This window comes from Arvicanthis niloticus, chromosome 20 (assembly GCF_011762505.2).
Source record: "Arvicanthis niloticus isolate mArvNil1 chromosome 20, mArvNil1.pat.X, whole genome shotgun sequence".
Lineage (NCBI taxonomy): Eukaryota > Metazoa > Chordata > Mammalia > Rodentia > Muridae > Arvicanthis > Arvicanthis niloticus.
In genome coordinates this window covers 15,251,259-15,322,943 of record NC_047677.1, presented here as the reverse complement: position 1 = coordinate 15,322,943, position 71,685 = coordinate 15,251,259, and the positions used below count along the sequence as shown (strand labels likewise).

General features: G+C 45.2%; 1 protein-coding gene and 2 long non-coding RNA genes across 6 annotated transcripts in view; 2 read left to right on the top strand and 1 right to left on the bottom strand.

Moving 5' to 3' along the window:
• LOC143435300 (uncharacterized) overlaps positions 1-1,161 on the top strand; it is a 74,288-nt gene extending 73,127 nt beyond the window's left edge. For all 3 annotated transcript variants that reach the window (XR_013105467.1, XR_013105466.1, XR_013105468.1), the window contains one exon: positions 1-1,161. This exon is cut by the window's left edge. This is a non-coding gene — a long non-coding RNA (uncharacterized LOC143435300).
• An 18,272-nt stretch (positions 1,162-19,433) lies between these two features.
• On the top strand, positions 19,434-47,312 carry Ostm1 (osteoclastogenesis associated transmembrane protein 1). Its single transcript, XM_034524797.2, has 6 exons — positions 19,434-19,927; positions 26,892-27,006; positions 36,762-36,859; positions 41,007-41,174; positions 42,760-42,925; positions 45,354-47,312. The coding sequence occupies exons 1-6, from the start codon at positions 19,511-19,513 to the stop codon at positions 45,407-45,409; spliced, it is 1,020 nt and encodes a 339-aa protein (XP_034380688.1). The 5' UTR covers positions 19,434-19,510; the 3' UTR covers positions 45,410-47,312.
• A 101-nt stretch (positions 47,313-47,413) lies between these two features.
• LOC143435297 (uncharacterized) lies at positions 47,414-60,045 on the bottom strand. Of its 2 annotated transcripts, none has more exons than XR_013105453.1 (4): positions 59,802-60,045; positions 51,541-51,761; positions 50,599-50,774; positions 47,414-50,491 (listed from the first exon to the last, which is right to left on the bottom strand). It is a non-coding gene; the product is annotated as an uncharacterized LOC143435297 (long non-coding RNA). The 2 variants fall into 2 exon arrangements; XR_013105452.1 differs by having other exon boundaries at positions 47,414-49,368; positions 59,802-60,041.
• Positions 60,046-71,685: the final 11,640 nt, after the last annotated feature.

The window sequence follows — 71,685 nt, the reverse complement described above, 5'->3', positions numbered from 1 at the left end:
ACATCAGACGTGGAGATGCAGAGTTTGGAGTTTGCCCAGCTGGTTTCCTGTTTTGATTCAGGGATTACAGTTAAGTGATTGGATGGATCTCAGAAGAGACTTTGAACTTTGGACTTTAACATTGTTGTTACTGCTATAGACTATAGAGACTTTGGAAGTTGGACAAAATATACTTTTTTTATTTTGCTATGTTTAGGTATGGCCCCCATAGACTCATGTGTTTGAACAAGCCTAGGGGGGCCAGAAAGTGGAATGTGGTGGTTTGAATATGCTTAGCCCAGAGAGTGGCACTATTAGGAGGTGTAAACTTGTTGGAGAAGGTGTGTCACTGTGGGTGTGGGCTTAAGAGCCTCACCCTAGCTCCCTGGAAGTCAGTATTCCACTAGCAGCCTTCAGATAAAGATGCTGAACTCTCAGCTCCTGCACCATGTCTGCCTAGATGCTGCCATGTTCCTGCCTTGATGATATTGGACTGACCCTCACAGCAGTTAAACCCTAACTATAAGACACAGGGTTTAGTCAGGTCATCCTACTGAGGTTTGCCATGTTCAGAGGCCTTAGGAGTTAGTTACAATGGGCCTTTTGTCATTGTTCAAGCTTTTGTATATGAAAGAATTAGGAAAATAAAATATGTTCCTTTGATCAATGTAAAAATCATGTACTGCTGGGCTGAAGAGATGGGTCAGCAGTTAAGAGTACTAACTAGTCTTCTAGAGGTCTTGAGTTTGAAGAAATCTCAGGCCTCAGCCTAAACATTAACTTCTCCAGAGACATGCTCCAGGAGAAGCGCATTCCAAAGACTTACACTTATTCCAGGAAGGGCCCAAGATAAGAGGATTAAAAGGTTAACAGGAAGCTGAGCCCTTAGCACAATAAACCTGGGTAAACAGGAGCTATGGTAAGATAGACTCAGCTAACACTCATTGTCATAAGATAATGTGCAAATATGAGTTCCCAAGAAACTGAGCAAGCATCAGAGTGGCCATTTGAGGTCGGCCTTTGTGGTTAGCATTGTCTAAGAGGTGACTGTAAGATTGCCCTCATAAACCCTGTGAAAACCATATAAAAACTGTTCTTCGCTTCAGCTCGGGGTTCCTCTAGCCTGCATGTGGGAGAACCCCAGTGCACTGGAATCAATAAATCTCTTGCTTTTGCATCGAACCCCCCCGTCAGTGAGTGTTTCTGTGGGAGTGCATCTTTCTGGTTTGGATCTTAGAGTCCAACAAGTTCAATTCCCAGCACCCATATGGTGGCCCACAACTGTCTATAACTGTAATTCCCACAGGATCCAATGCCCTCTCCTGGTGTGCATACATATATACAGATAAAATAGCCATATACATAAATATATCTTTTTGTTTGTTTTTCGAGTCAGGGTAGGGTTTCTCTGTGTAACAGTCCTGGCTGTCCTGGAACTCACTTTATAGACCAGGCCGGCCTCAAATTCAGAGATCTGCTTACCTCTGCCTTCTGAGTGCTGGGATTAAAGGTGTGTGCCACCACACCTGGCTTAAATCTTTAAAAAACCTCATTTAATGTAAATGGTACTAGGGTTTTGCAGTACATAAATTCAATGTAACAAGGTTATTGGTAACTTTTCTGTGGGTGTGATAAAACACCAGGACAGTTTTATGGAGAATCAGGAGAGCTGCCAGAGTAAGCTGTGCTCCAGTGGCAGGCTCACTGGGTCTTACAGAAGAGTTCATTTGGTTTATGTCTAGAGGGTTAGAGTTCATGATGGTGGATTGAAAGCATGGTGGGGCAGGAGCAGGAGAAGTCGGAGAGACATGCTTCCTCCGGGAGGCCACACATCCTAAACCTACCCAAACACCAGCACCAACTGGTAACCAAGTGTTCAAATAGCTGAGCCATGGGGGAGACATTCTCATTTAAACCAGCACAGTGAGTGCTTCATGTGTAAGGCGTGGTCGGGTACTTCTGGTAGCACAGTGAGTGCTTCATGTGTAAGATGTGGTCAGGTACCTCTGGTATACGAATGTACAGGGCAAGTGGAATGAGTTGCACTTTCTGACATTAGTAACAAGCAAGGTGGAGAGAAACATTGTGATGTAGGATAGTCGGCTGGATGTACATCTGCTTTTTTATAGACATCGCAAAAAGTAAACAGCTAGGAGAATTTGTTCCTTTGTTCGTTTCTTTATTTATTTTTATTTGTTTTTGAGACAGATTTGCCACATAGCCAAGCTGGCCTGGAACTCTCATAGTCCAGGTTGGCCTCAAGTTCATGATCGTTCTGGCTTAGTCTCTTGACTGATAAGATTATAGGTGTGAGCCACTATGCCTTAAGCATATTTAAACTTTTCCTTAGGGGATATATATATATATATATATATATATATATACACACACACACACACACACATATGTGTATATATACATATATATGTATATATATATATATATACATATGTGTGCATATACATATATATATGTATATATATACATATGTGTGCTTTGTCTGCATGTCTGTCTGTCTGTCTGTGTACCACATGTATGCCTGTGCTTGTGTAGATCAGGAAGGATGGCAGGTCCCAGGTCCCAGATGGCTGTGAGCCACTGTGTGGGTGCTGGAAGCCAAATTTGGGTCCTCTGTAAGAACAACAAGTATCTTAACCAGTCAGTAATCTCTCCAGGCCCCAGTAAAAGTTAAAAAAATAAAATTAAAAAAAAATTGCAGACATAGAGAACAAATAAGAAAAAATATCAGAAGGCAGAAAACAGATGGATTAGTAACAGAACAAAAAAAAATTGAATTCTAAACCTGTAACAAGGAGGAAAGCCACTGAACTACATTGTAGAATAGTCAAATGACTGCCCCCCATCCCCCACCTCCAAAGATAGGATATGGAGTCACTGGGAAAGTATGGGAAAAGGAGGAGCCAAAAGAAGAAGAATTCAAGCCGGGCAGTGGTGGCGCACACCTTTAATCCCAGCACTCAGGAGACAGAGGTAGGTAGATCTCTGTAGGACATCCTGGTCTACAGAGCTATTTCTAGGACAGCCAGGGAGACACACACACACACACACACACACACACACACACACACACGAAACAACAACAAAAAAAACCCCAACCTGTTTCAAACAAAGAAACAAAAAAAAAAAAACTTAAAGTTTGATTCCGATCCCCTCCTTCTAATGCCTCCCCATCCCACCTGACTGCCAGAAAACTTCTGACACTCTCTGAAGTGAGTGAGGCAGACACAGTCTGGATCAGCACATGCAAGCACATTCGAGGGCCAGGGCACTTTACTAAACCAGGAGGCTTAGAGAAAAGTTTACTCTCTTAATGCTGAGCTGCCAGCCTTTCTCCACGGCCAGGATCTGAGATTAATGGCAACTGGATTGTGTATTGGCAGATGCTTCTCTGTCCTGTCCAAGAGAAAAACATTTAAAATATTTATGTTTTCAGAGCAGGGGATGTAGCTCAGGGGTAAAAGAGCATTTCTAGTGTGACTGATGCCCTAGGTTTAATCCAAATAATAGAGTATAATATAATATTGATGAGTTTAATCCATTGTTTTAAGCCACTCATGTGTATCCTTGGGCAGAGCATTCCCACTGAGCGTCACTGTGCTCCTCTCTTAAATACAAGCAGACAGATGCTATCCACCAGACATTTAAGGAGAGGTATAAAATAAGAACAGACAAGAGGGCTGGGAAGATGGCTCACTGGCTAAGAGCACTGGCTGCTCTTTCAGATGTCCCAGCAACCACATGGTGGCTCACAACCATCTATAATGGGATCTGATGTTCTCTTCTGTCATGCAGGTATACATGCAGACAGAACACTCATATACATAAAATAAATAATAGATAAGTCTTTAAAAACCAGAGTGGCTGGCTCTTAGGGAATGACATGTAAGGCTGACTCCATATAAGTGTTCAAATACACATACACATATAAATGCATGCATAAGCAAACACACGCACGCACGTACGCACGCACCCGTACACAACAGGAAAGATGTAACTTGGAGAAAACAGACTAAAGAAGCTTATAACTCTAAAAGATGCAGAATCTACAAAGCAGGGAATTAAAACATGGCAGTTAAGACACTGAATAGGAGTACTGGGGAACAAATGAATGAAATCTATAGAAAACAGACTAAAAAAACCCCAAAGAGATGGAACCAATTCCACAGAGTTGTCCTCTGACCTCTACACGTATACAGTGGCATGCATGGACTCCCTTATCATATGCATGCACACATGTGTGCACATATACACACACAATAAAGAAATAGATTTTAATAGAAAATATGACTTAAAACATAATTTTCATCCATAGACAGCCAGCTGCAGGAGAATCTATTACATGTGGTCTTTCCCGTGTGGACCCATGTTAGAGCAATTTAAAAAGTAAGTTTTTTCTTTATCCTGGCTAGCTCACAAATAATGAGACAGAGACTATTAGATTTATTTAATAAATCTTATGGCACAATAACTGAGCAGTTATTAATCTATTCTAATCCTCTAAACTAATCTGGCTGCCTCTCAGCCCAAATCCCCGAGATACTTGCATTTAGTTCTGATCTGGCTCTCTCTGCTCTGGGGAGTTCCCGTGGCCTCTCCTCAATCCTTTCCTCACAGCAGCACTCTTTTCTCTTCCCCTCCCCTTGATGGGACCGGAAGTCCAGCCCTATTCTCTCCCTTACTCAGTCATTGTCTGATTAGCTCTTTATTGAGCAATCAGGGAATAACTGGGGAGCAACATTTATACAACATTGAGACAAGAGAATTTTCGAATAATCATTACAATGCCATGTATGGATTGCAGCCAGACATGGGGCACGGAAATCAGCATTTGAGTGATACGAGGATAATCTTTACTCAGTGCACAGTAACATCAGGACTGCAGACATACATTCAACTAAAACTATTGAAAAAGCAGAGAGATTGGGGTATCTGTATCGGAGTAATCTTTACTATAATGTTTATATCCAAATAAAAAGATATCCAAAAGAGAGAACCAGATCAAATAAAAGGGGGGAAATCAAGCAAATTTATAAGTAGGCAACCAGCTTTTAGGTATTCTGACAGACAAACCATCTTTAGGATACACAACCCCAGTGTCCCTTAAGGTCACAATATAAAGTTCTGGCAGATATGTGGATAGACTCCATAGCAGATACCTTAGCTAGAAGGCTAAGTTAATTGACCTCATAGACATGATCACAAGGGCAGAATAACCCCAGAAATGGAAGGACTGGAGACCCACCACAGACGGTATAGCCCACTAAAACTGTGACGGGTTTTTCCTTTCGAACTATTTTATGTGTGTGGGTTTTCTGCCTGCATGCATTTGTGGCACAGGCATGCTACATACAAGTAGAGATGCGAAGATAGTACCAAATCCTGTAAAACCCAAGTTACAGATGTTTCTAAGTTGCCACATTGGTGCTAGGCATCAAAACCTGGTCTTCTGGGAGAACAGTCAGTGCTCTTAATGGCTGAGCCATTTCACCAGACCCTTACTGTGTTTTATTTTCAAGGTGGAGTGAGTGGGCCTTGGATGGCCTGGACCTCTGTATATAAATAGGCCTCAAACTCAGTGTCTGCCTCCTCGGCCTCCAGAGGGCTTGGATCTAAGGTGTACATTATCACCCTTGGCCCTAGTGGAATTTTAAAACAAAACAAAACAAAACAAAACACAAACAACCCCCCCAAAACAGGGGAGGAAGAGGGGGAGGGAGAGGGGGAGGGAAAGGGGGAGGGAGAGGGGGAGGGAGGGGGGAGGAGCAGTACACATGGAGCTGGAGCAGAAGCTGAGAGCTATACCCTGATCAGCAGGATGAGGGGAAGGGGCAGGGGAAAGGGGAGGGGGAAGGGGAGGGGAAAGGGGAGGGAAGAGAGCACCTGGCATAGGCTTTTGAAACCTCAAAGCCCACCCCCAGTGCACATGTCCTACAACAAAGCCAAGCCTACTCTAACAAGGCCACACCTCCTAATCCTTTTAAAGGGTTTCACTCCCAGGTGATTAAGCATTTAAACATATGAGCCCATGGGGGGACATTTTTATTCAAACCACCAGATGCTACTGAAGTGGAAATTTCTGGTTTCTTTGGAGACTCAGTTAGGTCATAGGATGTTTTGCTGGGGCAGACAGATGAAAGGATGTTTTGCTGAAGCAGACATGTGAAAGGACACGTGATGTTTAGAAAGAACAGAAATATGACCACAGATGGTGGGACAAGGCTCATGCTTTGGTTCGCCTTTCACTGCTTTGCTAATCTCCACTGCCGATGCTCTGGTTGGCCTTGCACTGTGTTGCTGATCTTTGCTTGTTGTGACTTCGCAGAGAGTAACTCACCAAGTAACTGTGATACTCCAGTGGCTTCTTGCTGCTTCCACAGATTCTCATGAGCTGATGGAGCCTCGAGGTTTATTATGGATTGAGCTGCCGATGCTGATTCATGTGTGGTGTCTGCCAAGTGAACTGGACTGCAGCTGTTGATTTGTGTGTGTGTGTGTGTGTCTGTGGTATCTGTTGAGTAGACTGGACTGCAGCTGCTGATTCGTGTGTGTGTGTGTGTGTGTGTGTGTGTGTCCCCCTGCTTTCATGAGCGTGTGTGTGCGCATGCGTGCATGGTGTCTGCCAAGTACACTAGACCGAAGCTGCTGATTCGTGGTTGGTGGTTTGCTAGTTTGAACTGCTGATATCCTGACAGCAAAGACTGAAATCACCCAAAGAACTATTTCTAAACAGGTCCACTTCCCCTGTGTTCTAATGAAGACCCCCATACTTGGGAGACCCTTCCTCAAGTCTCAGGAAATCACAACCACCTAAAGATCACAAGAAACCATACCTGGATGCAATCAGCAGAGGCTTTATTAGGGAAATTGGCCGGCGGTCAAACCACAAGCTCTCTCTCTGAAGAGCAAGGTTTGGCCCAGAGTGCTGGGTAAGGGGTCTTTTAAAGAGCAAAACCACAAACCAGGGGAGTGGGGAGGGAGGGGAGGGGTTGCCAAGGATATATAACATAAGAATATCGAAACATTCCAGAGAAACCCACCCTGAAAGGTTAATAGCCATGTCACTGTGTCCCACCCTGTCATTTACCAACTATTTCAGATTAACTATCTTCACTTCTTCCGGCTATAGCCCCACCTAGGTGGCAGCATCTTTATCTGTAGTCAGGAATGTGTCTTCCTGCCTTGGGCCTCTCCCACCCATAGGTAGGCCTATTGCCTGAGGCTTGAGGAATGTAATTCATCCAGCTAGTGTCCTGGGGGGCCTGAAATCTTATTTTCAGTTCCGAGTTCTGGGACCTGCATTCTTCTGCCCAGGTTTAAGGGCAAAGAAAAAGTCTACATATTTCATAAAAATGGTCTTTATAATTTTTCACTCTACACTAATAATCATTCTTTTCCACTACCTCTGGTGGGTGGCGGACTAGAAGGGGGGTTAAAGCGTTTAAGGACCCTTATTAAAGTAGGTTTTGAAAAATCTAAGCCTACACGCCACTCCCTGACTTCCATAGGTCTACAGCCATATCATATTGCAAAGATGCATTCAGTACAACCTCGAAAGTCCCCATAATCTATCACGTCTCAATACTGTTTAAAAGTCCAAACTCTCTGCTGAGGTTCATGGCAATTTCAACTACAAATCCCCATAACATCAAAATAAAAAAGCAGATCACTTACTTCTAATATACAATGGTACATAATATATATTACCATTTTGTTGTGAGCAACGAAGAATGCATAGTTGGTATGACAAAAGTGTATATTATCATGCTGAGGGCTATCACACGAAGTTTACACTCTGAGTTTCTAACTACAGTCCTGAGCCTGTCTCCCCAAGGCTGCTCACCCATTCAGTGTCTCTTAGCTGAAGGGAGGGTTCAGTCTCTAGCAGTGACTCAAGGGTCAGGATCCTGGGGGGAGACTCTCCAGCTGCAGGGCAGATCAGGGCGGTGCACAGAGCGTTGCTCTTGGTCTGTGCTTGTAGTCTGTCCAGTGGGCATCATGGGGGTCTAGGACTGTGTATGGTTATCTTGGGTAAGTGATGTCACTGGGTTCTGATGATCAGATGTAGCCTTGGAGGTAGTGGGGTTCCCGATTAAGCTATTTTTACATGTCTAAAAGCCATTTTTGTACTACGTTCACCACACATTCCAAAAGGGAGGAAATGGAACGTATTGAGGAGATATTGGACAAAAGCAAGTCCAAACCAGCAGAACAAACTCCACATTTTGCATCTCCAGGTCTGAGGTGAAAGTGCTCTTCACATCTCTTTTCCTCCTTGTTGACTGAAATACCTCTCTCTCTCTCTCTCTCTCTCTCTCTCTCTCTCTCTCTCTCTCTCTCTCTCTCTCGCTGGTTCCATGCAGTTCTCCTTGTTGGGTATTCTATGACCAACATCTGGTGGTCTCTACCACAGCCCAGCCTCAACTTCACAGCTTCATGTGATGCCCCCTCTAAGCCTCCATGCAGGGACACCCCTAAACAAACCTGGCCCCCGCGGCTTCCTTTAGCTGAAGATTGCACAACCGTTTTCTAGTATTCTTAACTCTAAAGCCAGAACCATGTGGCTGAAACCACCAAGTTTTCTATTGTTTGATGGGGCTGGAACTTGGCCCCCTTGTTCAATGCCGTTTACATCAGCTTTCTGTTGCTGATGGCCTCCTTACTCCTAAGCTTTTCTGTGTTCCTCTTTATTAGTTGGACGCTTAGCTGGGTGGAGTCCTGCACTGAAGTCAGTGCTTTCTTTATTCCATTTAGCAGCAGACTTTTCTTTAAACTTTTTATCTCTTGAGCACAGGACTTAGCCCCATCACACTTCCTGGTGCCCCTTTTCTCTTCAAACTGTACATCTTGTATTTCTCTTAGTCCATCTTGTTCCTTTTCAAGATTTTTAAGAGTGATAACCACATGGCACAGCCAGTGTCTTGAAGTCTCTGCCACTGTCATTAATCCAAAACTAAGTCTAGTTTCAGGCAGATCTTTAGGACAAAGGCAAAAACCAGTCATGCTTTGACAAGATACCACAAGGGCAGTCTCTTACTAACATTACTAAGTAGGCCGCTTGCTACCAGTCTTCCCTTCTGAGACTTCTTGAGCAGGGCTTCCATGCTTCAAATCACCTCCAACACTGTGTTACGTGCTCCTACTAGAATGGGCCATTAAGCCTTGCTTAAAGCATCCAATCACTTTTCTAGTTAAAGTCCTAAAGTCCACATTCTGCCAACAGTGTCAGGCCTGTCAGAGTGATACCCCAGTCCCTGGCACCAACTTCTGCCTTAGTCACTGTTCTACTGCTGTGATGACACACCATGATCAAAGAAACATTTAATTAGAGGCTTGCTTGCAGTCTCAGAGGCTTAGTCCATTACCATCGTGTGGGGAGCATGGCACGGAAGGGCAGGCATGGGGTTGCAGTAGCTGAGTGCTTACGTTTGATCCATAGGCACAAGGTGAGAGCCAAATTCTGACCAGCAAGCTGAGAGAGACTGGGCCTGGCATAGGTTTTTGAAACCTCAAAGCCAAACTTCAATGATACTCTTCTTCCAACAAGGCCACACCTACTTCAAAAAGGCCACACCCACTCCAACAAAGCCACGCCCACTCCAACAAGGCCACACCTCCTAATCTTTCCAATCCTTTCAACAAGTTGCATAACTTGGTGAGTAAGCCTTCAAATGTACAAGCTCTTACCCAGGAGCCCAAAGAAATGTTTCCACCCTTCAAGTTGTTTTCAGAAATGAGTTTTATCAAGAGAGTCTCGTGACCACAGGAGGTGGGAGAGCATTAGGGGAGACATGCATCAGATCAGAGGCAGCGGCAGGGCCTTAAAGGGAAAGAGAGGCTTCTCTTTAAAACAGAGAGAAGCTCCGTTAACAGAGAGTCCTTAAAGTACAAGAGCAGGAGAGATGGCCATCGTGTTGGATGTGGAGAGGACCTGAAGGAGAAGGGGCCCTCAGGAAAATACCCCAAACAAAGAGGATGTCCTGGCTTCTCTAAGTGTCTGGAAGTTAGTGGGAAGTTCACGCCATATGATTCAGTCCAGTTTAGTGTAGACTGGTTTAGTGATTCAGATTCAGATTCAGATTCAGTCTGGTTTAGTGAGACTCCGAACGTGGCCAGGTACTAGGCAGAACCATCTCACTTATAGCTTTGAAGGGAAATGGGTGTGAGACCACAGCATGGCAGGACTTCTTAACTCTGTGTCCCACAAAGAGAAGGCTGCGGGGGTGTGGCCTGATTTCTCCACACTGTCACATCTCAGAGGGACCAACATCTCCAACACCACTCTGTGATTTTAACCACACAACTTTACGGGATAAGGAGGACATACAATTATTCCAGTGACTCAGACCTTAAAGCTGTGCACACCGATCTCAAGCGCGCACCCAGTACTGTCTGCCAATCTTACTGTATTTACCCAGTGACTTCACTTCTCAGGACTCACAAGAATCCCCTCTTCTTCCTCTCTCTCTCTGCAGACTTTCCCTCTCTTGTAGCTCAGGCTGACCTGAAATTCGCTTTGTATTCCAGGAGCTCTTAAAAGTTGAGACCCTTCTGTCACCGCTGACAAAGGTTGGGACTATAGATGTATCCCGTCAGGCCTGAGCCTATGTGTTACTTACAAATACCACGAGCAAAGCATCTTAGAGAAGAAAGAGTTCACTTGGGATTATGGCTCCAGCAGAGAGTCTGTAACTTCAGGGAGGCACAGCAGCAGGTAGCTGGAGCAGGAAGCTGAAAGATCACATGTTTGACAGCAAGCAGAAAGCAGAGAGAACAAGCCAGAATCAGGTGAGGTTATATACTTAGAGAATTTGCCCCCAGTGACATGCTTCCTCCAGCAAGAGTCAAGCATCAGATGGGGACGGAGCATTCAAATGCTTGAGCCTAGGGGGCATTTCTCCAAACCAGCACACTGTATTTCCTTTTGAAGCTCAGTTTAGATGAGATACTCTTTCAATAGCTGCAGCGCATCATCCAGTGCCCACCGCTGTCCTACAAACTGACAGGAAGTGAACACCGGGAGAGACAAAAGTGTATAAGGCTTTATACGATTTCAAGTGCTATGGAGAAAAAGAAAATAGAGAGGAGGATGGCAGAGATAGTGGGTACACAGAGTCTCCTAAGACGCAGTAAAGTCTTTGCCTTTAATATATAGATTCTTCTAAGATGTTATATATATATATACCACACACACACATATATGCCTTTAATATATAGATTCTTCTAAGATGCAGTAAAGCCTTTGCCTTTAATATACAGATTCTTCTAAGACTCAGTATATATATACACATATATATGTATATATATATATATATATATATATATATATATATATATATATATTAATATACAGACTCTTCTAAGATGAAGTAAAGCCTTTGCCTTTAATATACAGATTCTCCTAAGACTCAATACACACACACACACACACACACACACACACACATATATATATATATATATATACACACACACACACACACACACATACACACACACACACACACACACACATACACACACACACACACACACACACACACACACACACACACACACATATATAAATATACAGATTCTTCTAAGATGAAAGAAAGCCTTTGCCTTAAACTCTGTGTGAGTTTGTAGCCAGGGGTGGTCAGAAGCTAAAGAGCAACACGATCAGCTTGGGTTTTGAAAGAGCACAGGTATAAAGGTCGCTGCTCAGAAGACTACACGGACTCGGTTCCGGAGCCTGATACCTTTGTCTCCTGCTCATCCTCCACCTTCACTCCTGCTCGTCCTCCACCTTCACTCCTGCCCGTCCTCCACCTTCACTCCTGCCCGTCCTCCACCGTTGCCTGTCCTCTCACTCACATATTTTAGTGGAAATTACATGACATCATTTTCAAACAGTTAAAAACTGGGCTCTCATATACAAATACAAATGTGCCAAATGTTTACTGACTGTTAACGTTTCCTAGGGAAAGTAAACAAATGTCTGTTCACTCCAGATAGGGCCCCAACATCAGAGCCAAGTAACAATTCCAACCGTGTCCAACTCGGTGATTCAGTGAGCTTACTGAGTCTTAGATACTCTTCTATTGCTGTGAAGTGACACCATGACCAAGAAATCTTATAAAAGAAAGCATTTAATTGGGGTTTGCTTTACAGTTTCAGAGGAGTCCTGACCATCATGGTGGGGAGCATGGCGGCAGGCAGGCATGGTGCTGCAGTAGCTGAGAGCTCACATCTGATCCACAGGCACAAGAGAGGATGCGAGACTCTGGGCCTGGTGTGCGCTTCTGAAACCTCAAAGCCCACCCCCCAGTGACACACCTCATCCTTCCACTAACTAGAGATCAATCATTCAAATACATGAGCCTGTGAGGACTGTTCTCATTCAAACCACCACACTGGGCTAGTTACAAACCATGGGTGAGGGGTTAACCTCAGGCATGTGGGTGACCACAAAGTTCCATACAGTCACAGACGACAACCAAACAGAAGCTATGTCACGGAACCCCACTTTCACTTAAACTTTGCTTCCTGGATAGTCTGACACTCCCCAATATCACTTGCAGTGGGGGGGGGGGGGTAGGGGAGGAGCAAGGAGGAGTAATGCTGACTCACAGTATGGGGGCCTGTGACCCTCCCCCTCCCGCCTTCTATTAGAGAGCATCACCAGCTCCATCACCATCCCCACAGGCCCAGCTATCACCACACTGTTTAGCTCTGCTAGTTGCCATGGCTACAGGGCCAATGTCTAATCCAAGATGGTAGTCATGTTATGCCCAGAGGCGGGGAAAACCCCACTGTAGCATTAATACATTTATAACTCTCAAATTCAGCATGGGCGCCGAGAAAAAAGATGCTTGGCTGTGCACACCGTGTCGGGATGAGCCACAGCTGTCACAACCCCAGTAGCAAAGGGGGTTTCTCAGTGGTCTGAAAGCTCCCCGGTGATGAGCCAGAACACGCCGTCTCTATACAGGCTGGTGTGTCTTGAGTACTTGTTACAGTAACAGATGCAGAAAACTGGTACAGAGAAGTGGCCACTTAGACTGAACCACACTAAGTCACACAGTGTGGGACTTCCCAGCAGCACCCCTAAACTTAGAAAAGCCAGGTTACCCTCCTCATTTGTTTGCAGTGTTTTCTGAAGACTCTGTCTTGTCAGGTCCCTCCACATCTAACACGGTGACCATCTCTCTTCTGTTACTTTAAGCTCCCTCCTGTAAAGGAGCTTCTCTCTGTGTTTTAAAGGAAACACTTTAAGGTCCTGCTGCTGCCTCTGATATGATGCATATCTCTCCTAATGCTCTCCTACCTCAAGGCCCAACCATGTTCCCTTCCTGTGGTCACGAGACACTCTCCTAATAAAGCTCACTCCTGGACGGTCATTTTGTATCTGCTCCTCTTCCCCTGGACCTCACACCTCTTATTTCTAATATAGTTAACACCATGGCAAAGAATTTGGACATATTTTTATCCATGCCCTGATACTTTGTGGAAGGTTGAGCCTAAAGGTGATGCATTAGTTTACCTGGGAAATTCAGGATGATGCAGCGTTTAGGCAGCAGAATATTACCAGCCAAATTTATACCGAGAACCAGGATTACAGAGGAGCAGGGTAGCAAAATGTAGAAGAATATTTGCAATAGGGCGGGTCTAGAAACGCTACCAAAGAGCATGCAGTTGCTAAAGAGATTCACATAGTTAAAAGAAGATAAGTTGGTTTCACTGGGACGAAAGGAAAACGGCCTTGAGGCTATCTCAGCAATTGGCCAGACCTCACTCAGGGCAAGCCCAGAGCTGTAGAAATGCAAATTTGTTTCAGACTCTCTGGGGATGAGTCTTTTGACCCAGAGCCACAGAAAGCCCTGCTTATCCAGGACTGTCTTTGGCTATGTGCAGTTGGCAAGGCACCTGGGTGCAGCCTGCATAGTGCCAGGTCTCGGTGTGGTCCACCCAGTGCTGTTGCAGATAGCCAGGCTGCAGACATCCAGTTACTGAGACCTCCACTGTAATCCGAAGGACACCTGGAGGAGGTTAGAGATGCCCGGGAATGTGGCATGTCTGCCAAGGAGAGAAGCAGGCAGTGAGAGAGCTAGCCCAAGAGAGAGGCCATGCAAGACAACAACCTGCAAGACCACCCAAACCCACTGGAGCCTGACTCCTGCCTCCACGTGGCCCAGATGTGGGACTAGGAGTCTAGGACTGCAGGGTTTTCCCTCTGGTTTCAATTTAGTGTCTGTTTTCTCTCCTCCTCGCTATTGCCCTGTTCTCCACACTGGAAAGGAATATCTTGGGAGTATGAAACTTCTCTTTTTATTTTTATAGAGAAGATTTTAGATTTGAAGCTTTGTTTTTGAAATTTTTAAAAGTGTGTGTGTGTTTGTTGCCCAAAACCTAAGGTATTGGGTTCCCTGAAGTTACAGTCGCAGGCAGTCGTTCTGGGACCTGAACTCTGGCACTCTGGAAGACTAATACTTGCTGTTAGCCGGCTATCTGTCCAGCCTTGTTCTTTCATACACCATCTGAACAGTAGACTCTCATGTGCTAAAGGCCTAATGCCCAATATCACATTATTAGGAGGTGGGGGAACTTCTCAGTGTGTGGGGGGTTTGAGGATGTATCCCAGGAGGGGAACTGTGGGACCCTGGTCCCCCTTGCTTTCCTATGAGGTAAATGGCTTTGCTCTTTTCCAGGTTCCTCAGCATGATGTGCTGGCTCACACAAGCCCAACACGTGGGGCCAGCAAACCTCAAACCAACGACTCCAAGGTCGGGGGGGGGGGGGCTGTGTGGAAGCGCGTGGAGGTGCGCGATTGGTCAGATTGCAGTGCCTCACAGCATACCATATTTGCATACCCACCTGGCAGGGGGTGATTGGTCAGGATCCTGGTACCCTATTGGAACCTCATTAGCATACCCCGTTCGGGAGGGGCTGCCTCCTAACTGAGCTGCACATGCACAGTGCACTGGTAGCTGCTACCAGAGGCCTAGGCCTGCGCCATCTTGGCCAGCAGAGTTGGGTTGGCAGCCTACAAAACTTTTCTCCTCGTGAGTTGACTTATCACAGGCATTTCTTGTGCTACATGGAAGCCCGGTGACCACAGTGGGTTTCTTGCCTTTTCCCTTTGCTAGCCTTGGACAGCACAACAGTGCAGGCAAGAGGCTAGAAAGGACCTGAATGTAAGTGGTGGCTTTACCTTCTTGTAAGCCGCCGACCTGATGGAGCCACAGATTTATCGGCTGACTGAACAGGCGCCGCAGATCTGTCGGCTGAGTAAAGCAGCACCACTGACTCAAAGTGGCTGACAACGCTGCCTCTTTGACTGGCATTCGCGCATCAGCCGCTCTGACACAGCAATCCAAGATGGTGCCTCCTTAGGCTCTGGTAGTAACTGAATTTGACTCCAGCCCCTCCCGAACGGGGCATGCAAATGAGGTACCACTAGGGTACCTGGCCAATCACCCCCTCCCGGGCGGGGTATGCTGAGGTGTATGCATATGAGGCACTGCAAATTGACCAATTGAGCACCTCCATGCGCTTTGCCCCACCCAGGGCTGAGGGTTTATAAACAGCCCGTTCTGGGCATTTGAGGTCTCTCCCAGAAATCTAAAAGAGCGCTTCCAATAAAGGCTGTTGAGAAGGATCCGGTTTGTTGCGTCTTCCTTGCTGATCTAGTGGGGGCACGACAACCCAGCACACTGTGGGGCAGGGCCGGTGGTCCTGTGTATAAGAAAGTCTGAGTAAACCATGGGAAGGTGCCAGTCAGCAGTGTCCCTCCATGGGCTGGCTCTACTTGAGTTCCTGCCCTGACTTTCCTTTCTCCATGATCTTCTGCCATGAGGGAATGTAAGCCAGATCAACCCTTTCCTCCTCAAAGCTGCTCCTGGTTATGGTGTTTCATCACAGCAACAGAAGTCAAACTAGGACACACAACTAGGACACACAACAAGCGCTTTCCCTGCTGACCCAGCTCCTGGGTCCCACAGAGGGCTGGGCCCTCCCACGTCAATTACCAACCAGCTGGATTCACAGCTTCTGTGTCCTTCCCAATGCTCTCTCTTCCCTGTGTCCCTGTCCTGTCGCGCCCTGCTTGTCCAGCAAGGAAGACGCGACAAACTGGATTCTTCTCAACAGCCTTTATTGGAAGCGCTCTTTTAGCTTTCTGGGAGAGACTGACTCGAATGCCCAGAACGGGCTACTTATATACCCCCAGCCCTGGGCGTGGCAAAGCGCATGGAGGTGTCCGATTGGTCAATTTGCAATGACTCATTAGCATACTCATTAGCATACCCCGCCCGGACGGGGTGATTGGCCAGGTTCGTGGTACCCTAGTTGTACCTCATTTGCATGCCCCGTTTGGGAGGGGCTGGAGTCAAGTTCCTAAGTGATAGTTCTACCTGAGAGCCTGAGTAGCCGCCATCTTGGATCATCGCCTCAGAGCGGCTGACGGGCGAATGTCAGCCTGTCAGCTGCTTTGAGGCTGGGGCGCTGCTTCTCTCGGCTGGCAGCCGCAGCCGCTTTTAGTCAGTGGCGCCGAGAGAAAAAACGGGCAGCTACTTTGAAGCGGCGGCAGTGCCGCCGCTTTTCAAGCTGACAGACCTGCGGTGCCTTCCAGCCGTCAGGTCTGTCAGGTCAGCTGCCTACACTGTCCCTAACCATGACTGTCACCTGCCCGGTTATCTAACTCTGTACAGTGGCTCATACTACAGGCCAGAGTACCCAACGATTCCCATTCTTCCTGGATCATAGTTCTTTAGATAAACCCCTCTCTTCCCCCCCCCCCCACATGCCTCAGTGTCTTTTATACCATTTCTGTCTTCTACTTTAAGGACACTCTCAGTTCTAGGGTGCTGGGGGCGGGAGTTCCTTATTGTTGCTAGAGTTCTCTACCTAAAATGCTCACACATTTGTGTCATTATCCCCCTTAGCTCTGTTAACGGTTCTTGTTACCCACAGGCTGAAATGAATGCATTTGAGCGACAAAGTCCTAGGTAGGTGATCTGGGTTTAGCTCCATCCCCATGGTCCATCAGCAGTGACACAAGTTTCAAGCAACGAGAGTGCACAGCTGCAGCTGTAAGACAAGACCTGAGTCCTCCCATCTAGTAGCCGCTGGTACTCACTCCTAGGATACTGTAAGCTGCCAAGAAATTCCTGCTCATCCTATAAGCCCTCAAAGATGGCCTCCTCCTGGGGGAGGCTTCCATTCACCCCTAAGCCCTGCAGACAGCTTCATTTTAATGCTTCCTAAAGACCACTGCAGGGACTCCTGTAGGTTTAACTTTCTCCCGTTACATACGTCTGTTGTTTTAATTTTGTGTATGTGTGTAGGCATACCTGTGGAATGTCAGAGAACAACCTGGGGCCATGTAGAGGTCAAAGGACAATCTGGGAAGTCTCTTCTCTTCTACTGTGTGGGTCCTAGGGTTGAACTCAAGAAGCATCTTTACCTGACACAGGGGTGTCTTAGTCACTGTTCTATTGCTGTGAGGAGACACCATGACCAAGGCGACATAGAGAAGAAAGCGTTTAATTGGGGGCTTGCTTGCAGTTTTAGAGAGTTAGACAATGCATCACGGCAGGAAGCAGACAGGCGTGGTGATAGAGCAGTAACTGAGAGCTTTACAGCCTAATCCACAGGCAGAGATGGAGAGATAGTGATAGACAGACAGACAGGCAGATACACAGAGACAGACAGACAAAGACACTAGGCCTGGCATGGGCTTTCAAAACATCAAACCCCCCCCCCCCCCCACCTCAGTGACACCTTCTTCAACAAGGCCACACCTCCTAACTCTTCTAGAAGCAGTACACTAACTAGGGACTAGACATAGAAATATGTGAGCCTATGGCGGCATTCCCGCTCAGACTACAACAGGAGGATGACCTCTATAGTCTCAGACCTTTGAATACTTGGTCCCCCATTGGGGCTCTGTTTGGGAGGTTTAGGAGGTATGACCTTGATGCAGTGTCACTGGAGGTGGGCTTTGAGAGTGTAAAGACTCCCACAATTCCCAGTTCACTCACAGCTTGTGCTCACTCTCAGTACCAGCTCCAGCCTGTTGCTGCCTCCCCCTGCCACTGTGGATTCCAACCCCCCGCCCCCCCTCCCCCCGAACCATAAATGCAATTCTGTCACAGCAACACCTGCTGAACCATCTTGCTGGATGGCCCTACACTGTTATTCTCACATCCTATTCTTGAGCACAGCAATGTATCCTGGCCTCTGGCTTTTTTCCAGTGTCTACGGCAGTAACTTATGAATAGCTTTTCTTTTGATTTGTTATTATGGTACATCTGCTCCTAGTGACGAAAGCCAGGAGAATCTATCTCTCTGTTTGTCTGTCTGTCTCTGACTGGGGTGTCTCTGGGTTGACAGAGTGCTTACTTAGCACATACCAGCCCTGGGTTTGATCTGTAGCACCACAACCACAGGCGTAGTAGTACATGCTGATACTTTGAGCAGGGAGGCAAGAGGATCAGAATTTCAAGGTCATTCTCTGGTACAATGAGAGTATTTCCTAGTGTGTTGGAGACTAGTCTGAGCTACATGAGGCTTGTCTCCAAAAAGAAAAATACCTATATATATTAATATATAATACATACGTATTTATTATCATAATATATCATACATAACATTATATATTATATAACATTACAATATAGTATATTATGTTATATAATATAAAACGCTACATATTACACATCACATATTACATGTTATATATTAACGTTACATATTATGTTACAATATGTTATGCAATATATAATAATTATATATTATATATGTAAAATACAAGAATAATATAGTAGGGTATAGTCAAGTGTATGTATTAGGCAGCGTTTCTATTGTGATAAAACACTATGATTTGAGCGGTATACAGTTGTCACCAGTCAGATATTTACATTTAAATTAAGTGACACTGGAAAATCAGTTCTATCATCGTAGTAGCTACAACTCAAGGGTTCAGCAGCTACATGTGGCTAGTGGCTCCCTTATTAGCCAAGATGTGGACTACATTCATCACCACAGGAAGTTCTATTCAGGTAGACTGTTGAGAATTAAAATCACTCAATCAAGCCTGGAAGCCACAAGTTCCAAAATCAGAGCTGCCAACAGATGCTATCCACTCTCCAGAGAAGATGAAGAAAAACTTACTAACCCAGAGCCAATGAACACCTGCTCAAACCATCAATCTACAGGGTTTTTCTGGGGCCTCACTCGGCAGTCATCTCTCTGGCTGGCTCAATGATCAGAACAAACTCCACCGGCTCCTGGAAGGCGGGGAACCGCAGGGTGCGGGCGTGCGGGACGGAGGCCGGGGATGCCCGGGAGTCGCTGCAGCTCCGCGGACGCTCCGGCCGGGCGCGCTCACATACGCGCGCCTCCGGAGGCAGGTGGGCGGGGCCGTGACGTAGGCGCCTCGTGACCCCAGTCGGGGCCTACGCCGGCCGAAGCCGGAAGCTGCTGCTGTCGGAAGCACCCGGCGAGCGGTCTGGTGCTGACCGGCCCGGGGATGGCTCGGATCGCGGAGGTGGCGCGGCGCAGCGGGTGGCTGTGGCGGCGGTGGCTGCGGGCGCTGCTGCTGCTGCAGCTGCTGCGGTGGAGGTGCGCCCTGGGCGCGCTCCCCTTCACCAGCAGTCGGCACCCAGGCTTTGCGGACCTGCTGTCGGAGCAGCAGCTGCTGGAGGTGCAGGACTTGACCCTGTCTCTGCTGCAGGGTGGAAGTCTGGGGCCGCTGTCACTGCTACCCCCGGACCTGCCGGATCTGGAGCCCGAGTGCCGGGAGCTGCTGATGGACTTCGCCAATAGCAGCGCCGAGCTGGCCGCCTGTATGGTGCGCAGCGCTCGGCCCGTGCGCCTCTGCCAGACCTGCTACCCGCTCTTCCAACAGGTCGCAATCAAGATGGACAACATCAGCCGAAACGTCGGGGTGGGTAGAGGAGCAGCCTCGGCACCTGTGGCGTGGGGGCTGGGAAAGTAAGGAAAAGCAATTCTGTGGAGTTGGGGTATCAGAAACAGGCGGGTGGCATTAGGGGCTTGTGGCTTGGAATGCTGCCTCCCTGGTTGCTGTAAGCCGGCAACTTCTTGGGACAGGTTTGCAGCGAACACACCCAGAGCCACCAGTTTCTAGCAGTGTGATCTTGATTATTTTTCAAAGTATAGGTTTCCTCCTCTATAAAATGCTAGAAAAATATTCCAGTTGTTTCATGTTGCGTTATGGGAATTCGTCACGGTAAGGTAATCTGGAGCCTGCTGGCCAGGAGTCCGGTACCGTCCTGTTTATCAGCTTGTACTCTGGGCAAGTTAATGACACTCTCTGCTTGTTTTCTCATCCGTAAAGTGGGGATATAGAGAGGCCACACAAACTGACTCAGTAATAGCTCGTGGTCAGTGGGAGTTGAAATTTCAGGACAATCTGCCTTCTCTTGTTGGTAACTCGAGAGCTTTCCTGGTCACTTGGAAGGTTGTATGAAGGACTTAATGAAGGTGAACAAAAAGAGGAAGACACAGGCTTTGCCTCTAAGTACTGTATAAACTAGGAAAGGATTAGAGTGCCCACTGAGAGTCACAGGATTGCCTGGTAAAGGAAAAACCAGGACACTGGGATTGGGGGCGGAAATGGTCCTTTTGTACTGAGGGGCCAAGTAGTCTCATGAAAAAAGTGGTTTCAGTGTCCTTATAAGTCGTATTTTTTTTCTTTTGGTAAATGTGGGCACTTATTTGCATTAAGTAAATTCCAGAGTCACAGTTTGTGGAAAGAGCTGGCTTTCAAGGCAGTTTAAATAGGCTTACATGCAGCATTTTCCAGATTCGCTTCTTTTTCTGACTTTAAGCCCTTGCCCTCTGCAGTGTTATATTTGATTTTGAGCAGTTACATTAGATAAGCTGTTTTTAGGGAGCCTTTTTATTCCATTTTAATTTAATTAATGTATTTATTTGTGATGAAGTTTCTTGTCGCCCTGACTGGCCTTGAACTCACCGTGTAGCAGAGGGTCACTTGACGCTCTTGCTTTCGCCTCCCAGGTGCCTAGATTCCTGGCACGTGCCACTATGACCACGTTCTATGCAGGGCTGTGAATTTACCCATGACTTGTCCATGCTAGACAAGCGGTCTACTAACCGAGCCCCAGCCCCTGTTTTTATTTTTAAATTAGTACACCAAGTAACAGGCTGGCATCTCCTCATATAGTTATGGGCCGTCCATTCTATATCTCCTTTCCTCCAAGTTCCTGTTCTGCATCTCTGTTGTACCCTCCCACCATCTGTAACCCCCCTCCCTGTTGTACCCTCCCACCATCTGTAACCCCCTCCCTCTTTATTGTACCCTCCTACCGTCTATAACGCCCCTTCCCCTCCCTCCCCATTGTACCCTCCCACCATCTGTAACCCCCCCCTTGTACCCTCCCACCATCTGTAACCCCTCCCCCTCTCTTCATTGTATCCTCTCACCATCTGTAACCCCTCCCTCCCTGTTGTACCCCCCCACCACCTATAACCCCGACCCCCTCTCTTCATTGTACCCTCCCACCATCTGTAACCCCTCCCCTCCGCTGGACCCTCCTCCCCCCTTCCTTCAGCTTCTTTTTGTTCTGTCTTATGGGCTCCTTCCTGATGTCTCGGCCTCTAGTCAGCACTCACTCCATATTAACACACACATAAACATGAGAGGCTAGGATATGCATGTGAGAGAACATGTGGCATTTGTCTTTCTGTGCCTGGGTCGTTTCACTTAATACCTGACTTCTCATTTTCATCAGTTTTCCTGCAAATTTCATAATTTTCAGCAGACTTTAAAAAAAAAATTAAATAACAAGGCCTCTTGTGGGCACGATGCCCATGAATCACGATGCCAACCCCGGGTCTGAGGATGTAGATGTTTTCCTTGTGTAGATGCTGTGGGATTATGAGGCTTTAAAAAACAAAAACAAACAAACAAAAAAAACCGATTCCTGTGGGCTCGAACAATGGTTCAGGGATTAAGAGCACCGGCTGCCCCTGCAGAGGACACTGGTTCGATTCCCAGCACACTTGTGCTGCCTCAGGGTATCGGGTACTCTCTTTTGACCTTTGCACTGTATACACCTGGTGAACGTGAATACATGCAGGCAAAACACTCATATTCATCAAATAAAATAAATAAATCTGAAAAAAATAAAAACCACCCCAAGCTCATGGGTCAACCAACAGCCAAGCCTGGTAACCCGAGTTCAGTCCTGTGACCCACGAGGTGGAAGGAAAGGACCTGTTCCCTTAAGCTGCCCAGCTGTGGCATGTGCACCGTCATGCCTTCAAAGTAATAAATGCAGCGTCATAGGAAGATGGAGTAGGAATACGCAGCCGTGAATGCTGTCAGAGTAGACGGGAAAGGAAGAGCCAGAGAGGAAACTGAGGGGAGACTGAGGACAAGGGCAGAGAGGTCGTGAGCATCAGATCCTGCTGAGGGAGCCAGAGGTGTAACTGTCAACATTGGCACTAGGGTGAGACTAACACAAGTGGTTCTGATGGCGGGGACACCAAGGTTAGAGTAGGTTAACCAATAAAGGAGTAAAAGGGGGGGAAGAGTGGCCCTGAAAGAGCAATAGTCAGTAAAGCAGACGTGGGCTTAGGAGTGAGCTCCTTTCTGTTTCCTACCCCTGTCCTTCCTTCTTTTCCTAAGGCCCTAGGGAGGAAGGCAGGAAACATATTTAAATATTTTGTTTACATATATATGTATCTTCCCCCCCCCACCCCCGTGTGTGTGGCTGTGTGTGTGTGTGTGTGTGTGTGTGTGGCTGTGTGTGTGTTTCCTGTTTGTTGTCCATGTTGATCTTGAGCTGCTTGGCCCAAGTGATCCTCCTGTGTTAGCATCCTTAGAATCTGGGACTACAGGCATCCAGCCGTGCCACACACTGTGCGTCAGCACTAATGGAAATTCTCTTACAGGGAGAGTAAAGAAAGACTTGCAGAAGTAAACAGGGGGGGAGGTAGGCCAGGGGCTGGGAGGTTGGAGTTGATAAGACCCAGGGCATCCACAGAATGAGGGGCTCTTTCTCCTTTGTGGTGGAGATGCAGGCAAGTTAGAGTGATGGCTTATGTCTTCTTTGCCACATAGGAGGCTGGGTCTTCTCTGTTGAGTGAGGATGGGTTCTGTCATCTACATTTCAGGGAATGCAGAGATTCAAGATGGTTGTAAAGTAAGGTATGGAGTTGGGGGTTATAGATTAATTGGTATAAAAAAAAGTCTGTCTCCCATCCCCCTCCCCGTGTGTGTGTGTGTGTGTGTGTGTGTGTGTGTGTGTGTGTGTGCGTGTGTGTGCGTGTGCGCGAGTGTGCGCGTGTGCTCGGACGTGCATGCATGTCTGTCTGTGTGTTCTTTTTGATGGCCTCATCCAGCTTCTTAGGTGCAGCCATGATGGAAGTGAATGGTTACGTTCCTGATGGCCAGGCTTCTGCCAGATGGTTATGGCTATGACTATGACAGATCAGTATAGCAATATTTTAAGATATAAATAAGGACCGGTAAGTTTGGGCCTTTGTGCTGCGTGTTGAAACTGTAAAGACGTGAAGTTTCCGTCCAACAGGAGTTGACTTCCAGATGGAAACCCTAGATACACACAGGGAGATAGCATGCTTTAAGAAACGGAGCCTTAGGGAGGTTGAGGGCCTACTCAAGGTCACTCAGTGGGAGGAGCAGGCCTTCAGGTCAGAAGGGCCGCACTACCTGTTTCATAGCGCTGGGAGGAAGAGTGGGTGCTGCTCTGGGACCATGCCTTGGGCCAAGCAAATTCAAACCACTACAGTGCTCGGCTTGCAAGTGCCTGGTGCATATGGAGAGCAGAGGGCACCAACTCCATTGTATGTCACCGTGTGGGTGCTGGGAATCAAGCCCAGGTCCTCCGGAGAAGCAGCAGATGCTAAGCCTCTCTTCAGCCCCGAGAATGTGGTTTTCTTTTGCTTGACTCTTAAGGACTTTGCCAACTTTGTCCCAACATATCCACAGTGACACCACATTCAGAGCATACCTGGTGCTACCGAACAGTGCCTGCACACAACATACCAACGCCACTTTCACCCCGTGGTCACTTTATGCTGTCTTAGAGTTCTCTTTCCTTTCTCAGTGCAGGGCTTAGTTCAAATCCTGGGTTCTCCATGACCTTTTTCCAGCTTTCTCCCAGCTACATGCGTGTGTTCCTCAACCAAACTGTGCCACACCCGTATTGTGTATCACACAGTAGTGCAGTGTCCATTAAAAATAGCATCTGCCTATTGAGTTAGATTTGTATTTATCTCTGTAGATACGGCGTGCTTATGTGAGTATGTGGGTACCCATGTCATGGGACACGGATGGAGGGAGGAGGACAGCTTGTTGGACACAGTTCCATGTTCTCACCATGAGGTCTAGGGATTGGACTCCTGGCTATTAGGTTTGAAGGCACTGCCTTTGTCCACGAAGCCATCTCATCCAGCCTGTGGTGATTCCTAAGTAGTCAAGCAGCTACATGGAGGTGCACTTGAACTGCTTACACCCACTCAAACAGACTCTCCCAGCGCACTTGGGCTTGCAGCAAAGCAGATAGATGAAATGACACTTCCCGTGACTGTGTGCCAGGCATTGTGCTCCTTGGAGATTGTGTGTTATTTCATTTAATACAAGAAGTATAGGACCCATGGTTGTGAAATTGAGCTCCAGTTTCATTTAGGAGTTAGGTGCACAAGCAGAAAGACTCTAGTTCCATTTCTCAGTGCCATGCAAAAATGTGGGCGTGACTGCATGCACCTGTAACCCAGTGCCATAGGTGGGCGTGACTGCATGCTCCTGTAACCTGGTGGCATAGGTGGGCGTGTCTGCATGCTCCTATAACCCAGTGGCATAGGTGGGCGTGACTGCATGCTCCTGTAACCCAGTGGCATAGGTGGGTGTGTCTGCATGCTCCTATAACCCAGTGGCATAGGGAGTAAAGGCGGGAAACTTGCTGGGGATACTGGCTACCATCCACCTGCCTAAGACTAGTTCCAGGCTTGGCGAGGGGCCCTAACTCAGGGAATAAGGCACAGAGCGATAGAGCAGCAGACCTCACGTCTGCTGGCCTCTTCAGATATCTGCCTATGCACAGGTAACTGCACATCACACACACACACACACACACACACACACACACACACACACACACACACACACACGGAACTCACATCTACATATGCATGTGCACAAAACAAACAATAAAGAAATTTTATTTTTTGTTATTTCTCTGAAACAGTTCCAAGAAAGGAACTGGGAAATGTTTTATTAGACTGTATTTTAAAAATACTTACTTGGAGAGACTGAACCACCAACCACCTAGGCTAGACCTAGGCCCCCCTGCCCCGCATATATGTAGCAGATGTGTAACTTGGTCTTCATATGGTTCCCCCAACGATTAGAGTGGGGTAGGGGTAGGGGTAGGGGCTGTCCTTGTACCTGTTGCCTGCCTGTGGATCCTGTTCCCCTAACTGGGGCGCCTCAGTGGGAGAGGATGCACCTGGTCCTGCAGTGATTTATGTGCCAGGGTGGGGTGATACTGGGGGGGGGTGTGCTACTCCTTTTCAGAGGAGAAGGGGATGGGGGAATGGGCTGTGTGAGGGTGGGCCAGGAGGAGGGGGGCTGCGATTGAGATATAAGGTGAATAAATAAGTAAAAGAAAGAAAGGAAGGAAGAAAGGAAAAAGAGAAAAGAAGAAGAAAAGTACTTACTTGGGCCTTTAGGTGGCTTAGTAGGTAACAGCGATGCCAGGAACCTACACAGTGGCCAGAGAGAACTGACTCTGTAAACTGTCCTCTGGCCTACACACACACACACACACACACACACACACACACACACACACACACACACAGAGTGCTTAAGAAAACAAAGGTAACAGACAAAAGCAAGCACTCTCTTAGATGCATCTCGGTAGTGAGATGTACACAAATGACATGTCTTCCCCAGATGAATCTGTGATATTCTTACGGCTGGTCAGTTCTCTTCCCGGTGTTCCCACTGGGTCTCTTTCAGCCCATGGTGAGACTCAGTGTCACTCCTGGCCTCTGTGTTTGCAGGTAGGTTCTTGAAGCACAGTGTAGATGGCTTCTCTGACACTTCTCAACTCCTTGAAACACCAGCATTTTTGGAGTGTCTGCGAACAGGAATTAAGTAGCTTTGAAAGCAGGAAGGGCCCAGGACTCAGTGCCCTGCCTGAGGCAACAGGGATAGGAAATTGATGAGGTTCAAGACATTAGGATCTCAGGTTTGTGATTTGTACAGCATGAGTTTCCTTCAGGATTAAATGGTCTTTGGAAGACATGTTTTTCTATTTGAGTACAAACTTTATGTGGATGGATTACTGGATTTTCTTACAGAATACTAACCTTTGGACCAAAAATTGCCCAAATATGAAGCCAAAGGTTTGGGAGCATTTACACACAGATTAAAAGTGCTATATAAATACCACATTTACTGTATGAAAGTTTAGACAGCTGGAGAGAAGCAGAAGTGAAGATAAAATTTGTCCTGTCATCTAGAAATAACCATTGCTACATTTTGTTGCCCGCATTCTGGAACTTTTCCTGTGCATTCAAAGTGAGAGATTGCAACACACCCACAAGTTGGAATTAAGTTGACTTGAGCACAGAATCAAATTTTTAAGAAGCAAAGATGGGACTGAAGAGATGGCTCAGCTGTTAAGCAGTCTCCGCCTTCACACATGAACACTGCAATAAAAAATGTTAGATAATTGTCTTCCTGCCATTTTTATTATCACTGATGTTACTACAAGATTATATCAGACAAAATCTCTAATAAATATCTCAACTGTTTTATGGCTTTTGTGGACTACAATTTGCTTAGAAAATCTAAATATTCAGATTATCTCTTCCTTTTGTCGTTGCTGTTTCAGAATACCTCCGAGAGCCAACGCTGTGCCGGAAGTCTCCTCATGGCAGACAGGATGCAGATAGTTGTGATGGTCTCTGAGTTTTTCAACAGCACGTGGCAGGAGGCGAACTGTGCAAGTGAGTCTCCATGTTTGCGCCGGCTCAGTTGATGCTGTGGTTGGCTCGGGAATAGACGTCAGATTTGATTTCAGTGAACTTTAAAATGGCTGAAACCAGATAGAACACTTGTCATTAAGTTTGAGCTGTCACTGCGTCGTGGTGTATTAGTCATTGTCACCTGGGTGAGTCCTGCCAGCCTGAAATGTGTAGCAGATTACAAAGATCTGAGATCAGACAGGCATTCGCTCGATGTCAGGTTTGGGGCAGTTAACTTTGTCGTATGGAACTTCAGTTTCTTCATCTCTATGTTGGAGAAAATATCAGAACCTGTATTAACTGTTTAACATAATAATTGTGGTATTTCTAATAATCTGGGGGGAGGGAGAAGAAGAGAGAGAGGGAGGGAGAGATATCATTTGTTTTGCAAGCTTTGCAGAACAGATGGTTTTGTGTAATAAACCGACACCTATTTGAAGTATTCTTTGGAAAGACTTAACTCCTCATTTCAGCTCTCCTTGAGTATCAGCTATGTCCTTGTGCCCTTACCTCCCACTGTCTACAACTTGTGAGAAAGATACAGTTACAAGTCCCACTGTCTATAACTTAGTGAGAAAGATACAGTTACAAGTGTAACTTACAGAAGGAAATAATAACATTACAGAGGCTTGGAAGGAGAAATCACCCAGAGCATTCTTTGAACCAAGGCTTCATGCCCGGGCATGGTTTTACTGGCCAGAGCCTAGGTAAAAGACAGGGCAGAAAGAGAGGCATCGTGGTCAGGGGCACAGTGTGAGGGAAGAGTGGGGCTTTTAGGGTCCTGGAAACCTTCAGGGAGATGAAGTCAGATAAGGAAGGTAGAACTGTGATCGATACAGTAGTTTCTCATGTGAGCCAGCATTGCCGTACTTCTTGGGATGTCAGCATGATATTAAGTGGGGGTTTTATGACTCCTTGGGCTTTAAAAACACATGTGGAATGTTAAAGGTAGCAAGGAGTAGCAAGGGTATCAGTCATTTCTCATTGCCATGACGAAGTGTGACAGAAACAAGTGGCAACCAGAAAGGTTTATTTTAGCTCATGGTTGCCGAGAGGTTGTGTCCATGCAGAGTGTCCATCATGGAGGGGGAAGAAGTAGTGTGAATGGCGTTGTCTGTGGAGCCAGAATGTGAGGTGGTCGTCATCACGTGACTGCAGACTTGCCAGCATGTGACTGCAGACATGCCATCACGTGATTGCAGACATGTCATATTATTAGCAGACATGTCATGTGATTGCAGACATGTCATATTAATGCAGGCATGTTATCGCATGACTGCAGATATGTCATCACATGACTGCACATATGTCATCATGTGACTACAGACATGTTATGTGACTACAGACATGTTATGTGACTGCAGACATGTGATGACATATCATGTTAGTGTAGACGTGTCATTATGTAGACATGTGATTGCAGACAGGCAATCTACTGGACCCAGGGAACCAGGTCCAGCTGTCACCTTTAGAGGCCAGCTTCTACTTCCATCAGCCAGGCCTCACCTCTTAAAGGTGCCGTGGCCCCCAAACTTTACTTTTTTTGAGTGAAAATTCCTTTTGTAAATATGATTAAAGTGAATTTTGGAAACACATAAAGAATATTTTTAAGCATTAGAAAATATCCAGGGAACAAGTGTTTACATGAACTTATATAAGAGGAATATTTTAGATTTGAACCTGTAACAGCAAGTTTAAAGTTTTTTTTTTTTTTAATTTATTTTTATTTTTTCAAGACAGATTCAGATTATGTAACCTTGGCTGGCTTGGAATTAACTATAGACCAGGCTGGCCTCTGTCTCACAAGTTCTGGAATTAAAGGCATATGCCACCATGCCTACCTAAAATTTTTGTTGTTTTCTTTAGCTTTCTTGAGACAGGATCTTGCTACATACCCTTAAATTTGCTGTTGTGGTCCAGGCTGTCCTCAAATTCAGGTACCCTCCTGTCTCAGCCTTCAGAGTACTAGCATTAACATAATAGCATGTGTCACTGCACCCAACTTAAAAACAAAACAAAAAGCAAAACACACACACAAAACCCAACCTGCCGTTTAACTTAAGTTCAGGTCTTTCACCACAGTCAGCACGCCATGTTACATCGACAATTGTCTCTTCAGTTTTTGTCTCTTCATTGCTTTTGGAGATTGGGAAAATGGCTTAGCTCTGTTTTTTGTCCTTTGTTGTGTGTGTGGTTTTTGTTATTGTTGTTTTCTTTTGTGTGTAAGACATTTTGTATATACGCCAAGCTAGCCTTGAGCTTGGTATGTATCTAAGGATGACCTGGTCCCCATGCCTCCCAGGTCCTGTGCACACCAGGCTGTCATTTTTAGCAGCAGCTTCGTGTAGCTGGGCTGGCCTGGAGCTCGTAGCCTCCTGAATGATTGGATCATAGGCATTTGTCACGGCCACAGCCAAGACTGAAAATTCCCAGTATGAGTAGATTGAAGAGCCTTTTAAAAAGTCATGTAGGGGTTAGGGATGTGGCTCTGTTGGCAGCTCGCTTGCCTAACATGCCGAAGACCTGGACTCTGTCTCCAGTGCCATGTCCCAGCACATGGGAGTGGAGATAGGAGAAGATCAAGGCCATCCTCAGCTACATAGTGAGTTAAGGCCAGCCTGGGCTACATGACAGGTCTCAAAACAGTGAGCAAACAAATAAACAAACAAACCAATGTAGGAGTCTGGGGAGATGGCTCAGCTGACGCTTACTGTGCAAGCATAAGGACCACAGCTCAAGCCACCAGGCTATCATTATGGCTCTGTGCACTGGGAGCCAGAGACATCAGGATCCTAGGGGAGCAAGAACCAGCCAGACTAGCCAGTCAGTTGGCTCTGGGGTTAGTGGGAGAGACCGTCTCAACAGAGAAGGTACAGAGGGGTAGAAGACACCACGTGTGCACACCTGAACACATATGTACTTGTGTACACAGAACACTAGAACCACTTTTAAATGGGACTCCTCTTAAAAATTATTTTTATTCTATGTATATGAGTTTTGGCCTGCATGTATGCACAGACACCACATTTTGTGCTGCACCTGATGCCCTGGGAGGCCAGAAGAAGGCATCAGCTCTCCTGAGGCTAGAGTCACAGATGGTTGTGAGCCACCAGGTGAGCTGGGACTTGAAGCCAGGTCCTCTGACAGGAAGAGCAGCCAGTGTTCTTTTTTTTTTTTTTTTTTTTTTTTAGATTTATTCATTTATTTTATGTCTTTGAATGCACTGTAGCTGTCTTCAGACACACCAGAAGAGGGCATCAGATCCCATTACAGATGGTTGTGAGCTACCATGTGGTTGCTGGGAATTGAACTCAGGACCTCTGGCAGAGCAGTCAGTGCTCTTAACCCCTGAGCCATCTCTTTGGCTCAAAGCCAGTGCTCTTAATTGCTGAATCCCCAGCTTCTAAATAGGATTTAAAACAATTTGAAATTTTTGAGACAGGGTTTCATGGTTGGCCTCAGACTCTCTGAGTATTCACAGCTGGCCTTGAGTGTCTGGTCTTCCTGCCCCGCCTCCCTGGTGCTGGGGTTGTAGCTGTGTGCACGTTTGTTGTCTGAGCCATTCTATCTTGAAAATATCGCTCTGACTGCACTTCTGAGGAACGAACCACGAAGCTGTTAGATGTGAGTTGTTCAAGAGATTATTATCTCCTAATTGGAATCGATTAACAAGCCAGGCAAAAGAACTAAAAGCTCAGATGTGTTTTGGGGAGGGGGGTAGGTCAGCTGGGGGGGCGGGAAAGGATGACTTCGTTTTCATTTGGTTTTGACCTTCATTCAGAGGAGGTAAATTTACCGGCTTTGGGCTTTATGCATTTAATTTCCACTCAAAACTCTCTAGAAAACCTAGAGGCTCCCAGAATGTTGTGCTTATGGCATTTTTATGTTCGAGGAAGTGGGGGGGGGGGGGGGGAGGGACCAAGGGCTTTCCTTTCCAGGACTATGCATTAAAAACCTGACTTCCCAGTCATTGTTTTAATCCTATTTTAAAGTGTTCCACGATCCACGATCCTGTGTTAATTTTAAATGGGATTTAAAGAGTTTTAAGAGACTGGACTTAATTAAACTTCACTCTTTTTTGGTTTATTTAATAAAAGCTTCCTTCCCCGGCTTTCCTCCCTCTCTTCCTCCCTTCGTTTTTCCCTTGTAGTTCCAGACTAATTCCTTAGATTTCTTCACTGCTATTTCCTTAGTAGTTGGCATCCTATGTGCTCACTTTAAAGATTCATTTATTTTATGTATACGAGTGCTCTATTTGCATGTACTTCTGCACGCCAGAAGAGGACATCGGATCCCAGTATAGATGGATGTAAGCCATCTTTCCAGCACCTCTGTGAGCATTTTAACCCAACTCTTTGCTGAGTGTGTAAGCATTTCTAACTGTGTTCTCTGCACGCCTGCTCATGAAGAGAGCAGGAAAGTTATCTGAAAAAAAATTTTTTTAATTTAAAGAAATGTGGAGTTGTTGGGGTTTAGGTGAGAGGCAGAGAGCTTGCATGAGGCCCTGGGCTTGGTCTCCAGCTCCAAAACCAAAACAACCCCCCCCCCACACACACACACATTTATCAGAATGTCACAAAGCATTCTTGCTTGTTTTACACAGTCTAGTGAGACACTGGGAACACGAGAAAGGAATCTGGAGGAGGAGGAAATGTGGGGGAGCTGGAGGTTAAATGTCTCCTCTCAACCCTTATCCTGTGTGAGCATCCCAGATCCCCGAGTGTGGATGAGGAGGCGAGCGTACATGAATGGCAGGCGAAGAGGCAGGAGTAGTTCCGGGAGCTGTGATTGTCCATCTGCATTCGGCTGTGTAGGATGTGTGTATGGCAGAAGCTCAGTGTTGTAACTAAAGAATCCAAGAGCCAAAGTGTTAGCATGGGTAAAGTAAGAGTTTCAATCGGCTACTTAGTGTTAGCATGTATGAAGTAAGAGTTTCAGTCGGCTACTTAGTGTTAGCATGTATGAAGTAAGAGTTTCAGTCGGCTACTTAGTGTTAGCATGTATGAAGTAAGAGTTTCAGTCGGCTACTTAGTGTTAGCATGTATGAAGTAAGAGTTTCAGTCGGCTACTTAGTGTTAGCATGTATGAAGTAAGAGTTTCAGTCGGCTACTTAGTGTTAGCATGTATGAAGTAAGAGTTTCAGTCGGCTACTTAGTGTTAGCATGTATGAAGTAAGAGTTTCAGTCGGCTACTTAGTGTTAGCATGTATGAAGTAAGAGTTTCAATCAGCTACTTAGTTTAACCTGGAGTTGGTTTTCTCTTTCCATCACGTGGGTCCCTAGGGATCCACCTCAGGTCACCAGGCGTGACACCAGGCACCTTTACCCTCTAAAGTCATGTTGCCAGCCCCCGGAAATGCACTCTCTTTCCATAGGCAATGAAATTCCAGTCCCCTGGATAGTATTTTATGGGCGTGAGGACGCTATTAAAGCACCCTGTAATTCTGAAGAATACTGATTTAGCAGAGACAAATTAACTTTCAGTGGTGCATATAACTTAAGTATCCCTGACTGAAAAATCATTAAGGTCAACTGCTGAGCCAGAAGGTCAGGTAGGCAGTGTCTGCCTTCCTCACGTATTATCTATGTGGTGGTGGGCTTATTTGCATGATTTTAAAGATAGTTTTTGTATTTCTAAACTTAATTACACCACTCTTCACCATTTATTCTTACTTTCTGAAGCTTGCTCAGCTTCTCAGAAAGTGGTGATTATTGTTCTCCATGAGATTAGTTCTCTCTTTAGGTGGGCCCCTGGGAATCCACCTCAGGTCTTCAGGCTTGGAGGCAAGCACCCGTCCCCTCTAAGCCACGTGACCAGCCTCTAGGAATGTACTCTTTCTTCGAAGACAACCTGTAACTGTAGTGAACCAGGGTAACTGTGTGTCTCAGGCTGGCCTCGGGCTTGGGCTTACAAAACTCCTGTCTCAGCCTCCCAGGCATAATTTGTATTCCTCCAACCTTGGACGGGCTCAGAGGGATGTTGTAAAGTAAGTGAACTAATTCTATCCTGGTGTAGCTTCCAAATGAATGAGACTCGGACTGTGGTTTATGTATTTGACTTCGCACAACTACTGGGGGATTGCCCCTAATCTATATTTCTATTCTCTAGACTGTTACTTCCCAGCTCTGCTCCCCAAAGACTTGCTGTTTGAGTCTTCCCAGGCTGTTTCTACTTCCCCAGCCTGTACTCGGGGTCCATTTCACTTGGGGATGTGCTCCTGGTTCATCATGGCTAATGGAGACTGCCTGTTCCCTGTGCCCTCCATCCCTCCCTTTCTCTCTCTCTGTCTCTCAATCAATCTTTGTCTCTGTCTCTGTTTTCTCTCTTTCTTTCCATATAATCCCCAGCCCAATAACTCAAACTCCACCTCTCTCTTCTCCCTGGTAATTGGCTGTAGCCATTTTTATTTAACCAATAGTTTTAAGTTGGGGAGCAAGGTTTACATAGTGTCACTTGGTAAAAATGAACATCTCTTTGTTGGGGACAACCAGGTCTTGGGAGACGACAGTATTTAGGATTTGAATACATAGCAGCATCAGATATACCAGGATGTGACAATATAAAACCTAGTTTTTAAAAACAGCAGGGATGGGCTGAAGAAGTGGCTCAGAGGTTAAGAGCACTTGCTGCTCTTGCAGGGGACCCAGGGCCGGTTCCCAGTGTCCACACAGCAGCTTAGAACTGTTACTCCAGTTCCAGGGCATTTGGCACCATCTTCTGGCCTCAGAGGGTGTCAGGTATACATGCAGTGCACTCATACATACATGCAGGCAAAACATGCACATAAAATAAAAATAAGTCTTAAAAAAGGAGCAGAGGGGTCTGCAAAGACGGCTGGGCAGTTAAAGGTCCTGGGTTCGGTTCCCAGCACTTACGGCCTCTCACAGATGTCTGTGACTCCAATTCCATGAACTCTTACACCTCTTCTAACCACTTTGGGCATCAGGCATGTAATGTGTGTAAATAATACTCATATATGTAAATAAATCATATAAAATTTCTTTTAAACCACTACAGATCTTGAAACAAACTCCTAATAGATGCCACATCTGTAAGGATGAGTGGTTCAGCTGGACTCGGTGGTACACACCTGTAATTCCAGCACTCAGGAAGGTGAGGCAGGATGGGGAGACGTCTGAGTGCAGACCCCGTCCCTAGAGGACTCAAGAGTCGGGGTATAGTTTAGTGATAGGGTGCTTTTATTTAGGGGGACCAGGGTTCAATCCTCAGCACTAGGGGGTCGGGGATGAAGACAGAATCCACACAATTCTGTTAGTAATTTAGCTGGTTTCTGTGTGAAGGCTTGACTGGAATCCTTCGCGCCTGGAGAAAGCCTCTTGAACTGATGCCTGAGTCCTCATGGAGACAGAAGCTGTGCTAATCTGCACAGCCTTGATGAGGCTCCATTGATTATCTGAGATGAGGCAGAGGCACAATGACCACTTCACTTAGCACATGTGGAGAGCTTGTGGCTACACCTTCCCTAGCTTGCTAATTTCTGCAACGCACAGCTTCTCACTGTGTGTAACCTTATGCTCCTGATTCCTGGCAGTGGATAAAGGGGATTTACCAGAGTCCTTTTGTGTTGTATCAGAAAGTCAGGGTCCTTCTAATAATGAAGACACGCTTAACCCCACTGTATAAGTGAGCTCCTTTGTGCTTTGTGATACCACTGCCTGATAGTTACTGGGAAAAAAAAACCCCACACTGTGCCAGGACAGCACTTAATCAGCTGTCAGTCTGCACCAGCTCCTCACTTAATTTTCCAATTATTTTAAGTGAAAAGAAAATAGCAGTAAAAAGGAAGACATCAAGTCCTTTTATTCCCCAGAACAGCCTTCTTCATAAATCATTTTTATAAAGAAATTGTTTATTTGTGTATCTTGTAGAAGAAATTGCCAGAGCTCTCCAGAACAGCGTGCCCTGTGTTGTTGCATGTACCCAGGGAGGCACGCCTGACATCTTTGGCTGTGCCTGCCAGGCATGATGGGACCCATTGTGATACTGGTGTCTGCCAGCTGTGGGGAAACCGGTTCCAGGACTGCTCTGTAGGACAGTAATCCCCCCTCCCCCCAAGACCTTTAGCCTCACTGAACATTCTCTGACCATAATTGTGCTTGTTTTTATTCATGTCTGTTCTACCTGACCCAGGAGTCAAGGCTACACCGTGTTAATAAAATAGGATGAAAGGGGAGCTTATATTATTACTTTAAAAAGATTTTAGGGGCTGGAGAGATGGCTCAACAGTTAAGAGCACTGACTGCTCTGCCAGAGGTCCTGAGTTCAATTCCCAGCAACCACATGGTGGCTCACAACCATCTGTAATGGATCTGATGCCCTCTTCTGGTATGTATCTAAAGACAGCTGCAGTGTACTCATATAATAAATAAATAAATAAATAAATCTTAAAAAAAAAAAAAAAAAAAAGATTTTAGTAAGCCAGGCAGTGGTGGCACACACCTTTAATCCCAGAGCTGTGGTAGAAAAGCAAGCGGATCTCTGAGTTCAAGGCCAGCCTGGTCTATAGAGCAAGTTCCAGGACTGTCAGGGCTACATAGAGAAAACCCTGTCTCAACCAACCAACAAACAAAAAAAACATTTTAGTAAAAAAAAAAAAAACTAAAAAGTATTTTAGTATTTGAACTTTGTGGATACTGACATATGAAATAATTTATATTTAATTAGTAGGAAAGAATTGTATGTTTAAGGAAATGCAGGCATGTGGAGAACACATTTGGCATCTTAGCACCTTGCTGACTTGTGTGTGAGTCTCGGTGTGAGCCCTTCTTTCTCTGGCTTAGTTTGTTCATTGTAAAGGAAACCATCAATTTGTAAATGATTGATGGGCCATTAGGGTTGGACTTGCGTTCTTGAGATGATAAAGCTGCAGGGACTGTAGATTCACAGGTTCAGCGAGGCCAAGCATCTAGGAAAAGGTTCACCAACAAAACCTCCATCCATGTTCACTGGTGCAGAGGGAGTCCTGCCCAAGCTCTCTCTGTGTGTGTGTGTTGTGGGGGGGGGGGGGAGTTGTCTGTCTGTCTGTCTGTGAATCTGAAGTCTAGCTGGCTTTTGGACTCAGGAGGATAGTTTTATAATTCATCTGGTTGGGTGAGCACCTGCTTCCAGTGTCCCAAGTTTACACACAGAAGTTAAAGTGCTGGCTGCCCTGACCTGTTAACCAGGCTTACGTTTCATCCTTCTGATCAGGTGGCAGTGACTTCCTGAATCCCTGATGGTGTCAGGTTCTTATGGGTACCAGAGAGGGGCAGAAGCATGCAGTTGTCCACTCTTGAGTATTGAAATTGGTAATTGTTTAACAGACTAGGAGTGTGTATGTGCATGTTTGTGTGTGTATGTGTGTGTTTTGTCTGTATGTATATGTGTGTGTTTGTATGGGTGTATGAATGTGTGTGTGTATGTGTGTATATGTATGTATGTTACTCACCTTGTAGTGTCTGAGAGTGATGGCCCAACAGCCAGACTGATTACAAATTCCAGTCTTCTGTGTATCAGTTGCATGACGTTGGACTTGTGTGACCTTGGGAAGGCTCCTTCATTTCTCTATCCTGTTCCTTATTGCTAAATGTTTTTTGTTTTTTTTTTAAATGTTAACTATTTGCTAGTTGTGGTGACATAGGCCTTTAATCCCAGCACTTGGGAGGCAGAGACAGGTGGATTTCTATAAATTCCTAGGCAAGGCTGGACTACATAATGCTGTTTCTTTGTTTTTACAGATTGCCTAACAAACAACAGGGAATATTTGTCAAATAACACAGAGGAGTTCCTCAGTCTGTTCAACAAGACTTTGGCCTGCTTTGAGCATAACCTGCAGGTCAGTTACATAGACTTACAGCAACTGAGTAATGTGTAATTCTGACTTTTTACAGGGTTTTGGTTTGTTTGTTTGTTTTTTTCTACTCTTAGACTCTTAGATTTTTTTCCACTTGAAAACATTAGAACTCCAGCGCAGGCCGAGTGTGGTAACACATTCCCCGTACTTAGCTGGCAGAGGAAAGCGAATCTCTGAGAGTTCAAGACTGCTCATCCACAAAGCCAGTTCTTGGCCAGCTGGGGCTACAGAGTGAGACTGTCAGGAAGAAAGTGGGGGAGGGAGGGAAGGGGAGAGGGAGAGGGAGAAGAAAGGAGTGGGGGTAGGGAGAGAGGGAGGGAGTAAAAAAGGAAGGGAGGGGAGGAAAGAAAGGGTTGGGGATTGGAGGATGGCTCAGTGGATAAACATTTCAGGTGAGGTAGCACATGCCTTTAATCCCAGCTCTCACGAGGCAGAGGCAGGCAGAGCTCTGTGAGTTCAAGGTCAGCCTTCTCTGCACCATGAGTTCCAACCCAGCCATAGAGAGATCCTGTCTCAAAAAAAAAACAAACAACAAACAAACAAACAAACAAAAACCAAACAACAACAGAATGCTTACTGTGGAGTAGGTATCAGGCAGGTCACAGGCGCCTCACAGGCAGCAGTCACTCCATCTCTAGCGAATCCAGTGCCCTCTTCTGGCCTTTGGGGGCAACTGCAGTCACATTCATATTATCCCATACTCTCCCAACACACATACATACACATACTTTAAAAATAATCACAAGTCTTCATATAAATTAGGGGCTGGAGAGGTGGCTTAGAGGTTAAGAGCACTGGCTGCTTTTCCGTAGGAGACAGGTTCATTACCCAGGACCCACATGGCGGCTCACAGCCATCTTTATCTCCAGCTCCTTGGGAACGGAGTTTCTTCTGGCCTCTGTAGACACCAGGCACACATAAAAGTAGAGGCGGCAGCCACAGATCTGTCACGTCAGTGGCTTGATCATGGTATTGGAAGTCTGTCCAACGGATGGGTTATGTTCTCTTAGAGACTGTGTTTGCCTGATAGTAAAAGGAGAAGAACCCAGATGGGCTTAGACCCTGAGTAGCCGAGAGGGTGGCGATGCCATGGGTGGACATAAGGAGGAAGATACTGCAGGACAGTGAAGATTAGGAATCCTGTTTCAGGAGGCTGGAGAAAGGGCTCAGTGAGCACTGGCTGCTCTTACAGAGGACCTGGGTTCAGTTCCCAGTACCGACATGGCAGCTCACAGCCATCTATAACTCCAGCTACAGGGGAACTAAATATCTTCTGGCCTCTGTAGACACCAGGCACATACACGCATGCAGGAAACACCCATGTACATAAAATAAACAGTCCTTTTAAAAATTGGGATAATTTTTTAATTAGCAGTGTCTTGGGTAAATAATCATAACTATAACTAGCAAGTGTTAGGGACGGGGTCATTAGAACAAAGACTCCCGGAAGCTTTCATACAGTTTTGTACCATGTCCCTCTGTTTTCTGAAGCCCTTACTAAAAGGGTGTCACTGAGATATAGAGGTGAAGAGACTTGCACGAAGTCAGACTGCAGGGAGACACACCAGGATGGCTTTAAAGGAGAATTCTGTTTGGGGCAAGAGAGATTGCTCCAGGGCTAAAGGTACTTGCTGCCAAGCCCGATGGCTCAAGTTAAATCCTAGGGCCCTCATGGTGGAAGAAGGGAACCCCTCCAACCAGTTGTCTTCTGAGCACCCCTTACAGACCACATGTGTGCATGCGTGTGCACGTGCACACACATAAATAAACAATGAATGCAGAATAATTTTTAAAAGAATTCTGTTTTGAACCTGTTAAGTATGACACTCCCACTCCGATACTCCTGACAGACACCCAAGCTCAGATGATACAGTGAGATGGGGGAGGGGCTGCAAGGTCAGGGGTCATGAGACACAGTCCTTGCTTCAAGCCATGCAAGTAGATGAAGAGAGAAAGTTAGACAGAGATGGTAAAGAGGCTCTGACAACCAAGTCCGGGGGCTTTGGGATGGGGAACAGGCTGAGACAGCTGTGAGTGGACAGGAAGAGGCTCACACGCTCTTCTCAATCCGCCTCGGGTGGGAAATGTTAGCAAGTGGCTTCTCTTGAACCCCTGTCCTGGTGACAAGGCAGAGTGAAAGGGTATCTGACTGACACAGGCTCAGCTACTGTGACAGCCTCCCATGTCCCTAGTCTGTGGGTAGCTTCGTGGAAAAAGAGTTTAGCACCCCCCCCCCCCAAGTGGTGTGGGTATAATACAGCCTTCTTGAGGTGACATGGGGCCCTGTGCAGTGTTTGACCAGGTTCTGACATTAGCTTCAACTCACTAAGCTTTAGGAAGGTGTCCTCAGAGTCCACACAGCTGCCTTCATCTCCCATCCCAGATCCACTCCCTCGATCAGTTAGGAGCTGTGCAGTGTTCGTTTTGCAATTACGCTACCATTAATCAGTTCCCCCTCTTGTTTGTTTTAGCGTGTGGCTGTTATCAGCTGCCACACTTGAAGCCTTTTGCATGTCACTGGGAGTTCCTTTGAGAATGTGTTCAGTGGACTCCTTCGAGGGGAACACCATGCCAAAAGCATGTGCATTTTTAGTTTTTGTAAACGGGCTGTATCCCCCACCCTGCGCCCCACCAGGATTCTGCGCTAGGTTTGCAGTTTCGGCTACGTTCACCATTGACCAGTGGAGAGTGGCTCTTTCTTGTGGGAGTTTAAGGGGAGACTTGGCTTGTCAACTAGACGGTCAGGGTCACGTCACAGGGTTTCAGTTGCCCCGATTTCCCATTTTCTTTCTTATTTCCATGTTCATGGTAAAGAATAAAGAGAATAGAGAACAAAGAAATAAATGTGTGCTTCCAAATACAGGTGTCTGCCTAGAAGCCAGAACTTGGGGTTTGCTGGCATGCTACTCACCACCACTTCCACCCTCCCCCCTTCCCCCCCCCACACACACACACAGAGTGAAGGCTGTCTGTCCATTTTCAGTCACTGGAAAGGTCTGGGTTAGAAGCTGAGGTAAGAGAGTTGAGTGGGATTCATATCCCTCCATGAGAAAAGTCCAATTTCATTCGGATAAAGGATGACGTTTAGGCTGTGAAGCTTAGCAGGGATGAATTTTATCTGGAAAGAACAACATAGTTAAGTATGAATGCCAACACTGAGATAACTTAGGAAGGTTGGTATTTGGCCGTCAGTCATTTGGCAATGAACTATTGATGTCTCCGACATCCTCCGCAGTGGTCATTAGAGGCTGTGCAGCAGTTTTCAAAACTAAGAGACACCTAGACAGTGCTGGATACTGTTGCCTTGTGCCCATATACCAGGTCTCCTAGAAAGTTCTAGAAGCTCTTGCCTCCTGCCCTCAGATCTTCAGGACTCATCACCCTCGAGGTCTAGGAACTTCCCATGGTCACAGCCCACCACTGTTTTCTCCTTGGGGTTACCGGTGGCTTTTGTTCAGTTCTCCTTTTCGTGTATAGTAATTGTATACAGCAATGGGTTCTATTGGGACATTCTTGTTTTCCTACACATATGTAAGTTGTGCTTTGATCCTGTTTGTAGATCCTGGGATTTTCTTTTTGCTTGAGGCTTGTTCAGAAAGCCATTGCCTGTTTTTTTTTTTTTTTTAAGAATTATTTTCATATATTTACTTAAGGAGTGCATGTGGAATCAGAGGACAGCTTGCCTGTGGGTTCCAACAGTGATACGTGGATCATTGCTTAATGGCAAGCAGCCTTACCCACTGAGCTATCAACCGCCTGCCCTCATAGCTCTGTGTTTTCTGCATGTTTATCCTCTAGTGATTTTAAAGTTTCAGGTCCTAAATTAAGGTCTATGAATTTTCAGTTGATTTTTGTCAGAGTGGGGACAGGGATATAGTTTCAGTCTTGATATCCAACGTCCCAGCACCATTTGTTAGGGAGGCTTGTCTTTTCTCCAGGGTGTGTTGCTGATGTCTCTCTGGTGGCTGTGCTATGTGGGTTTATTGCTGGGCTCACTCCAGTCCTTTAATACTCCATATTGTCTTCTGTCTGGGCTTGGGGGCAGGGTAGAATGTCAAATGGTTGACATGCAGAGATACTGTGTCCAGTATGTCCTGTGTGTCTTATACATCTACCTTTGTCATTTTAGGGGCGCACATACAGTCTCCTCCCACCAAAAAATTACTCCGAAGTATGCAAAAACTGTAAAGAGGCGTATAAAAACCTGAGCCTCCTGTATAGTGAAATGCAGAAAATGAACGGGCTTGAGAACAAGGCTGAGCCTGGAACGCACTTATGCATCGATGTGGAAGATGCAGTAAGTATTTGCTTCTGGCATGGTTCATATTTTGCAGGTGTTGAATGTGCTTTCAGTGTTAGCATTTCTTGTGTGCACTGGAATAGAGGCACATGGCATCTTCAACTGAAAGAACTACAGTAGTTATAAGGTAATAAGGTTTTATGGTATCTGTGTCAGACCAAAATGTACATTAACCAGGCACCTCATAGGCGAGTTAATAATTTGACATATTTTGATTTTAAAGTGGAAACCCTGTCTCAAAAAAACCAAAAGGGATAAAAGGGGGTGGGGTGGGCAAGAAAGTAGGTGTGGCTTTCGGGGGCATAGCGTTTCCTTGTGCTTAAATTTCAGCCCCCTATCCAGTGGGTGCTGATTAAAGAGATTTTGCATCTAACTACCATGTTTTCAAAAGATCTTATCCACTTACTGCATTCATTTCTTTATCTATATGATAATTGGAGAATGTTTACTTATAGTCTGTGTCCTCACGGAAATATGAGCCAGATGAGGACACAGACCTAGTGTTTTCTAATTCATTACTTAATAGGTAGGACACAGCAGAGGGGGAGGAGAGAGACAGAGAGAGAGAGAGAGAGAGAGATAGGTTGAGTGTGTGTGTGTGTGTGTGTGTATACACACACATAGAAATGAGGTCTCATTATTAAGTACAGGCCAGCCTTGAACTTGAAGTGAGCCTCCTGCATCTTCTCCTTAGTACTGGGATTACAGGTGTGTTCCTCCATGCCCAGGATGTCGTTTAGCACTGCTTTTCTAAGTCCCTGTAACTAGTAAATGTTGGAGAATCCGGAAGCCTCTTCTGCATTGTATAGCTTGTCTTTCCATAGAGCACCAGTAGGTGGCAGCCGTGCCCTCCTAGGCAATATGATGCTTGAGACTTAATTATCTGAGAAAACAAATCATTGGCTCAAAAGTAGAGAACTCAAGGTCAAAATGGCTAAGCTTGCTGGTTAAGAATAGTTCCGCCTGCATTATCAAACCAGCCTAGAGGGAACTGTTCTGGACTGTCCAGATGTGCTCAGGATAGTAAAAGGCACTGGGCATGGCTGCTTAGAGGCTTTTGGGGTTTACATCTCAGCCTAATGATTGTACTTGCTTAATAGCAGGGTCTTAGCAGTAAATAACGTTTAATTAAGGAAACAGAGTCTTTATTTTTGTAAGTGCACATTCTCTGGGAGATAAAATGACTGACATTCTGGTATATCTTGGTGATTATTATGTATTTATAATTTAACGTTTTGCGTGGTTATAAGTTTATACAGTGACATCCGGTTGCTGGTAGCATATGCTCTCAGGAGGCAGAGGCAGGTGGACATCTGAGTTCGAGGCCAGCCCGATCTACAGAGTGAGTTCCAAAATAGCCAGGGTTGCAGAGAGAGTCTCCAAAACAAAACAAAACCAAAAATTATACAGTTTCCAGTTGTAAACCAGCTTTTTTTTCCCCTGGCAGAAGAAATTGTTCTCAAGTATCTGTAGATTTTTCAAAGCTGTTTTAAATGATGTCTGGATTGTAAAAATATACTAAGAAATTAAAGAGGATTAAGTATTACATTGGATTATAATATAGTAATATATGTTTTTCTAGATGAACATTACTCGAAAGCTTTGGAGCCGAACCTTCAACTGCTCGGTCACCTGCAGCGATACGGTGTCTGTGGTTGCCGTGTCTGTGTTCATTCTCTTCCTGCCCGTTGTCTTCTACCTTAGTAGCTTCCTTCACTCAGAGCAAAAGAAACGCAAACTCATTCTACGTAAGTTCCTTTCAGTAGTCTGTTTAAACGCCCACCTATACTTAAAAGATTTGGGGGTCAGGGAGCTGGGAGTACGGTGTTGAAGCTCTTACCTGTACGAACAAGGCCGTGGATTCAGCCTTCAGCGCCATGACGCAGGGGAACAGATGCAGATGTGTTTTAGAAAGGATGTGGCAATTGTCCTTACCTGCCGAGCCATTTCCAGACTGTGCGGGCACTCGGTCAGTAAGCCCCTGCCGCTGGACAGCCAGGGATACTTAACTCTCCTTTGCTCTCCCCGATTCGCCTCCCTTGATTGGATCATAGAGTTTATCAGAACTAGGATTTTTTTTTCCTTGAATACTGTCATATCGCCAGTACCTAGAAAGTGCCTGGCCACAGCGAATGCTCACAGACATTTGTTGAACAAAAGAATACTGTAGTGTGTTTGATGTTAGCATCAAAATGCCATCCCTGTGAAATTCTTTATGGGAAAAAAAATCCCGGATCAAATAATGTCAGGCAGTATTGCTTTCAGGAAGCAGAAGCAAGTGGGTTCTTGAGTTAAAGCCAGCCTGGTCTACAGGATGAGTTCTAAGCCAGCCATGGCTTCATAGTTCAACCCTGACTCAAACACAAACAAATTAACACAACCAAAACCCAAAGAAAATAAACAATACAAATAGAGAGAGAGAGAGAGAAAATGACACACAGTGACCCCCAAACACTCGTGTGTGTTAACAGTTCCTCTCCCTTCCCCACCTGTCCCCTTCCTCCCTGCGTGAACTGATGACACATGACTGCTCTCTGGTATGGTTGTCTTTGAGAGTTAGTTATGCACAGCTTAAAACAAGGCAAGGGAGTAGAGGTGTCTGGTGGCTCCTCCTGAGGCCAGCAACTCTCAGATCTCATCGTGTGCCAGTGGCACCATGGGTGCCACTCCCACCGTGGGTGGCACTGTGGGCTTTCAGTTCTAGAGCCTGAGAAACATTTGCACTCAGCTCTTCAACACACAGCCTCACCAGGTGGCCATGACTCTATCTGACCCTAACGGCTCGGTGCCATGAGTGACATAATCATAGCTGAATATTACAGTCTGCTAATCATGCTGTATGTGACATGCAACTCAATTTAAAAAAAAAAGTCAGCGAACCGCAGGTGGCTCAGCCCTTAAGGCTCCCGCCCGCAGAGGGCGCACCGTCTCTTGGTGCGCGGGTTCGAGTCCCGCTTCCCGCGTCTGGTGGGAAAAAAAAAAAAAAACGCCGGGCGGTGGTGGCGCACGCCTTTAATCCCAGCACTTGGGAGGCAGAGGCAGGCGGATTTCTGAGTTTGAAACCAGCCTGGTCTACAGAGTGAGTTCCAGGACAGCCAGGACTACACAGAGAAACCCTGTCTCGAAAAGCCAAAAAAAAAAAAAAAAAAAAAAAAAAAAAAAAAAAAAAAAAAAAAAAAAAAAAAAGTCATTTCTTTGTTAAACTAGAATCCCTTTTGCTGATTTATTTATTTATTTTTGCCTCTGGGTTTTTCTGTGTAGCTCTGGCTATCCTGGAACTTGCTCAGTAGACCAGGCTGGCTCAAAACTCAAAGATCCACCTGGTAGTACTGGGATTAAAGGTGTGTGCCACCACCAGCAGCTCAAAATAATGCATGTCATTGTGACATTTACATACACACATACACACACACACATACACAATGTGTGTGTTTTGTTATTCTTGCTTGGTGCTGAGTATTGAAGCTGGTGCTTTATAAGTGGTGGAAACACCCTTTACCATTGAGCTAGCACTCTAATCCCCTGAAAAGTGAGTAAGCATGTATTGAGATAGGGTCTCACTGTGTAGCACAGGCTGGCCCAGAACTTGCTATGTAGGCCAGGCTGGCTTCAGACTCAGTCCTCTATCCGTAGTCTCCTAAGTACCAGGATTACAGGCATGTGCCACGTGCCCTGCTTGAAAAAAAAATTTTTTTTTATCTGAAAATCGAGGTAATGTTCTTTCTTTCAGTGTGTGTACTTTCCCTTTTCTCGGTTTTATTAGACATGGTGTCATCTTGTTCCAGCTCTTGATCCTTCAGGCTTCATAATTAAAAGTGACTGCAGCAGAAGCGTTGTAAACACTCTTGTCGTTAAAGAGGCATTTAGAGTTTGATTTCTAGCTTGGACTTTTATTGTTATTCTTTATGTACACATTAAGATTGCAGTGCTCAAGAAAGTGTAGATGCCTGTTTTATTAGGTATTGCTTTTAACAAAGTCATGGGTAGTAGTTTCTACTTAATTTAATTTTATGCCGTTCATAAAAAAAAAAAAAAAAAAAACCCTTAAGTTTTACATCTAAGAAAATTGGAACAAGTCAGATTCAGCCAGTAAATAGACAATACAGTGGTTTGCTTGTAAGCACTGGATAAGCCCTCGAGAGCCGGAGTTGAAACCCAGCACTTGTGTCTCCCCAGCCAAACGTCTCAAGTCAAGCACCAGTTTTGCCAACATTCAAGAAAATTCCACCTGAAGCCTACAAAACAGGGACTCGACCTCATGCCGTGCCAGTGAGTGGTTGGACCATAGCACAGTCGAGAGGAAGATGAGCCAAGATCTGACAGGTCACATTCTTCTGGAATGCTGGAGCTGTAGACCTGTAATTTCTTCTGAATAAGGGTTCTCAAATTCCCTTTGCCTGAGTACCCCAGTTTTGAAGATATCTGTATTTTTAATTTTCAAACATAGCAATGTTACATATTTTTAGGTATATCTGTTACAGTTACAAGTGAGGGTTTTATTTTTCAGGCATATGAATGACTACTTGACTCTTCTGATTTATCCTCATTAACAGAAGTACACAAAACAGAACCAGCTGAGGTCTGCCATTTACACATTAGTCACTTGGAGCTGACTCTGAAAAAGAAATGTACTTGCCAAATGGTAGCAGGCTCAATGATTAACTTAAATGAATTCCCATCGCAGTATTGTTGTATGTATATACATACCTATACATATATATGTATATATAATGTATATTTAATATACATTAAAATAATGTTCTCTGGTTCCCGGGAGTCACTTTTGCAACCACTAATTGATTATAGACCTCCTTAAAGTTTTCAGAAAGTGATGCCACCCTATACATTTATCTTTGTTAAAGATTTACGGTAACTGGGTTTCTAATATGATTTTTATAAATACTGTTTTACATCTTATTTTGCCTTTATTTCGTAAGTAATTTTAAAAATCACTGGACTGCTTAGTTATCTTTGAGGACAAGATGGACCCATCTTAAGCCAGGGATCTGCATCGTGAATTTCATCGTGAATTCCATTAAGTTATTTGGTAACCTGTAACTTATTAGTAGTTTAAGTAAAATGTAGCCCAAGTGTATCATGCTGTGTTTAAATTTGTGATTTTTAGTGAAAACTTTATCTTGGAATATTTGGAGATTTTGGGAGAAATGAAGGAGAAATACACAAAGCTTAAATTTCAGAAACTAGACAAGGACCTGAGTGGATGCTCACTGTAAGACAGCTGGGGAGTTTATACTGGAGATGAATTGGATGGCAGGTTCACACAGAAAGCCCCCAGTTATGGGAAGGATGAAAGTCACATGACTGAAATGAAATTACACATTTCACTATCAGGAAACTAGTTCTGCTTTGGAATATTGTTTAGCAACCTTTAAGACAATATCTCAGTGTCTTTCAGTTTTATTTCTCCATATGTAGAAGCTGGTGGTTTTGTTGGTTAATTCGGTGGAAACAGGCTTTGCTTTAAAGGTTGTGAATAGGAAGACTCCTTGGGCTCAGTGGTTAAGAAAATGTGAGTCCCTTCACAGACTGCAGTTGCTCTCCAGGGAGACAGGAGCGTTTGGGTATTTTTGTATGTTTACCACATATGCAGAGTGTGAGAGCAGGCTCGTCCTGGAGTGTGTCACACGGGGAGTGTGACAATCAGATGATGCTGTGATCCACTAGATGTGCTGTGGTCTGTTGTGCTGTCACTGTTCCTGCGGCTGTGACTAAGGCACTGTCTTGATTTTGAAGCACATGGCTGCGGGCCATTGAGAGCCACCGTCATGAATACATATAAAGCCCGTTTACATGTGCAAAGTTAGCAAATGACATATTTAAACGGTGAGTATCGAGTCCTTGGGCACCTTTCAGTACTGTGTGTACACACCATTGCTTTTGGATAAGAAGCTGGCGAGCACTTTAATAAGCCAGCCATCTCTGTTTTTGATCAGGGCCTGGCTCTCTAGAAGTTGCATCAGAAAGAGATTTGAAAATGTGACAAAGAATTTCATCTTATGGTCATATGAAAAATGTACATAGTTCTGAATCCTGAGACACATAGGGTTATGTGTGTGTACGAGAAAACCTGTTTTTTTTCTTTATGTTTTACAATAAAGAAAATAACAAGGAAAATTGTAATGCTGTAATTGAATTTTTATTTGAATTGATTATTATTATTTGAGACAGGTTTTCTCACTATGTAGCCTTGACCTCTCAGAGCTCCACCTGCCTCTGCCTCCTGAGTGCTGGCACTAAAGGCCTGCTCCATTACACCTTACTGTAATTGAATGTTTAATTCATTCAAACAACTTGAGATCAAAAACTTAACATCTCTCCTCGGTTTTTCTAGTTTTGTTTAATTATTTATCTAATGAACCCACCTTCACAGTGACACACTTCCTCTGATAAGGCCACACCTACTCTAACAAGGCCACACCTCCTAAGAGTGCTATTCCTTGGGCCAAGCCTATACAAACCACCACATTTCACTCCCTGGCCCCCATCGGATTGTGCAAACGTGTGAGTCTGTGGTGGCCACACCTATCCATAGCATAACACAAAGTACATTTAGTCCAACTTCTAAAGTCCCATTGAGTCTGTAGCAGTCTCAACAACGTTAAAAAATTCAAAGTCTCTTCTGAGATTCATGCAATCTCTTAACTATAATCCCCTATAAAATCAAAATAAAAAAGCAGATCTTTTTTTTTTTTTCCTTGGTTTTTCGAGACAGGGTTTCTCTGTATAGCCTTGGCTGTCCTGGAACTCACTTGGTAGACCAGGCTGGCCTCTGCCTCCCAAGTGCTGGGATTAAAGGCGTGCGCCACCACCGCCCGGCAGCAACTCCAATGTTACAGCTTCTTGTTCCAGTGTCTTGGATCCACACATGATCTTCTGGGATCCTCCAAAGAGTTTGGGTCACATCTCCAGCTCTGCCCTCTGTAGTACTCTAGGTTCTGGTTGACTCCACTCCACTGTTGCAGCCATTCTTGGTGATCATCCCATGGTACTGGGGTCTCCACTGCAACTAGGCTTCACCAGTAGCCTCCCATAGGCTCCCTTCATGGTGCCAAACCTCAACTTCTTTGCGTAACCCCTTCAGTCCTGGACCATCAACTGCAACTAAGGCTGCACCTTCACCAATGGCCTTCCCTGGCCTCTCACTGTGCCAAGCCTCAGCTGCTCTCCATGACCTCTTCCTGCATCTGCTTCCTGGGGTTAAAGGCATGTACTACCATGCCGAGGCCTAAGCTTTTCAGGGCCACTATGCCTCAAGATCTGGATCAAAAAACTTATGTCTTCCAGCCTCCAAATATGGATCACAGATGTGCCCTCCATTTCTGTACTGTAGTTCACTCCAGATTAAAAGTCCAAACAAAAACAATAACCGGGTAATAATGCTTAAATATAACTATCCCTTGTTCAACTGCAAACGCATAAACAAAAAGCTTAGCTGGGTGGGATCCTGCCCTGATGTCACCACTGCTTAATTCCATTTGGTATTCTTGAACATGGGATTCAGCTCCATTGCACTTCCTGATACCCTTTGATTACTTGAACCATACATTTTGTACTTTTTCTTTCTAAGCTTGCTATGCTTGATCAAATGCTCTTCATAAGAGTAAACCAAACAAAGTCTATGCTGGGCATTTTGAGACTTCCTTTGTTTATGCAATTGGAATCTTTTTCTCCTTAGCCTCAGGCAGACTATTCAGACAAGGGTAAAAAGCAGCCACATTCTTCACCAAAACATAAGAAGGATCTCCAGGCAACATACTAAAATTCCTCTTCTCTGAAACCCCTTGAGCAAGGGCTGCACAGTTTAAATCAACTTCAGCACCAGTGTCGTCTATATTCCTACTCGGATGGTACATTAAGCCCCAGTTACAGCATTCTACTGTTTCCCACATCCAAAATACGAAATTCTACATTCCTCCAAATAAAGACATGGTCAGGCCTATCTGTCTTAGCTAGAGTTTCCATCAGTATGAAGAGATACCATGACCAAGGCAACTTTTATAAAGGACAGCATTTAATTGGGGCTGGCTTACAGTGTCAGAGGTTCAGTCCATTATCATCATGGCAGGAAGCATGGCAGCATCCAGGCAGGCATGGCACTGGAGGAGCTGAGAGTTCTACATCTTGGTCCAAAGGCGAACAGGAGAAGACTGGTTCATGGGTACCTAGGAGTCTCAAAGCAAAACCCCCACAGTGACACACCTCCTTCAACAAGACCACATCTCCTAATAGTGCCAGTCTCTGGTCCAGGCATATGAAAACCACCACATATAATCTGCTTTGATCAAATCTACCCTCATTGACCTCTCCTGCATTCTCCCCAACTTTTCCCTTTCGACCTCATGCTCTCCCCCCTCCCCCGAAACCCAGTGCTGCCAGGACGTGCATGTGTGTAGGACTGTGTACTGGAGCATGGTTAGTCATGGCCTTACATGGGTGCAGAGCATTTGGACTCAGGTTCTCTTAATTCAGAGCCAGGTCTCAGCCACTGAACCATCTTTCCAGGTCCCTTTTGTCTGTCTGTCTGTCTGTCTGTCTGTCTGTCTGTCTCTTCCTTCCTTCCTTTTTTCCTTCCTTCCTTCCTTCTTTCCTTCCTTTTTTCCTCCCTTCCTTCCTTCCTTTCTTTTTTCTTTTTCTTTTTTTTTGAGATAGGCCTTCTCTGTGTAGCCCTGACTGTCCTGGAACTCACTCTGTAGTCCAGGCTGGCCTCGAACTCACAGAGATTTCCCCCTGCCTTTGCCTCCCAAGTTCATGGACTAAAAGTGTGCCTCACGACCGCCTGGTCTCTTTTGTATTTCTTTCTTTTTAAATTCCCTTTTTACAATTTATATTTATTTATTTATTTATTCATTTATTCATTTATTTATTTATTGTATGTGAGTACCCTGTTGCTCTCTTCAGACACACCAAAAGAGGGCATCGGATCCCATTACAGATGGTTGTGAGCCACCATGTTGTTGCTGGGAATTGAACTCAGGACCTCTGGAAGAACAGTCAGTGCTCTTAACCATCGAGCCATTTGTCCAGCCCCCATCCCTGTGTTTGGTGCCATTTATTCGATCAGTGGGTTTAGAGTCCAGAGTAATGGTTATTTGAGGGAAGATGACAAAATATCATTGCTCAGGTGTATTGTATTATGCTGTGAGATGTCTCTGTAAAAGGGTGTTTAGGGTCTTGAGTGAGACCTTCCGCTGCCGTGAGAAGCACAGTTGCACAATGAGAAGAGGGGTGTGCTTCCCTGCACTAAGGAACCTTCCCTTTCAGCACTGAGAGTCCCAGGCTTCAGCGAGTTCCAACTGTTGAAAAATGCCAGGTTAAAGCAGCCGGTTAAAAACACATCAGCGTGATGCCCGGAACTGGCGTAATTCCTCTTTCCCCTTCGGTAATCCCGATACCTACTTACTTGCTGCAGAGGACGCGACATTCAGCTACAACGTCAGTGTTACAGGCAGAGCGCACCAGTGTGTTCCCTTGGAAGGTACAACAGTTAAATGACATGGTGTTGTCATTTCTTCCTTTGTAATCAAGATGGCTTCACTTAGGATGTGAGCTCCCCAGCTGAGTCTCCTGAAGGAACACCTGAAACAGCAAATTCATGTCCCAGATGCGGCCTGGCTACTCTAACCATCTCGAAATAGAGCCCCGTGCTCAAATGACGCTGCTCCGTGTGGACCCTTCTCTCCTCTAACGCTGGCCATGCAGCTGAGGGGAGGAATTGGAAAGAGGACTTGGGCATGCATCTGGGCAATAGCACGGTGATGAAGCAGGGCCTGGAAAGCAACACAAGCCACACACACGGTCACACACACATACGTATGCGTACACTCACTCACACAGAAACCCACACTCATACACACACGTGCACCCTCATACACGTGCTCACACATACACAGGTGCTCACACAGGCACACACATGCACACACACACGTGCATATACTCTCACAAACACAGACCCACACTCACATACGTATGCACACACACAGGTGTGCACACATGCACACACACACGTGCTCACACACACCCTCACACATAGACCCACACTCACATACTCATGCATTCACTCACCCACACAGGTACACACACACAATCACACACACTTGTTCTTTGCCAAGGTCAAATTCTGCTTCCTCCGTGCAGCTTTCTGGACTGTTTCAGCCCTACTCCACTCCTTTCTTTGAACTCTAATTATAATCAGACTTCTCCCTCCATTAACTTAAGATTGGCTACTTAGCGATGTTTGAAATTCTTAATATTCTACATGAGCTTCTCTTGAGACTCCAAGCTCTCAGAAATCATGGACAAACAACGCACGGCATGGTCCAGTGTGCCTTATCTGAGGAAATACCTCTGTGTGATCCATTCCCACGCTTCCTGGGAGCCCTTGTAGGGGAAAGCTGTCCCAGCTGAGAATGGTATTCATTGTTTCATTTCTATGCCAGTGATTCTGGTTCTGCTGGGATCGCATCTGGGGTCAGTGAGGTATCTGAGGAGATCTGGTTCTGGTTCTGCTGGGATAGCATCTGCAGTCAGTGAGGTATCTGAGGAGATCTGGTTCTGGTTCCAGTTCTGCTGGGAGAGCATCTGCAGTCAGTGAGGTATCTGAGGAGACACATAAGCTCCTGTCCAGGGCACTAGTGACACACTGCACTGCCCACCTAGTTCTTGGCCTTGTTCTGTGTTTGAAATCCCCCATTTTACAGACCCTCAGAAGAAGCCACAGGGATGCCTCTGGACCTCATTGTACAGGGAGCAGAGACGGAAAATCTATCAGCTCTAGTTAAATGTATGAGTGAAAGTGGTGACCACATATTTTGTCTTTGACTGGTCTCTTCTGACTGCGTGGACTGTCTGTGTTTTGTGTATTTTGCATTTTTATTTTATTTTTTTTTTTTTTTGCTGTCTTTATGAGTTCAAGGCCAGTCTGCTCTACAGAACAGCCAGGGCTACACAGAGAGACCCTGTCTCAAACAAACAAACAAATAAACAAGGAAAAAATAAATGTTTTTAAAAAAAAACAAACAAACAGAGGGTCTCCAAGATATTTTAAACTGGAATGGATTCTTATATAATAATTTTTGTTCTAAAAATAAGAGTCACAGTTGAGGACAAAAACTATAAAAAGTAGGTTTATTTTAAAAATTAGAATTTAAAAACAACATATATTTGATAACTAAGATATTAAAGCTATACTTACACGCATTTATATGCAAGGAAAAATTACAAATAGAAAGCATCACAAATAGGGAAACATAGACGATTCTCTCTTTATCTTTGTAATGTTATTTGATACAATGCCTGAGCAACAAAGAAGATGGAAAACAACCCTGAAAAGTTACAATAATTAAAAATATAAAAGCCAGGCTGTGCACGCCTTTAATCCCAGCACTTGGGAGGCAGAGGCAGGCGGATTTCTGAGTTCGAAACCAGCCTGGTCTACAGAGTGAGTTCCAGGACAGCCAGGGCTACACAGAGAAACCCTGTCTTGAAAAAACAAATAAATAAATACATTAAATAAAAAAAAAAGGCCAAATAACAGGTTCCTGGGTGTCAGTTTTATCTTAGAATAATCTCATGACTCTCATGGATTAAACCAAATGTTTGTCCTTGAATGGTCTCAACATTTATTGAGTCTGCAAACGTCAGTGGTTTGATATATGTAAAGATTTTTCAAATAATTTTGCTAAATCTAGTTTTCACCTTAAATAGAGGGCTATAGCCAGATATATTGCTGAGATAATAGAATGCAGCAGCATAGGACCCAGAAGAGTAGGCCTGAGAAATCCATTTAAAAGGATGAAGACAGAAAATGCTGCCAGAAGCAGAACCAAGTAGGGAAGAAAGTGAAGAGAAGCTGTTCTGGGGGTTGTGCGTCAACTTGACACAAGCTAGAGTCATCAAAGCAGAGGAAGCCACAACTGAGGAAAGGCCTCCAAGAGATCCAGCTCTAAGGCATTTTCTCAATTAGTGATCAGTGAGGGAGGACCCTGCCCATTGTGGAGCCATTCCTGGGCTTGTAGTTAGTGCTGGGTTCTATAAGAAAGCAGACTGAGCCAAGCCAGTCAGCAGCACCCCTCCATGGCCTCTGCATCAGCTCCTGCCTCCAGGTTCCTCGCCTGTGTGAGTTCCTGTCCCGATTTCAGTGAAAGTGTAAGTGGAATCAACCCTTTCCTCCCCAACTTGCTTTTTGGTCATGGTGTTTTGTGTCAGCAATAGAAACCCTAACAAGGACAGAAACTGTAAAAGTAAATAAATAAATAAATGATAATATATAGATACATATATAAGGATAGCTAAACTGCCTCAGGCCTTCCAGTTCCTGAATAATGACACAGAGATTTATTATTACTTATGAAAGCTTAAGCACTATAAGCAAGGCTACCTTCCAACTAGCTCTTCTTAACTTCTTAACTTAGCTTAACTAACCCATTTGCTCAGTCCATGACTGCCATGCGGCCCGTTAACCCCTCACTCAGCCCCAGCACCAGTTTCCTCAACCTAATTCTTCCTGCAGTTCCTAGCTATCTCTGCCCGGAAGTCCCGCCTTTCCTCTCCTGCCTCCGCTATTGGCCTCAGCTCTTTAATTAAGCCAATCAGAGGGTAAAAGAGGTATCTGTTACGTAACCATACCAAAGTCAGGCCGGTACTCAACTCTGCCAGTACAGAAATCAATATTTGAAGAATACAAAGACAATCTTTACACGGTGCACAAAAAAATTATCCCAACAAAAAAGAAAGAAAAGAAAAAGAGAAGTCAGCCTAGGTCGCCATCAGGCTTAGGACCGTCAATCTTTGCTTAGGTTTTGATGCTGGCTGACAATATAACTGCGACATTCCTATCTTATGGTGTAGCAAAACAATAGACTTGAGTAATCTGGCAAAGAGTCTATAGAATGTCTCTCCTTACCAAAGGCCTATTCAGGCTAACAGAGACTGACTGAACAATGCATGTCTAGCCTTCATGTCTTTGCTGAGTTTGTTAAGCTTTTAGCTATTTTGATAAACTGAGTCATGCAGCAATCCTTGATGTTCTGCAATGATGCACTATGAAAGGTCCAGGAAAACAAAGTTGCCTGTCTCCAAACGAACTGTATTTATGATTTAAAGAGTTGTTTAGATACGAAAAGATCTTCAATTCAAAAGTTGTGATTTTTAAAGGTTAAACTTAACGGGGATAAAAATACAAATCCTAATCTTATAAAAGCTACTAACTTATTATAAACTGTTAAAGATGATCAAGGCATGTAAGTTAAAAGTCAGTCACCTTATAAATGGTCAGACTCTTTAATATGCTCAAACCTATACTTGTAGTCATGCTAAATACAAATGTTTTCAAGGTCAAACTTAAAGCAAGTAACTACAAACAAAAGTTATTTAAAATCAGGTATACTTAATAGACAATGGTCTTCAAACTATTCAGATATCTGCTGAATATGGCATGTGAAATATTTAATGAAAAGACTTCCCATGAAAGATGGATATGCCAGCTCATAGAAGCAACCCTAAGGTCTCCAAAGAAGGCAACGAGGCCGAGCTGACTGCACTAGATTATGATGACACTAACCACTGAGCAAAGAGCAACTTCATGGCTCCCCCTCCCTGGCCACCAGGGCCCTGCCCTAACTGTGGATATTGTTAAGTTGACTGCTCCACTCTGTCTCATCATAGTAGGTCAGCCTCATCATAGTAGGTCAGTTTTTCCAAGTTCCTCCACAGGAAAATATCTCAGACCTTCTGGGTTTGACAGCCAAAGGCTAATGCCACCCTCTGCAGCAACTAAACATGTAATACTGTCCTGTATGACAGCTAAAGACCTACAGCCTCTGCTCACCCCGCAACAAAGTCACAGAGACCGCCACCGGATGAGGTGATATTTGTCTATGTAGCTGGTATCGGTCATTGATAGAGTCTCAGTCAGTTGATACAGAGATCATTTGGCTTAATTTCTTGCTATGTTTTATAGTTCTCAGATCTCTGACGGTGTTAGAGCTAACTGTGGGCTTACCAGTTTAGCAGCAGCTGCATGATCACTGCATTTCATATATAAAAACCAGACCTTGAGTTTTCTAGAGCTATTATGTCTCCTGGTGAGAAAAATGAACTCAGAAAACCAGATTTCCATGTAGCTTTTTACTGTTCCTTTACTCAGTCATCAACAATTTGTGTTTCATGATAACTGACTGGATTAAAAAAATAGAACAAAAATAATACATGATGCCAAAAATTAAGTTTTAGCATATTAATCAATGGAGTTCTGATATTTAAGAATGCTTCTCGTTGTGCTGAAAACATCTCTGTTTCATACACACACACACACACACACACACACACACACGCATTGCCCTCTGCACAAATAAAAAAATGTTTCTTACCTCAGAATCATTTTTGGGTCCCTAAGCTTATACTATGACTCAAAGGTGTGAGTCTACTCCATCAGTTTACCGACCTCTTTTGTAAGCTTCAGGTTCTGAGAGTTCATGAACTTTAACTTCTGTCCCTAGTCTGTATGTCTCAGCAGATTTCCACTTGGCTGAGAGACACCATCCAGGAATCAGCTACAGACTGCAAACTGTTCCAGAAATGATCTGCACCATGCCAGTGCCAGGCAGTCCTACAAAACCAGAGTGCCCTGGACGTGCTGAAAGCTGACGTGAACCAGTCCAGCTGATATGACTGCTCCCAGTCTCTTTAGCTGGGTCAGCTAACCAGATGCTTCTGATGAATGCCCTCCAGGCCTTTGACTAACATTCCAGCTTTCCTAGGTCCTGATAATGTTGTCCTAACTTCAGCAGAGAAGCAGTAACAGAAGAGAGGACATTGCCCCTTATCCTCAACAAAGGCTGCAGCGTTAGGTCCAAAGAAGCTCCCAGGCAAAGGGGACAGAAGAATGGTGATGTACAATTCTATTGGCATACCAGGACATATACTGGCCTCCAGGCTCTCTCACTATCAAAAAGGTACCTGTCAAAACTAAATACTTGGACCAACAGGAGGGAAGCAATTGGTACCAGTCCCTGTTCAACTGATCTCTCCAGCTAACTACCGTAGACTCCGCCTCTGCAGGTCCCCTAATTCTCCTCCCAATGTTCCTCATGATAGGCCATGAATCTTCTCATGCATTACAAATTTTGTTTTCCATCAGAGAGAAAGTGCTAAAATACCCTTCAGTGGCATTATCCGCCCCCTTCAGCAACTTGAAATGGAAATTGCCTATCAAGGATTTGACGGGGACACATAAGACAAGGGGGGAATGAGAAGCCAGCTGGACTTCATTTTGTGGTCAAGAGCCATTTTAATGCGATAGTTCCGTTAGGTTTCTGTTTACTATAAAACTTAAGTTTCTATAGCTGGGAATTGGGCTGCATCACACCCCTATAACCACAGAATGTACTGTAACAAATGTTCCAGGGAAGTTTCCTGGTCTTGCTTCTGTAATCATGCTTGCTTGCACAATCCCCCTCCCTACGCTTTTGCCCTATAAAAGAGGCTTGAGAACTTGGCTGAGGGCCGATCACTTGTTCACTTTAGGAAGAGACAGCGCTCGACCAGCTTTGCTGTGCATAGAGTAAAGCTTGCTTTGATTTGGCCATAGCTTTTGGCTTTCTCCTCTGTTGGTGAACTTAACATATGCATGCATAAAAGTCAGAATAAATCTTGAAAACTATGGTGGTGAAGTTACATTATAGCTGTTTTGTGGTTAGGTCATATAAATATATATTTATTTTGCTTATGTGTCTGTGTGTGTGCCTGAGTGTATATAGGTGTACCACGTTTATACAGGTGCAGCGAAGGCCATATACAAAGGAACTGGATTGCCTAGAGCTGGACAGGCTGCTGTGAGCCATCTGACGTGGGTGCTAGGAACTGAGCCCAGGTCCTCTGCAAGAACAAAGTGGGTTTTTTTGTTTGTTTGTTTGTTTTTGTTTTGTTTTTTAGATTTTATTTTATGAATGAGTACACCATAGCTGTCTTCAGACACACCAGAAGAGGGTATCAGATCCCATTACAGATAGTTGTGAGCCACCGTGTGGTTGCTGGGAATTGAATTCAGGATCTCTGGAAGAGCAGTCGGTGCTCTTAACTGCTGAGCCAGCTCTCCAGCCCCTGCAAAGCATGTTCTTAACTCCCAGACACCTCTCAAGCCCACATAGTTAAGACGTATTTAAATAGACTTTTTTCTTTTTTCTCTCTAGTTTGGTAAGACTACTTTTCTAACTTCATATTCTTTTAGAAAGCAGTTTGGTATATTTTTTCTAATGGTCAGTAATCTCTCTCTCTCTCTCTCTCTCTCTCTCTCTCTCTCTCTCTCTGTGTGTGTGTATATATATAAGTAACATGTTACTTTACTGACCATTAAAAATATGTCAAACTGCTATCTGTCTGTCTGTCTATATCTATCTATCTACCTACCTACCTATCTATCTACCTATCTATCTATGTAACTTAAAAAATACTGGGTATGATGGATATATTACAATCTCAGCACTTAAGAAGCTGAGGCAGGAGGATATGTAGCCTCAGCTACATAATGAGTCCAAGGTCAGCTTGTGTTACATAACAAGACCTCGTCACAAACAAACAAAACAACAAGAACAAAACTTGAACAAAACTTAACCAACTGACCAAACAAAAAGAGTATAGAAGTTCTGGGTCTTCGATAGACAAACAAAACAAACAAAGAACCGGTCTTATTTTTAAAATGTACTTTGAGTTTTTAAATGTTCGTTTTAGCTTTTGTTTGCTACACAAAAAGTAAAAAGGTTCGTGAGATGATTCAGCCTGTGATGGTGCCTGATTCCTGGACCCCATATGGTAGAAGGAGACAATGATTCCTGAAAGCTGTCCTTGTGCACACTCAAACACACACACACACACACACACACACACACACACACACACACACACACATGCGTGCATGCACATACACATGCTAATAAATAAATGTAATTTGAAAAATGTGACGACTTCTAGGAGGTGGAGCCTGGTGGTGAACTCCTTTAGTCCCGGCGCTCTGGAGGCAGAAACAGGTGGATCTCTGCCGAGTTCCAGGTCAGCCCAGGCTACAGAGTGAGACCTTGCCCCAAACAAAACAAAACCCTTCAGGGTTTGAGAAATGACTCCATGGTTAAGAGCAAACTGCAACCCCTTCCAGCTTCAGGAGATCTGATGTCCTCTCCCGCCCTCCATGGCCACCAGCACGCACACATATATACAGGCAACACACACATAAAAACAAATACAACCCTTGAGAAAGAAAATGAGATGCTTAATTCTCTTTTTTTTCTTTCACAAAATCCTATCAATTTCCCATGTAAATCAATATGGAAAAACGAAAAGTACAATTCAGGGACTGTGGTTTCCGAATGGAATTCTCTGAACACTGGTGGATCTCATTTGAAAGACCTGTAGTGTTGTGTCGCTTTGACATTTTTAGCCACTCCCGGAAATCTGATTTCAGACAGGAGGCGAACCATAGTCAAATCTTTAAGCTAGGCAACCTGACTGTACATCATGTGGCTAACATGGTGCCAAGACCCCCACGATGTACTCTCAGCTTTTGAGTCCTTTCCTTGCCTCTCCCACACACCACACGTTCCCGAGAAGTTCATGACCTCCCCCTCCCGAGCTTTCTCCTTTCCTCTGATTTGGCTTTTATAGAAATCCCTCCAGGGGAGCAAGCTATAACAACACATTTGATACCCCGTGGTGGTCACTCCCTCTCATTCTTTAATTTGAATTTATCCCTTAAATTCCATCTCAGCCACTCTAGAAATAATCCTATCCAATTTAGTTTATATCAAAGCCCTGCTGCTGGACAAAGTCCTCTCATTTGCTTACTGAAGAAATATCATTTGTCCCCTAAGACAAGGCAGGCAGTGTGCCAGATCTTGAGGCTGCAGCGGTGACCCGACAGAAGCGGGGTCACCTGATCTCACAGACCTTTGATTTAGTGATTATGACACTGGGGGTGTGCTGGAGCCCAGATAAGCACCCAAGTAGGGTGATCCAGGCTGAAAATCAAGGATTACCAATTATAACCGATCAACATGGAACTTAGTCACATGTAGGCAATAACATTTTATTTACAAAAAAAAAAAAATTGAATTGCATATTCCTTTAAATGGGATAGTTATTGTTTCTTTGTCTGTTTTAATAAAGGATTCTACTAGTCCGTGAAAAGCCAGGTTGGTTACAAAAGTGGACACGTTTCCCTCTAGCTCAGTCAGTCTTGCAGATAGCGTACCCTAGTTCCCTTGGCTGCCTAGTGCAATCGCTATTTAAAAGGTGGCCTCTGAGAGGAGACTCCTTAGGCTGGTAGCGCTCATAACTTTCCAGAGGCTAAGTAAATGGAACAGTTCCTCTAGGGAGGAACGAGAGTTTCTTATGAACAGTTGGGCACAGCCTTTCTTGAATTGAGGGCCGGTAGCTTTTTACACTGTTTCTCTGCGTGGCTTTGAGGGTTCCCTCTTCAGAAGTAAGACTCAGAGCTCAGAAGAGGACAGGCCAACAGTCTCTCTTCCTCTGTCCTTATGAATATCCAATTCTGCTCATTCCAGTTTCCTCCTCTCTCCCCCCACCCCCACCCGTACTGCTAGGAACAGACCTTACCTTAAGGGTTCAAGGAGAGACTCTAACAGCTTATTGGAGACTTCAACCACGCCCACTGTTCAGGGCTGTGCAGCGGGAGGGTTGGAGGGAGAGGCAGGTTTCTTTAGGTCAAGGTGTCAGAAACCACTCAGGGGAAATCCTGCACCAAACCTCAGGTCCCCAACAGCAGTCACGGTTAACCACCTCCACAAGGCAAGAAAGGATAATAAGCTGAAGGAGGAAGAGGAGGCGGGAAGGAAGAGGAGGTGGTGGCTGCGGCAGAGATTTTCTCCCGAGTATGTGCCAATCTCCTTAGAAATGGTGTAATTAAGCCCCAATTAGCCTCATCTAGAGGCAATGGAAAGCCCCCGGTTCTGTAAGGATGGCCAAAGGCCTGCCCATCCACGAAGGTAGTTTTACCCTTTTTTTTTTTTTTTTTTTTTTTTTTCTCGAGACAGGGTTTCTCTGTGTAGCCCTGGCTGTCCTGGAACTCACTCTGTAGACCAGGCTGGCCTCGAACTCAGTAATCCGCCTGTCTCTGCCTCCCAAGTGCTGGGATTAAAGGCAGTTTTACCCTTGTTGATTCTTGACAGTTATTTTTTCCTTAAGTGCATATTTCCCAGGAGATGATAGAACTTACAGCACGGGCCAAATGAAATTCCCAGCTTTCACCTCATTGGACAGATACCAATGACCCATGAGGCTGCTAGCTGCCACGGCTGTATGTCTTACATAGGCTTGCTCCCTCTCCTGACGGGTTTGACCTCTAATGTATAGATTTCTCTGTCTACCAGTCTAGCCTATATCCACTAGTTTATCTGTTTGTACCACCGACATCCTTCGAAGCCACTCCACGGTTCATTTGCAGGCCTCCAAGAGCTTGCTTCAGCCCTCATACCGCCTCTTACTGCCCCGTGCTGGAATTACTGCTTATGTGCTGCTAGCTTAGGGCCTGAGTTCTTTAAAAGATGAATTCATTAGGTAAGATTTTCTAGATCTTTGTTAGGAAGTTCTGAACTCTTTCCTTAGGTCTGGCCTCTATACATTGAGACAAACTCCAGATAAATGTTTGAGGATAGCTTGGCCTGAAATGAATCCTAAGCTGTTTGGACAGGAAGACTGAGTTCAGAGCAGAGAAACTTCTAAGTTTCACTTCTCAAAATGTCTATAGAGCAACCACCTGTTGTTGTTGAAATTTATTTCTTTTTTTAGACAGATTATTATTGTTATTATTATTACTAGAAGTAGTAGTTGTGGTTGTAGTATGTAGCCCTGGCTGCCCTGGAACTTGCTATGTAGACCAGGCTGGGCTTGAACTCACAGAGCTCTGCCTACTTCTGCCTCTTGAGTGTTGAGTTTAAAGGCATGAGTCACCACAACTGGCTTAGTTATTAAAATTTTTAATGAAAAAGGCTTCAGAGGAGTTTCAGGATAAATTGTATTGAATGCTTTTGAATAAAGATTACAGAAAGCAGTCCACACATGGAAACAATTTTGAGTGTGTGTGTGTGTGTGTGTGCGTGTGCGTGTGCGTGTGTGTGTGTGTACATGCCACCACTCACATGTAGAGTTCAAGGACACCTTTTGGAGTCAGCTCTCTCCTTCCACTGTGAGATCTAGGCTTTGAAGTCAGGTTGTCAAGTTTGCCCAGCAAATACTTTTGGCTGCCGAGCCCTCTCTCCAGGCTCTGCACTCCTCTTGGACTTCAAGGCCAATATGCCAGGGGAGGAGGGGCAGTTACCTTCGTATGTGGATGAGTCGAGGGCTAACCCTGTATCGTCTAGATGACCCAACATTTCGCTTCTTGCTCTAATCTCTCCGCTTCTCTATTTTTCTCCAGGCTAGCATTCCGCAGCATGACAGGAATGACACACAGAAACGATCAAGCGCTCACTCTTAGCTTAGCCATGGACGAGCTTCAACTGAGGGCAGGCTGGCTTCACGAAGCAATGCTGAGAACTTGCTGGGATCTTTGCTTGCCTCTGGTTCCGTGTCTTCTTGCTGCCCTCGGCTTTTATGGTCTCCCCTTTATCCTGTCTTAGAAACAGCTCCCTATTTTCTAGATTCACTGTTAGACTGAGAGGGACTCTGAGACACTCAGGTTCCCAAACTACCACTTCCCAAAAGGGAAACTGAGGCTCTGAGGTGTGAAATGACTTGTCCCTATCAATGGGGACCCAGTCTTTGGGCTCCTATCCTCAGACATTTTGGGTGTGCAATGCTGCCCTGCTTTTCTCTCTAAGATATTAGGAAAAAGAAAGGGTTTGGGGATATACAGAGCTGTGCAGCACTTGCCTGGGGGGCTTGCACTCTGGATTCAGTCCCAAGGATGAGAGGGTAAAAAAGTTAAAAGGATGGACAGCTCTAGCCACCGTGTGTTTCTGTCGTTGTTTTAAATTTATTCTTTATCGTGTGCATGTGTAGTTGTGTGAACGTCTCGGGGACAGTTCTCAGGAGCTAGTTCTCTCTCCTTTAGTCCTGTCAGTTCTGGGTATGGGACTCAGCAGTCTTGATGGCAAGTGCCCTTACCATCTGAGCTATCTCCTTAGTCCTATTTCAATTTCTGAGATAAAACAAAACACCAAGCCTAGGCATATAAACCTGCTTGCCTCTCAAGCTTGACAATCGGAGTTCAGTCCCCAGAGCCAACTGTAGAAGGTGGGCACACTTAAGCTCTCACAATACACACACACACACACACACACACACACACACACACACGCACACACACACACACACACTCACACACACCAATAGTAAATAAACTAAAATTTAAAAGCCAAACAGGTTTCGCTTTCTGTGGCCTGATTCAGGCCCTTTTCTGTCCCTACATATGCTTTTGAGCTGGAGCACTCTCCCGTTGTTGGACTGGCTTCTTTTCCTCCCAAGGGAACTCTTTTTGGGGCTCCCCCTGAATCAGGCATCACCTTCTACTCAGCACTGGCATGAAATAATTAACAGTTTATTCCGTTAACTGTCTGTGTTACTGCCCGTTTCTTCCTGTGAGAATTTATTTGTCCCTGGAGTATCACAGAAACCAGGAAAGTAAAAAGGGGTCATGCGGGAGTAGAGACCAAGTAGCAGCAGGATACAGGTGACATGGGGGTTGGGGAAGATGATTCTGGGGCCTTTAAATAGGGAAGCGTCAGGGAGACCAATACTGGCACCGAGTATCCTGTGTCAGGCTATAGCTGACAACCAGCAGCAGCCATTCGGGGCCTGGTGCACAGATGAGCAATACCACCTGTCAAGTTGATGCCCCCTCCTGCCCTCGCCCTCAGCCATGCAGCTAACGTGGAGAAGTCGTGGCAGCAGAACCCAAGCCCGAGCCAAAGCACCTCCCTACTATGAGAAGGAATCTGCAGATCTCACAGTTTCTCAGGAGCAACTTTAAAAGATAGATGTGATGGGAAGATGCTTTTAAAAAGTGGTTTCATAAAATTGGAAGGAAAGATGGTGGCGTAGAGCCTTGAGAACGCAAAGGTATGGGAGCATAATGGGCGAGCACAGGGACTGTGCACAAAGAACATGGCATACTGAATGCCAGCTTACATCATGGAACCGCCACGGCTGCTTGCCCTGCTGGAAGAAGAGTCAGGGCAGCAGTGCTGTCCGCGGGCTACAAGCACAATGGTCATGCCTGGTGAGCCACAGGACAGCTGGCACCGAAGACGGAGATGTGTGAAGGCTTAGAGTTCTAGCCAGGGCGCAGCGTGGAGCCACCGCAGCTGCTGCTTCCCCTGCTGGAAGGAGGGGAGCGGTGGTGGCTGGTGAGCCTCAGGGTGGCTGGCGCCAAGGCAGGAAGGTGCCGTGCCTGGAGCTTACATGGATCCTGCATCCAGACGCCTTACCTAGCCTCAAGATCACCCAGAATCTGGGCTACAGCAGGATATGGGAGATCAGTCTTTGTTGATGGTCCAGTATTTATGGCGCTTTAGAAACCTTGAACCAGACCAATGGCTCATTGCTATGAGTATTTGCATGTAAAGCTGTTTGGGAAAAAAAAAATATATATATACATGCATATACACATATATATACATATATACACACATGTATACATATGTATACATACAACATACACACACACACACACACACATATATATATATATATACATACATACATATATATATATATATATATATATATATATATATATACACATACACTGTGTGACACACTACAGTTTGTAATGCCACTTGGATGAACAAATATACAATGGAGAGGTGGGAAAGATGGAGGAATGGGGTGGCACATTGCGCGGTGAAGAAAGGCGGAACTAGAGATGTGACAGCAGTTTGGCTTCCGGTGTGGGAGAAGAGCATGGGTGGACTGCAGAGCATGCCCTCACTGAGTAGCGTTGGGCAGGGTGGTGTGCAGCAGCCCGGAGCTTGCCCAGGCTTTGCCTACCCAGCCCCCAACACTCTGCTCAGCTATACGATTGCCCTGACAGAATATCTAAGACGGAATAGCTCATTTTCTGTATTGGAACTCTTCAGAAGACCTCAAAGGTCTATTCTGCCACCAGAGGCCATGTTGGTATATGTGATCCGTGCTAAATTCAGCAGGCCAGTTTATAAAGGCAAACCCACAAGGAGCTCATTTGCAGGTGCGGCAAGCGCTGCCCAGTGGTCGGCTCTGACTCAAGCTATTTTGGCTAGCTGGATAGGACAATTCTAACTGACTTTTATTCTAATTGGTCCTAAGTGGACCTTATGGTTGTGGAATTTCTTAGGATCAACAAACCTCAGAACACAACAGGGTATGTGGTCAGCTTGACCCTGCTCTGAGTCAAGCTATATTTCTGTGTCAGTATCAAAATGAAATGACTGGCAGGCATGGAACAAAATGGCTGCCGCTGTGCTGGGGGAGCCAGCCTCAACAACGAGTTTCCCACCTTGCCCTCTAGATATTACCACAGTACCTGGAAAGCGTGGTTTCACTCTTGCTCATTACATTTTATGAACATGATTTTACTTGACCCATCCCCCAATTGATTTCTTCTTCATGGCTGTTTTGGGGTGGTTAAAGAAAGGAAACAGAAAAGCCAGAGAGGCAGCAGGCCAGTGGAACATCACCCCCTCCCTTCCCACATAGAGTGTCTACCTGTGGCAGGGGTTGCTGGGAAAGCCAGCCATAAGAGAGGAAGACTTCAAAGAGCACTGAGGAAATGAAGTTGACTTCTCTTAAAACCATCTCTTTGTCAGTTCAGCCGCGCAACCTCCCAGCTTCCCAGTTTGCAATGATGGCCATTAATGTCAAGGTGATGATTGGTGGAGACAGGCCTCTTCTGTCTTCCTAAATGTGTTTCCTAAGAAATCTGTCCCCCTGAAAGAAAGAGATAGATGAGGACCCAAGAGAGATTAAAAAAGTCAGAAAGAGAAGGCAAGTCACAGGGGACCGTATATTTTATTTCTTTTGTATGATGGGACCATAAAGATTTCAGATTCATTTATGCCTTTTTATTTATTTTATTTTTGGACAGGGTCTTGCCGTGTAGCCCAGGCTACAGCAATTCTCCTGTTTCTGCCTCTCTCAGATGTTGGGATTATAGGAGTGGCCGCTGCTCCCACTTTATTTGTGGTCCTCCGGGGAGCTGGTTGTGGCCTGAGGCCTGAGCCTCTTTCTGAGGACAGTTCAGTACCAAGAGAGACAGAAGCCAGGCAGAAGAGACCTGCTTGACAAGAGCTGCCCAGAGGTGCCAGCAGCAGTTGACCCGCCCATGGGAATCTTATTTCAGAGTTCCTACCGCAGGCTCTCTGCTAGGTGCTTGGAAACAAATGGACAAACATAATGCAGTGATTTTGTAATCTGTCATAAAACCATAAGCCACAGCCCCACAGACTTTGACCCTCCACAGGTATAATAAGCTCTTTTATTGGCTGCACATGTGCTGCCACTGAGGAGGGAGGCAGGAGGCCGTCTTCTAATTATATAACCTAAGCGTATGTTTTGCCAGAGCACAAAGCATTATATTCATTAGCGACAATCTTTTAAGCCGGGTTCTTTTTACTCGCCTGTTAACTAATTGACAGGAAAGAATTTGTATTAATAACACAACACAGCCAAGCATGGCTTAGTATGACAGTTTTCTTAAAATTGTAGGCAAGCTCTACAAGCCGGCATGACTGTCAGCCCTTATGTTGAAATCCTGCTTATCCAGGCTCTCTGTGTGCCTGTTAAACAATATTGCTCTGGCAGAAAACTGCTCTCACAGGTCCAAGGCCAGGAGTTAGTGCTTCTTAGCTTGGAGAACTTTAGCTGTTCCCTTCTGAATGAGGACGTGATTTTTGCTTGTGGGTTTTTGAAACCTTGGTGCGGCAGGCATTAACTTCCATTTAGTTAGCTTCACTGGTTCATCCCTGTTGGAGTCCATGTTTGGACTCCATAGTGGCTGGTTTTGTGTCCACTAGACACAGGCTAGAATCATCAGAGAGGAGAGAGCCTCAATTGAGGAAATGCCTTCATGAGATGAAGTTGTAAGACATTTTCTCAATTAGTAATCAATTCAGGAGGCCCCAGCCCATTGTGAGTGGAGCCATCCCTGCACTGGTGGTCCTGGGTTTTATAAGGCAGGCTGAGCAAGCCAGTGAGCAGCACCCCTCCATGGCCTCTGGCCTCCAGGTTCCTGCACTATTTGAGTTCCTGTCCTGACTTCCTTTGGTGATGGGCAGCAAGCAATGTGGAAGTGTAAGCTGAGTAACAGCTGTTGGGAGCCGACTTTAGCAGAAAGCGGCTAGATCAACTTTGCAGCCATCTGGAACCATATACCCTGATGAAAGATTTGGTTTTCAATAGCCTACAACAGCTAAAGCACACTCTGATACCCCACATATTTTGTGTTGCTGTTTACTGGCCCCAGCTGCAAGGTGTACGTGGTAGTCACGCCTGCAAGGCAATGCAGTTCACGTGCTGTCCACGTGCTATCTACACCATACATGCTTATAAGGCGCATGTGCTATCCAAGCCTGCAAGGCATTGCGGTGCACGTGCTGTCCACGCTATAGACGCCTGTAAGGCTTACGTCATATCAACACCTGCAAGGCACATGGTATCCACGCGCCTACAAGGCATGTGGCAAAAGCCTATAAATAGCTCAGAATTCCCTTCAATAAACGAGACTTGATCAGAATCTCTGTCTTGTCTCCATTCTTCACGTCTCTTCCCCTTTATCCCCTCTCTCTCTCTCTCTCTCTCTCTCTCTCTCTCTCTCTCTCTCTCTCTCTAGACCCTGACCCTCGGACCGGAACGGGCAGTACGGGCTGCAACAGTTTGGCGCCCAATGTGGGGCTCCAGTAAGTGCAACAACAGCCTCCCCATCCTGCTCCCCCTCATCTTCCTCCCCCCCCCCAAAATATCTTGGTGTGGTTCATTTGCTCTGGACCAAAGTATTAAGTTGGTGGATGGATGATATCACTCATTCTCTCCCTCATATTTAATTTTTATTTTATTTCGTGGGGTATAAGAATAAGTTTCTGCCTGGTGTACCTATATACACCCATAATTCCAGCACTTGGGAAGTAAGTAGAGGCTGGAAGATCAGAAGTTCAAGGCCAGTCTCTGCTTACATGGCAAGTTCAAAGTCAGCCTGGTGTTCAAAAGGTTCTGCCTCAAGAATAAATCAATCAATCAATCCATCAATCAATCAATCTTAACCTATTTTTTAAATCATTAGCAACTCCACCAGCCATTTGGGTAAGGAAATGGCTTAACAATTAGGAACATTCACTGCTTTGCAAAGGACCTTGGTTTGGTTCCCAGCACCTGTATTGGAAGTCTCAGCTTACAACTGCCCGTAAGTCTAGTTCTAGGATATCGGACATCCTTCTTTTGACTCTGCAGGCACTTATATGCATATAATGTGTATATACCCACTCATGTCCACACATGTCCACATAAAATAAATAATAAAACATAAGGTTTTAAATGCGTAAAGTGGTTGGGAGAGATGGCTCAGTAAGAGCACACACTGCCCATTGAGGACCTGAGTTTGGGTCCAGCATGTGTACTGGGAGCCTCAACAGTTGCCTGTAACTCCAGTTGAGAGCTTCAATGCTTCTGGACTCCAAGGACAGCTACACCCACATGCACATACCCACCCACAGATGCACACATGGTTAAAATGTAATAAACGTGTATTGTTTTTGAAAATATAGGAAGTGATTGGAGAAGAAGCAAAACTAAAAATCTATCATGCCAGGAGCAGTAAGCGGTGTGTGCCTTAAATATTAGCATTCCTGAGGCAGAGACAGGCTGACCTAACTGAGTTCACCGTCAGCCAGGGCTTCACTGTCTCAAAAAACAAAACTAGGGGAAAGAAAACAAGTAAGAAGCAAAACCCATCATGCCACACACTGTTCTCTGCCTTTGATATTGTACCCATTTTTCAAAACCTACTAGCTTAAATACTCTCTTCTCTGTGATGCCTTCTCTAATTTGACCACTGGCAGAGTTAAGTGTTTTTCCACCCTCCTCTTCCAGTCACTAAACTTCTCTTTCAAGCCTGTACACAACTTATCACATAACCGTCTTAGGGTTCAATCTGGTCTATGCTTTCATCCCTTTCTCCCATGATATCTTGCCTATTGAAAATATTAACTCAATATTTGTTGGATTAATTTGAATTTATTCTCTATTGCTAACTCTCACCCCAGCTGGTCAGTCAATAGTCTTGCTCTGGTCAAAAATATTTCTGGAATCTAGCTCTTTTTTGGGTTACCTGGTGTGGTGGTTTGAATATATTTGGCCCATGGAAAATGGCACTGTTAGGAAGTGTGGCCTTGTTGGAATAGGTATGGCCTTGTTGAAGGAAGTGTGTCACCATGGAGGTGGGCTTTGAGGACTTTATGCTCAAGCTGCACACAGTGTAGAAAGGGACCCTTGTCCTAGCTTTCTTCAGATCCAGATGAAGAACTCTCAGCTCCTCCAGCACCATGCCTGCCTGCACACTGCCGGGCTTCCTACCATGATGGCAATGGACTAAACCTCTGAAATTGTAGTAACTCAGCCCCAATTTAATGCTTAACTTCATAAGAGTTGCCTTGGCCATGGTGTCTCTTTACAGCAATGAAGCTCTAAGACACCTGGTGTCTGATTGCTACCTTCAACCTCATGTTCCTTCTCAGAGACCATACTAAATGGAATATGAGTATACATGTCCCATGACTAAAATCTCTCCGTAGTTACTCATTTGTTTATCCAGCTACCCTTCCTTCCCCCAGTGTTTTGTGTACTGTGTGTGGGTGAGAGCTGAGACTTGAACTGTTTCACATCCTCATGCTGGTCCAGCTGGCAAGCTAGCGAGGCAGGCAAGCAACACATAGGTAAGTAGGTACATACACTGGAGAGTTGCCTCTTCCTATCCTGTGTCCATGGGTCCTGCATCCTTGGATTCAAACAATGTGGAGTGAAAAAAAATTTTAATAAAATTCTGAAAGTTAGTAGGGTATAGTGAGGCACACCTGTAATTCTAGCACTTCTAAGCTCAGGCATAGCAGTCATGAATTTGAAGCTAGCCTGGACTGCACAACAGTGTTAAGGCCAACCAGCCTTGACTACATAGTGTTTTACAAGAGTAAAACACTCTCGTAAAATAAACAAAATCCAAAAACACAAAGTAACCTCACACACCACAAATTGGAAAAGCGTTTCCCAGAAAGTTCCAAAAGCAACACACCCAAGCACTGTTCTGCAACCGTGAGAATGGAGCACTTCCGGCTGCCACTCCCGGCCGTTCCCCAGACCCCTATCCTCTCTCAGCATGTGCAGTTTGAGCTGCTCTCTGTGCCTCTACACAGGATGTCCAGGATGGCCGTGTCTGCATCATACATGTATAGAATTTTAAAAAGATTATCATTTTGGCTGGGCATGGTAGCACATGCCTTTAATCCCAGAATTTGAGAGGCAGAAGTAGGCAGATCTCTGAGTTCAAGGCCAGCCTGATCTACAGAGTGAGTTCCAGGACAGCCAGAGCTGTTCTCTCTGTCTCTCTCTGTCTCTGTCTCTGTCTCTGTCTCTGTCTCTCTCTCTCTCTCTCTCTCATCCCCCCTCACCCCCCCATATTTTTGTTGTTTTGTCTTTGAACTCATGTGCGTGTCTGATGGTCATGGAGGCCATCTGAGTGTCTTTCTGGGTGTCAGATCCCCTGGAACTAGAGTTACAAATGTTGTGAGCCCTCCTGTGAGTGCCGAGACTTAGATTCACGGCCTCTGCCAGAGCAGCCAGTGCAGCTGATGAGCCATCGCTCCAGCCTCATTCTTTGCTCTTAATGTCTGTCCCTTAATTAGTTCCCAGCCTGGAAAACAGCTCAACTGCATCACACCTCTGTGGTCCCCCTGCTGATGAGGCGTAAGTAGGGTAGGAAGGTTATTGTAATTACTATAAACGTGAGTCTAGCCAAGGTACATAGTGAGAACCTGACTCGAAAATAAATAGATAGATAGACAGACAGACAGACAGACAGATGCCAAGGACCAGCCTCAGCTTGGAGAGGGGTCCCTGAGAAAAAGGTTGTCTGGAATTGAAAACAAATGACTCAACCAATGTCAAATTGTGGGTCCAAGCTGATAGCCTATGTTCTGCTCAAAATGGCTCCATAGATGCCTCTTGGCTCTGTAGTCTGCTTGAGACAGCTTTTCAAATTGCTCTGTGTGTCTGTGTGTGTTGTGTGTGTGTTGTGTGTGTGTGTGTTGTGTGTGTGTGTTGTGTGTGTGTTCTGCTTGAGACAGCCTTTTCTTGCTATTTTAAAAAATTCTCTGGTTGAGACAACTAGCTTTTTGCTCAAGACAGCTCTCTCTGGTCGAGACAGCTCTCTCTGCTAGCAAAAATTCTAAAAGCTCTCTGGATAGCTTGTGAGTTTTCTCAACAAAGTCAGAAAAGCTGCTACAAAAAGATTCTTGGATCTTCCAACCAAATCAGAAGTCCTGATAGAAAAATTCTAAAAGTAATTCTTAGGTTTTTCAATTTAAACCAGAAAGCCAGACCACAGTCTGACAGAGCTGTTTGCTCTTAGAGGGCCTTCCCTGGATAGCCGCTAGAACACGTTCTGAAAGAGCAGGGTCAGCTCGCTAAGGAATTCTGGGATATCCAACCAAGGTCAGAAATTCCATTAGAAAAAATTTCTAAAAGAGCCGTGTTAGCTCTCCATGGATTTCCCAACTGAAATCAGAAATCCTGTTTTAAAAATTGCTGAAGAACCGTTCTCTCTCCAGAGATCTCCAGACAGCTCAGTTCTCTCAAGAAAAAAATTTCTAAAACAGAACTGCAATTGAGTTCTGCTAGCTCATCTCATGCAGACCAAAAGCCCACGGTTTTTTTTTCTTGTTGTTGTTGTTGTTTTGTTTTACATATCAACTTATTTATTTATTCCAGGTTCCCTCTTGACCATCCCCTGGATCAGCATTCCATGGCCTAAGCCCACTGACTCCTAGGAAGAGGCCGCAAGCACAAGCACAGACAGTAAGATAGCTGGGTGGGAGCCGGGCGGTGGTGGTGCACGCCTTTAATCCCAGCACTTGGGAGGCAGAGGCAGGCGGATTTCTGAGTTCGAGGCCAGCCTGGTCTACAGAGTGAGTTCCAGGACAGCCAAGGCTATACAGAGAAACCCTGTCTCGAAAAACAAAACAAAACAAAAAAAATAGGTGGGACCTTGCCTTTCCCTTCCCCCTCACCCCCCAGAATCACCATTCCGACTTGACCTTGGGCTCAGGAATCTGTCTGCATTTGTATCTGCCTGTCTTTGTATCTGACAAGCTGGGTCACATGGTGCAGCTGCCTCTGCCCCTTTAGATCTGTGAAGCTCCTTATACAATTCGTATTGATCCTTAAATTACATAGTTGAGAAATTATCTATTTTTCAAACTCATGCTTTTAGAGTTCTTTTCCACAGCCTTAAGGGCTGTCC

What these genes read in the sequence shown, in the direction of transcription:
- Ostm1 (XM_034524797.2), top strand. Translation starts at nt 19,511, where the DNA reads ATGGCTCGGATCGCGGAGGTGGCGCGGCGCAGCGGGTGGCTGTGGCGG. An exon ending in GCAGGAGGCGAACTGTGCAA is followed by an intron (nt 27,007 to 36,761) that starts GTGAGTCTCCAT and finishes TTGTTTTTACAG; the next exon opens with ATTGCCTAACAAACAACAGG. An exon ending in GCATCGATGTGGAAGATGCA is followed by an intron (nt 41,175 to 42,759) that starts GTAAGTATTTGC and finishes ATGTTTTTCTAG; the next exon opens with ATGAACATTACTCGAAAGCT.